The 72,089-nt window shown below is 43.4% G+C and overlaps 1 protein-coding gene across 1 annotated transcript; it reads right to left on the bottom strand.

The window, feature by feature from the left end:
- Positions 1-41,370: 41,370 nt before the first annotated feature.
- Positions 41,371-66,104, bottom strand: EIF5A2 (eukaryotic translation initiation factor 5A2). Its single transcript, XM_077487994.1, has 5 exons — positions 65,972-66,104; positions 62,772-62,957; positions 60,429-60,533; positions 53,158-53,289; positions 41,371-42,280 (listed from the first exon to the last, which is right to left on the bottom strand). The coding sequence occupies exons 2-5, from the start codon at positions 62,934-62,936 to the stop codon at positions 42,218-42,220; spliced, it is 465 nt and encodes a 154-aa protein (XP_077344120.1). The 5' UTR covers positions 62,937-62,957; positions 65,972-66,104; the 3' UTR covers positions 41,371-42,217.
- Positions 66,105-72,089: the final 5,985 nt, after the last annotated feature.

The raw sequence follows: 72,089 nt of genomic DNA, 5'->3' as shown, positions 1-72,089 counted from the left end.
CACCACCAGCTTTTTGGAGACATGGTGGCTGAACAAACTCCAGCACTGAACCCTGTCTTGCACCCTTCCCTGCTGCCAGCAGAGTTACCCAGCGCGCCATGAAGGAAATGTAACATCCCTGATCATGCCTCCTGGACCATGAGTCAGCAGTAATATGGACTTTACTGCTGACCGCCATGTCCAACAAGGCCAAAACATTGTCTTCCACATCATGGTACAGAGCTGGAATATGTAAAAATACATTTCTTTATGGAACCTGCCACTGTGGTACAGCACATTCTGCAAATTCACAAAAGGGGGCAGAGTCAACCAGATGAAAAGGCAGCAGTTGTAGTGCTAGCAATTTGGCCAAGCTAGCATTTAGACACTGAGCATGTGGATGGCTGGGACAGTATTTTTTTTACAACTGGGGAAGCTAAATTTGCCTGGTGAAATCAACAGGTGGTGTACTGCAGATTGGGTGCAAGTACCTGTGGCACCCATTGCAATACCATCATTCCTCTCAGTGGAGGTTTTTGAGAAGACTTGAGATATAGTAGGGGTAGAGATCCCAGATGAGGAGAAATAAGTCTGCATTTTTCTATGATGTGGGTCTTTCAGGTGCTGTTGCCAACAGACTGCATGGCAGGTTGTCATATGTCTTGTCAAGCATGTGGTGCCCAAGCGGCTGGTGTTCTGGCCACGCTTGATCCTCTTCAGACAGAGATTGCAAACAGCAACGCTGCAGTCTGCTGCATGTGTGTTAAAAAAACCCTGCACCAATGAACTTTTGGAAGTCAGCGGTGAGTCAGCAGTGCCCTGCACCTGTGGAGCTCTGTGGTGTGATGCAATAGGGTAGCTGCCCTTAAACTGGCCCCTGGAGGACATTCTGCCTTGTTGGAGTTGTACCTCCTTCTCACTTTCCTCCTCTGTTCTCTCAGGCACCCAACTACAGTCAGTGACCTCATCATCCCCTCCTTCCTTTTCACTGGAGCAAACTAGGCATTTTGCTGCAGCTGGGGGAACATGACTGCTAGTTTCTTGTCCTTCTGTGGCACCCCTCTCTCTAGGCTCATGTTACTCCCTTCATCAACCTGGGAACCAACATTGGAGCATTCAAATTGCTGTGCATACTCCAGCAGCATGTAACCAACACTATGATTGAATAATTCAGGTGACTCCTCCATGCAGGATAGTGGGGCTATGGAAGGAGAATCTGTGGAGAAGGTGGAATAGGCTGCTTTGGCAGCTGCGGTGGAAGTCAAACTAGTATGAGTCTAGATGACAGAGCATGAGGATGGCTTCGTTTTCCAATCGACCAACTTTTCTGCATGTTGTGGGTCAAAAACAAGGCTAGCAGCCAGCTGCGGAAAAAAAAAGGACACGAGTGCCCTGCCTGCAGAGGATGCATGTCCATGACCACTTTTCACTGTAGACACAGAGGCTGCTTGCCCTCTTTTAGTGGCCGGCCTGTGAGCATCTGCCCCTCCTTGTTGGCCTTTCGGACATGATGGGGATTTTTTTGGGGGGGATTTTTTTGGGGAGGATTTTTATAACTTTTTATTATAGAGTGTGGGGTAGAAATATGGTGCTTGGGTGCAATACTTTTGTGCTTTGTGCGCTATAAACCATTTTATTATTGTTTTTTATTTTTGCAAGGGATTTTTATAACTCTTTATTATAGAGTGTGGGAAGGGAATATTTGATAAAGAAAAAAGGGTGCTGGTGCAAAAAAAAAAGAAACTAAACTGTAATTAAGTAAGGCCAAAAAAACAGTGGTGACGCAGAAGGAAGACCACCTGTCACTCAGAAGAAGGAACAGCATTTATGGAGAATAATATTTTTTGCTGCTGTAAATATGAATTCAATAAGCCCCCCCCCCAAAAAAGTGGGGGGGCACTGCTGATGCAGAAAGAGAAACACCTGCAATGCAGAAGGGGGGACAGAAATTAAGTCTTAAATATTCTTAATATTAAATATTATCAGAATAAAAAAAAAAGTATACCACTGCTTTGCTGATGCAGAAGGAATAAAACCTGCGACACAGAAGGGGGAGTACTAATAATGCAGCAACAGAACCTGATACTGCAAAATATGTTTTTTAAGAAATGAAAAATAAAAAAATGTTATATCTTTATGTTTGAAGCCTGAAATGTGGCAAAAGGTTGAAAAGTTCAAGGGGGGCGAATACTTTCGCAAGGCACTGTAGACAAAAGAGCAGGGCAGAAAGTATTTGTAATTGCTTAGTACGGTCCTGGAATACAGGATCATGTGGGTTGTTCATTGCCATAGTCCAGTTAGCTGCGATTTGACAGACAGAAATTGTTGCAATGTCTGGTTGCAGAGCTGGGCCTCCAAGGGTAAAGTGCCTAAAGCCTTTAAGAATGTCTGAAACTTAATATCTGCAGAATCTTTGAATGAAATAACATCTTTAACTGGTACAGTGAGATGTTTGTTTATTATTGAGAAGGGAAGATCTAGTACTACTACAAAGTGAAGTCTTTTTCCACTAAATAGAGCTTGGCAATGATTTTTAGAGAGGTTATTTCTCTGTAAGGGAAAAGAGGTCCATCACCGTAGGACACTAGCAAAAAACTGAGGACTCAAAAAGTGAGATTACAGGGGTGATGCCTGGGTGGATAATCCTAAAAAGCTTGCCAGCGTCCAGTCACACGAAAGTACCAGCCTATGACCTAGAACCAATAAATACTCAGCCTGTGTCCTGTACTGTACTGTACAGCATATTGCTGTCACCTCTGTACCATGTTTAAAGGGGTTGTAAACCCTCATGTTTTTTCACCTTAATGCATCCTATGATGGCAGTGACCGGCCCCCACAGTGCCCCCCCCCCTGCTTTACTTGCCTGAGCCCTTGAATTTCCAATGGGGAGGACGCGCTGTCCCTCTGCCTGGGGTTCTTGGCACTTGATTGGACAGATTGATAGAAGCGCAGCCATTGGCTCCAGCTGCTGTCAATCAAATACAATGACGCGGGAGCTGGGGGGGTGGGGCCAAGTCATACATTCAGCGGCTATGGATGTTGAATGCTGGACTCGAGAGTGCTTCTGGGAGGAGCCACGAGAGTCACCGAGGGGCCCCAGAAGTCAGTGTTCGGGGTCACTCAGTGCAAAACAAACTGCACAGTGGAGGTATGACATGTTTGTTATTTCTTTTTTTTATATATATATATTTAAAGCTTTACACTCACTTTAAGCTGTGATATCATCCACAGAAAAATATACATTTTAAATAGTTTTTATTGATATGGTAAAATATATATATTTTTTAATTATAATTCTGGTATTATGTATGACACCTTAAAAATCTTGGGGTATTGAATTTTTTTGGTGTTGAATTTTTTATATGGGGATGCGGTATCTTAATGGGTACCAGGAACAATTTATTTATTAACTTGGTGAGATATGAGTTGTGTATACAAAGCCTAAAACATAAAGGCTTTTGCACAGGCACCAAGGTATATACAGGCATGTACTGGCCATTGGGACTACTGGGAGTTTCCCGGTGGGCCGATGGCTCAGTGGGCCGGTTTCAGTGACAAAGTAATGGCTGCACGGCTTGCCCTCAACTTCACGCAGTGATGTGAGAAAGATGAGAAAAACACAGAGGAGAATAAGTGAAATAATAAAAGAGGTTAGTGAGGACTACTTATGTTATGCTACTTATGTTTTTTTGCACAATTACGTATAGTTTTATATACTGTTTTTGTGCTTGTTTGCAAAATTAAAGTGGGCTGGTCTGGATGAAGTCCAGGGCCAAATTTTTGTCCCAGTCCAGCCCTGGGTATATATAACAAAAAATTTACTTTAGGAATTAGATGCTGATTGTGGTGTCTTTGCCATCTCTCTCCACAACTTTCTCGATTCCCCACATGCTTACAGCTTTCCTCTGTTATTTAAATTGAAATTCTGAGGACTGCATATCCCATGGTACCTTGCTGCCAGCAGGTTGTGATTCTTGTACTGACTGTGCAGCTTCATGAAACTCTTCCTCTCATTACCTCTGTAGTTCAGAAGGCAGGCTCTGCAAATTCTGGGACACAGCAGTGTCTACACATTGGGTGTGGTGAATACATATAAAAGAATGTAGGGAATGTAGGGAATGTAGGGAATGTAGGTACGAAAATATGTGGGGACCTTCACAAAGTAAGTGTAAAAACTACAAGATCATTAAGAGTAATAGAAGTAGGCTAGAAATACATTAACCACTTGCTTACTGGGCACTTAACCCCCCCCCCCCCCTGCCCAGACCAATTTCCAGCTTTCAGCGCTGATGTACTTTGAATGACAATTGCGCGGCCATACAACTCTGTACCCAAATGAAACTTTTATCATTTTTTTCCCCACAAATAGAGCTTTCTTTTGGTGGTATTTAATTACAGCTGGGAGTTTTATTTTTTGCTAAACAAACAAAAAAAGATGCAAAATAAAAAAAATAAAAAAATCATGTTTAATAGTTTGTTATAAAATTTTGCAAACAGGTAATTTTTCTCCTTCATTGAAGTGCGCTGATGAGGCGGCACTGGTGGGCACTGATAGGCTGCACTGGTGGGCACTGATAGGCATAGTTAAGGCGGCACTAATAGGCACAGATAAGGTGGCATCGATAGGCACAGATAAGGCAGTACTGATGGGCACAGATAAGGCGGCACTGATGGGCAAAGATGGGCACAGATAAGATGGCACGGATGGGTGGCACTGATAGGTACCACTGATAGGTGGGACTGATGGGCAATGATAGGTGGCACTGATAGGTGGCACTGCTGGGCACTGGCAGATGACACTGATGGGCACGGATATGTAGCACTAGGGTGCAGCACCGTTGTTGAGGCAGATTGTGGGCACTGATGGGTGACACTGTGGGCACTGATGGGTGGCACTGATGGGGGGCACTTTTTAATTACTGAGGTGGCACTGGCAGGGGGCACTGGTAAGCTGGCCGTGATCGGGACTGATGTCTCGATCACGGCCGCCGGTGATCGGCTCTTTTTTTTTTCTCCTCGCGCCAGCGCGAGGAGGAAAAATAGCCGATTACCAGCTCCGTTGTATCACATGATCAGCTGTCATTGGCTGACAGCTGATCACGTGGTAAGGGGTCGGGATCGACCCCTTGCTCCGATCCGTGATCAGGCGAGTCTCATAGACTCGCTGATCACAGGGCGTGCCGCCCGTGCACGGGACGACGTCAATAGACGTAGTCCCAGCAAAGGAGGTCCGCGCTGTAGCCGTCATTTGGCTATAGCGCGGATCTCTAGTTAAAGAGGAGGGCCGGTTTTGAAAAAAAAAAAAATTAAAAGTCAGCAGCTGCAAACACTGTAGCTGCTGACTTTTAATAAGCACACTTACCTGTCCAGGGCGCCCACGATGTCGGCCGCCCGAGGCTGACCCGTCCCTCGGTCTCGGGTCCTGGCACCGCCATTTTGGGTAAGGGAAACAGGCAGTGGAGCCTTGCGGCTTTGTGAATGGGATGTGCTGTGTTCTGGGACACACAGTTCCCAGAACACAGCGCGACCCATTACCCAGAAGACACCGCACGGAGGAGAGAAGAAAGAAGATCTCCGCGGAGGAGGAAGAGGCAGATTAGGTTGATGTGCCTAGCAACAGGAATTTCTGGTAAGTAAAAACAAATAATTGTTTTCATTTTTTTTTAATGATTTTTTTCTAATTTTTTATGTATTTTCTTTTTTCAGGGTGGCCCTCCACTTTAAATACAATGTGAAAATGAATACGATTGCATGATAGCACTCTGAGGAGCAGTACTGTGATCTTGATATAATAAATGCCAGCGTGTGAAAAATAATCAAAATGCATGTATGTATCTGTAGCAGAGTGTCTCTCTGAGAGCATGGAAAGTCCTAATCATCATTTATACATCTCCCAGACACCTTTCGTATACCTTTCCAGACCTCTAATTTGCTGATCCAATCTGGGTGATGCACTTTCCCCCTGCAGTCCATTTAGGCTCACCTGGAGTAGAGTCATTGCTTTACAGCAGGGGTGCCCAACCTTTTGAAGAGTGAGGGCCACTTAAGCGACTTGGTAACCGGTGGCGGACCACAATGAACAGAGTGGGTCCATATCCATACTGTATATGCAGAGCAGACACAGACTCTACTCTTGGGCTCTCCGATCTGATCTGCCCAGAGAGAGGGGGACAGATGCCCTTCTGTTTTTTTTAGCAGATCGGATTGGAGGTAGGTGAGTGTAAATGGACAAAAGTCTGTTTACATCTGCCACACATATAGCTGAATAGAGGGTCACATGAATGCACTGTGGTTTACCCACACACTGTGCAGCGCAATGAACCTGTGGCTTTCCTAGACTTCTATTATATCCTGCATGAGTGGTGCACTTTCTGAAAGTGCACCAAACCCGCAGGCAATAAAAGAAGTCTATGGCTCAGTGCAGTTAACCCGTAGATGCACTGCGCTGCACCTGCAGATCAGTTTTAGCCCTTGTACACACGGTCGGAGAATCCGTTGGAATGTGTCCCATCGGACCGTGTTGTCGGATAATCCGACTGTGTGTGGTATGCATTGGACTGATTCCGTCTGAATATCTGTCGGACCCAATTTTCCAACTTGTTGGAAATATTTCCCGACCATCTGGGCCGATCGGACATACTCCGATCATGTGTAGAGAATTTTGATCGGACCAAGTGCCACGCATGCTCAGATCAAATTCCTACATCAAAGCTATTGGCTACTAGCCTGAATGTAGTCCCATCGTAACAAAATTACGTCATCACGTTCTGAAAGAAAAGATTTTTCAAACAAATTTGTCCGACCGTGTGTATGCAACAGTTTCGGACAAGATCCGACGGGCAAAATCCGACGGATTTGGTTGTCGAAATCTCCGACCGTGTGTACAGGGGCTAAAAGCAGCCCAGTAACCACTGTGGAACAGATATGCCCATATATACACTGTGATTTTAGAAATAAATGTACCTTTAATAACAGTCTTCCATTTAGGTTTTACCAGCTGTTGCTGTTCTAGGCAGGGTACATTTGGTATCATTCCCACCTGTGACAGGAGCCGGCGCTATACAGGAAGCATCGGCTTATGCAGCTCTGATCCACAGCCACTTGCTCCCTCTACCGCCGGCTTCACCGATGCTCTGGGTTGGCAACCTGTGACCTATGCTTGCCAATCTGCCATCCCAGAACAGGAGGTCCCAGACCACACCAGAGGGCTCCACGGCCATATGTGGCCCCAGGGTCAGGAGTTTGGGGCCCCTGTTCTACAGCCTGGGGAGTAGGCAGGTCATGTCTGTTGGAACTAAAGGTTGGTGAAAGCAGTAAAACTGTGTATGTGAAGGCCGACAAGCATTAGGCTTGGACAATATGATAATTAGGATTGTGATTGTGCGTTAGTGTCAGGACACAACTAGGATTTTGTTTTGTAAGCTTTTGAATTATTTTTGTTTGGAGCACTGTACAGCTCATGTATATAGCCTTGTAAATAGTATAAATGAACACATCACTGGTTGTCACTGTATCACTGGACTGGTATCTGTGCCTGAAAGAATTGCTCACCCCAGGGAGCATTATACCCGCTACCTATCCCCAGCTTACAAACATAAATGACATCTTATTCTAGGTTCACTTTAACTTCTTTCTGCCCACATAACTGATATGTGCATGGGCAAAGAGGGTGGACTTTAATGTTCACACTCTGCACATACTGTATGTGTCCATTGGCAGCCAAAGTTTCCGTGATGAGAGCAGGCTTCCAGCACAGTGACTGAGCTATTAAATACAGCTTCCAGTCTCTAGTAATGACCAGGATCCAGTGGAACTGGCTCCCAATTAGTGACAGCCAATCACTGTGGTCATATATTCAGGCAGTCCTTCCCGCCCCTCGTACATAAAGACGCATTTATAGGGATGCTGGGCCTGGATGGGAATCGGTAAAGGAGAAAGGCATTCCCAATTTAAAGTGAGACTAAACACACACACACTGTTTAATTCAATTTGATCTTCAATTTCTGTATGGGGATGATGGCAGTATAATTATTTTAATAAAAAATACTTCTATGTACCTTTTTCCTATTCGATTTCCATGACCCAGATCTTTCCCAGCCTGTGTGCAGGGCAACATAAGCAGGAGGTGCTTCTAGTCCTTTTCTGCTGGTCACATGTTTAAAATAAAAAATAAATAAAAAAACAGCCTTTGAGATACAGAGTAAAAATAGACAATATCAATACAGTAAACCTTGGACTGAGAGTAACTTAGTCTGAGAGTGTTTTGCAAGACAAGCAATTTTTTTTTAATATAAATTTTGGCCTGATAAACGAGTGATGTTGTGATATACACATAGCGTCATGTCACAACTGAGTATAAAAGAGAAGGGAGGCGCCCCTTATGTCGTGTACACACGACTGGACTTTATGGCATACTAGGTCCGACGGAATCAGTCTGTCGGACAATCTGATCGTGTGTGGGCTAATCCGATAATTTTTCATTAAAAAAAATCAGATGGACCTAGAAATAGAACATGTTTCAAATATGTCCGATGGACTCAATTCCTACCGTGAAAACCGCTCGTCTGTATGCTGGTCCGATGGACCAAATACGACGCAAGGGAAGCTATTGGCTACTGCCTATTGAAATTCCTTTTTTAGTCCCGTCTTACACCATCACGTTCAAAACAAATGGACTTTCAAACGGACTTGGTCCGTTCGTGTGTGTGGCCAAGTCCGTTCATTCGGAAAGTCAGTCAGAACCCCTGCTGAAAGTCCGTCGGACCTAGTCTGCCGTAAAGGCCGGTCCTGTGTACGGGCATTAGTGTAGCAAAATGGTTAGATTTATTGAAGGTACAACATTTAGCAACTCACATGGTTGATGATTAAAACAGGCACATCTAAGTATGCAGGCATCCGGGCTAAACCTGTCCACATAGACCATCCTACGCACCGCCACCAATGTCATCCCTGACACGCTGCACTCCACAAGCACTTCAAGCTTCACTTTCAGATCGCTCTACTGCAGGGTAGTGTTCCCGATCATGATTGCAGACTGACAGCGATGAGAGCCAGCAGGGCAGAGGACGGTCTATGTGGATAGCTTTACCCGGATGCCTGCATACTTAGATGTGCCTGTTTTAATCATTAATCATGTGAGTTACTAAATGTTGTACCTTTACTACATGTAACCATATTGCTACACTTAGAGGCGCCTCTCTTCCCTTATATAATAAGTGCTTTGAATTACAAGCATGTTTCCAGAACAAATTATGCTCGAAATCCATGATTTTACTCTAAACGGTTTTAAATTGTCATACAAATATATATTTGAAATTAAATCTTTATTATTTTGTGGAAATAACATGAGTGTCAGTGGATTACTGCCAGTCACAGACTGTCACCCCTCCCCCCCAACTCCAGCCTGTGTATGAGAATAAGAGGGTGGTGAAGCCACCATTAATCTACATGAAAAATCCCACCCCTATTGTGTTTAGCTGGTTAGTGGGCATGGAGGAGAAGGGAGGGAGTGGGTTGTCTTTAACCACTGTGTATACACCAATATGTGTGACTCTATAGTCACATGAGCTGCTCAGATGTGATAGGGAGGAAATGCTCAGCATAGAAAAACACTGAAAACTGAGCATGTGCAGAGTTGCCACCACAGCTGCAAAATCCCTAGCTGAAGTGGGCACATGAACAGAAGGAGGAGATTGAGAGCAGCAGGATCAACCAGGTTTTTTTGCAGAATGCAGAAAATGAATACCATAGCGACTGAGTGAGTATGAACAGCGTGTAATACATCATTTATTGATCGTTTTTATAATGCGAGTTTAGTGACATTTTAATATTATGCAGCATACACACGATCTGAGTTTTCGTCTGAAAAATCTTGGATGGTTTTTTGGACGGAATTTCACTCAAGCTTGGCTTGCATACACACGGTCACATAAAATTTCTCTGAACTTTTGACCGGCAAGAACGCGATGACGTACAACACTACGACAAGCTGAGAAAATGAAGTTCAATGCTTCTGAGCATGCGCCGAATTGTTTCTGAGCATGCGTAGGAATTTTGCGCGTCAGAATTGCTACAGACGATTGGTACTTTTTCCGTCGGAAAAATAGAGAACCTGCTCTTGATGTTTTGCTGGCGGAAATTCCACCAGCAAAAGTCCGGTGGAGCATACACACGGTCGGAATTTCCGACCAAAAGCTCTCATCAGACTTTTGCTGGCGGGATTTCCGATCGTGTGTACTGTTCTGTAAGTTGCATTGTACAGAACCTGGATAGAATGTGGTATTGTTTTAACAAGAAGACTCAAATACATGTTTCTAACTTTTTTTTTCCACTGCAATTATGAAGTATACTTATGCTGATTCAAGAAATGTAGGTAATATGACTCATATAATAGCACATTTCCTGGCACATCAGAAACATTTACTGTATTATGTTTCCATTTAAAGAGAATTGTTGCAGAACCTGTTGGTGAAGTGTAATTTTGTTTGTACTACAAATATATAATCATTATAGTAGTAGTAGGAACATAAGATATGTTACAAATATGTTCTGTGGGGCAATGATAAAAAAAGAATTAAAACAATGATAAAACAGATACCAGCCAGGTTCAGCTTTTCCTGGCTCTGGTTCAGTATCTAAAGAAAGTGATGCATAGTTATATAGTTATCATTTGCCATATCCCCTTACTTTAAGATGCACATCCAAGAGTATTTTAAAACTATCTATACTTCCCGCCAACACCAATGATTGTTGAAGAGAGTTCCACATTCTTATCGCCCTGACTGTGAAAAACCCCCTACGCAGCTTAAAGGGGTTGTAAAGGTTTGTTTTTTTATTTTATAAATAGGTTCCTTTAAGCTAGTGCATTGTTGGTTCACTTACCTTTTCCTTAAATTTTCCTTCTAAATTTTTTTTTTCTTTGTTTTCTTTGTCTGAATTTCTCACTTCCTGTTCCTCCTCAGTAAGCTGTTCAGTAAGCTGTTCTGGCTGACTAAACACCGCTCAGATGATGGTGTGAAGTTTACTGAGGAAAAACAAAAAGTGAGAAATTCAAAGAAAAAAAACATTTAGAAGGGAAATCGAAGGAAAAGGTAAGTGAACCAACAATGCACTAGCTTAAAGAACCTATTTAGAAAATAAATAACAAAGCTTTACAACCCCTTTAGTGAATATATATAGAGACTTCCGCGCTCTATGGAAAAGATAGGAGAGGGCGAGAATAGCAAATGAAAAAAAGCAGCAATCACTAAATGAGTTGTCTCTCACTGGTAAAGGTAATTGAATAAAGATGTGATGCGCTAATTACAAAACATTCAAATAGCCACAACAAGACTAAAAATGTGCAATTATAGAGCTATATAAAGTGCAACCGTGCATAAATCAATCAGAGAATATCCCTATACATATATATCAATGAGTTAAAAAACCATGCCGGTGATTGATAAGTGCAAAAAAACACAAAAAAAACACATAAATGTTTAACGTAAAAAATAAGATATAAGATATATGCACGTGTCCAGCGTGTAATATATATATACAAAGAAAAATAAATAAATATTAAATCGTGATTTGTATAAAATGTCCCATACACAATCAAATCAAAACGTGCAATTCGGTAAGCACACTCAATTAAACGTGCAATGTGCTGGGTAATGAGTCCATTCGTGGTGATCCGTGCAGGTGGTGTAAATGCTATGTAATTACCTCACTGCTGTGGGTAACACAGCGAAAATAGTAATGGACACAAATTTTAAACGTGCAGTTCAGTAGGCACACGAGATTAAACGTGCAACGTGCTGGGTGATAGATCCATCCGTGATGGTCCGTGCAGATAGTGTTAATACTATGCAATTACCTCACTGACTCAATTAAACGTGCAATGTGCTGGGTAATGAGTCCATTCGTGGTGATCCGTGCAGGTGGTGTAAATGCTATGTAATTACCTCACTGCTGTGGGTAACACAGCGAAAATAGTAATGGACACAAATTTTAAACGTGCAATTCAGTAGGCACACGAGATTAAACGTGCAACGTGCTGGGTGATAGATCCATCCGTGATGGTCCGTGCAGATAGTGTTAATACTATGCAATTACCTCACTGCTGTGAGTAACACAGCAAAAGATAGTAATGGGCACCAAGGTGATTGCAGGGATGGCTGTATAAACGAATTTTCTTTAGGAGACTTCTTATGGCTTCCTCATGGATGGTAGGTAAACTCAGAGGAATGAATCAGAGAAAACCGCCATAGTGTAGTTGTTTTTTAAAATATAGCAATTTATTTAAATGATTTAAAACTACTCACAAGTGAAGCAGGAAAAATAGACACATACGACAAACAGCAAATAAAACCGGATACGAACGTCACTTCCGGGCGTCCTACGCGTTACGTCGTCAAGACTTCAACTGGGATATTTTGCCAGGGTGCAGGAAGTGATTTATAGGTGTACTGGGCGGACCTACGCCGCCCATTTGATTGACATACCATTGCACCGCTGTGTACAGCACAACGATGTTTGTGGGAGTCTACCAGTACACAAAAGACATGCTGAATGCCCTCCCTTCTGGGAGTGGATAACATCTATGGACAACAGCACAGACAAGGGGAACGCATAAAGCGAACGGATAAAGGAACGAGGGGACGGAACGAATATTATCCTTATTCAGCATACTGAAGGATGACTGTATATAAAGTAGAACCAGCTACACATAGCGTCGCACTGGAATTTAGAGCGTACTGAGCTCTACTATATAGAGCACTAGAGCACGCCCGACGGCCATTTTGTTGGAGTTAGTTTCAAATTATGCAAGTGGCCATATTTCTGGTGGTCAAAAAGCATCTGAGGAGACAGTTTCATGTCAGCAGTAGCTGAGAACGAAGTTTTAAGGGAGAGAAATGTGAGCCACAGTAAACAAAAAACTGCACATAAAAAACTATTTTAACCTAATAGGTCAAGGAGGATGATAACCAATGAATAAGAAAATATCAAAATTATAAAAATGTTTTTTTTTTTTTTTTTTTTTTAATATCCAGCTCCTATCCAAAGGTAAAAATACAAAAAGGTGTGCATGAACAACTATATTGGAAAACCAAATAGTAATTTAATCACTAGTTTTTTCAAAAGACTAATTTAAATAGAACATATAGTTAACTGGGCAATAATGAATGTGCATGGAAACACGGAAATGACGTACATATTCCAGATGACATCAAAACATAGCAATTATTTTAAAATCACATAAATGCATATGTGTAATAGAAATATAAATATCTAAAAGGATAAAATGCATAAAAATCGCAAAAGGAATTCAACCATATAACTCAAAAACTTGTCTTAAAAATCGCATGAGGTTTAGTAAAATTATATAAATAAATCCCTTTAAAGATAAATAAATGGTAAAAAAGGGAAATATCAACACAGAACCTAAAAGATCAATGGTGCACACACAGATAATATTAGGGGGCTAAAAATCGCTAATGAAACAGTTTAAATCGAATTCTATATTCAAACCCCTGGGGGCAAAGGTATCGAGGGTATATATCCATTTGGACTCTATCTGACTCAAGGTCCTCACCTTGTGACCTCCCCTCCAATGTTTGACATAGGGGACAATGCCCCAAAAGTTTAGATGCTTGGGGTCTCTGTTGTGATGATTAGCGAAATGTTTCGAAACATTATGTTTATCATACCCCTTCTGTATATTTTGTATGTGCTCTTTGAGTCTAGTTTTTAAAGGCCTTTTTGTGCGGCCTACGTATTGTAAGCCGCAACTACACTCTAAAACGTAAACAGCGCCTACTGTATTGCAGCAGATAAAATCTTTAACCTTATGTGTGTTGCCGGTACTTGTGGCTAGAAATTCGAAGACTTTATTTGGTTTACTCGCTCTCGTGCACGCCAAACACCTTTTGCATGGGAAGAAACCTTTCCCTGTAAAGAACGTGAAATTATTCACGGGAGGATCAGGTATGTTTCTGACTAGCATGTCTCTGAGACTGGGGGCACGTCTGTAGATGAACTTCGGTTTAGGGGGTAGGACTTCGTGTAAATCTTTATCATTCAGGAGGATGTGCCAGTGTTTTTTGATTATTTTTTCTACATTTTTATATTGATTATTATAATCCAGAATTATTGCTCCTTCTACTCCTTTTTTATCTTTACGTTGTGTTTTCATATCTTTAAGGAGGTGATTACGATCCATCTTTTCCACTTCTGATATTTTTTCCTGAATTGTACTCTTACCATATCCTTTTTCTTGAAATCTCTGTCCCATGGACTCGGCTTGTTCGAGAAACACTTCTTTTTTGCTGCAATTTCTCCTTAAGCGCATAAATTGCCCTTTAGGGATATTAAAAAGCCAATTTTGATGGTGGCAGCTTGTTATTGGAAGATAACTATTTTTATCTACGCTTTTGAAGTGTGTCTTGGTTTCTATTCTCCCTTCCTTTTGTGAAATTAATAAATCGAGGAAGACAATTTCTTTCTCATCCGAGTTCCAGGTCAGCTTTATATTCAAATTGTTCTCATTCAATTTTTGTTGGAACGAATTCAGGCTGTCACTACTCCTTTTCCAAAGTATTAAAATGTCGTCGATATAGCGCCTGTATAGCGCTAGTTCTTCAGGTGGGTTTAAAAATACTGCGTGCTCTTCCCATCTAGCCATAAATAAACCGGCAACGCTCGGGGCAAATTTAGCCCCCATAGCGACACCTGTGGTTTGGTGATAAAACGTACGGTTAAACCAAAAATAATTGTTTTTTAGACAGAAGTCGAGGCATTTAACTAAATACTTTCTTTGAGAGCAAATAAGGTCAGAGTGATTTCTCAAACCCCACTTAGCGGCCTCGCATGCCTCGTGGTGGGGAATTATGGTATAGAGGGAAGTCACATCTGCCGTAACCATAATGAAAGGTCCATCATGTGCAAGCTCCTCAAGAATCTGCAAGACGTGCTTGGTATCACAAAGATAAGCCTTTGTCTTCTGTACTATGGGCTGCAAAAAATTATCTATATAGGATCCCATCCTTGAGGTAAGGGAATCTATGCCGTTTACGATAGGCCTAGGTGGAGGGTTGATCTTGTCCTTGTGGATTTTAGGTAAATAATAAATGATTGGTGTTCTTGCTGCTTCTGGCATAAGGTATTGAGCCTCTTTTTTGCTCAGAATTGCTTTTTTCAGGCCAAGATGCACTACAAGTTCAAGCTCCTTTCTTCCTCTGAAGATAGGGTTTTTCGGTAAAGTAGTGTAGGTCTTAGTATCGCTCAACAATTTTGCCATATTTTCATTATATTGCGTTTTGGACAGGACTACAATACCTCCACCTTTATCGGCTGGACGGATCACTATATCTTTCCGCTCGCTGAGACGTTTCATTCCACATCTCATATAGTTAGGTTCTGTGTATTTCTTAGTGTCAAGGTTTTTTAAATCTTCTGCGACAATTTTCTTAAAAACGTCAACAAATTTATTATTGCCGATTTGAGGGTTAAAAACAGATTTGTTCTTAAAAGTACTATGTTTAATGTCATCGGGTAAAGGGGCGTGGATATTTCTAGGATTGTTCAAGAAGTATTTTTTCATATTTAGGCCCCTTATATACTTCTGAATATTTACATAGGTCTCAAATTTGTTCATGTTCTTTCTAGGTGCAAACTTAAGGCCTTTATCGAGTACTGCCAATTCTTCCGTTGTTAACGAAATACCACTCAGGTTGAATACTCCTTCTCCCTTTATTCTCTTTTTCGCTTGAGTTCTCGCTCCTGCTCTTCTACCTCTCTTCTTTTTGGACTTGATTCTCTGTCTCCCTGCATGTCCCTCGCCCTCGGAGGATGATGATCCGGGCCTCTCCCTAAAAAAGCCCTATTTTCATTTGGATCGGGATAGTAAGTTTGATAATATTGATCTTCTCTTTCATCCTCTCGATAGTCCCTCAATGGTGCATAGTGATTGTAAGTGGGGACTGAATAGTGATCATAGGGACGATAGTAGGGTTGTGCAGGTCCCCAATCCTCTCTCTCCCTCCGGTTATGGTCATAATACGGAGCAGGGTTCCTTGTTTGAGGAGGATAGTAGGGAGCTCGAGGCTGTTCATAGGGGGGATGATGCCATTGATCACCCTGATTCACCTTCTTATTATAAGTTTTTTTCCAGTGCGGTTTTTTCCACCCCTTTTTTGGCGTGTGAGAATTGTACGGGGGCCTTCTCTCTGGGTATTGGGGTGTAGACTGTTTGGGGTGGTTCTGTCCCACATTGGGTTTATTTTTTATTGGGGACTCATTAGTTTTATTTCTTGTTTGTCCACTTGTCGATGGTACCTTATAGGGCACTACAGTGGGATGGGTTGGAGGTATCGGGGTCTCCATTCTTACAGGTCTTTCAGGTGTTGAGTAAGCGGAGATGGGATCTACCCGTCCCAGCTGGCTCTGCCACCTGAAGACCTGGTCATTTTTAAAATCCCCCATGTCTCTCGAATATTTTTTACTCTTCCTTGTTTGAACTTCTTTGTCTTTTTTTATCAGGTCTTTATTAAGCTGAGTTGTCAATGTGAGAAATTCCGCAGAATCTTTATGTGTCTCCAGATCATTTTTTATTTGTTTAATGTTATCTTCAACCATCTTAATTTTTCTCTGTTTTCTTTTAATCAGGAATTGTAATAGCTCCAGTCCTTTTTCATTAAAAAATTTGAACCATTCGTCTACTGACTCCTGGTCCATCAGGCCATCATTAGGTGGTACATCCCACCTTAACCGTCTAGGAACTAATCCATCCTTCAAATACTGCTCGAAGGTAGTAGTGTCCCACCATAAGCTCACTCTTTTTTCCATATTATATCTTAGTTTTTTAGTTAATTGCTCCACACTATTATTCTTAGTTTTGGTCTCTATATTGGTGGCATTAAACACTTCTTCTAGATTGATCGTTCTTTTTTCTAAAAAAGAGAAGACCTCCATATTTGCAGCGGAAGCGAGAAAAGTTTAAATCAGCGTATAGTGAATATATATAGAGACTTCCGCGCTCTATGGAAAAGATAGGAGAGGGCGAGAATAGCAAATGAAAAAAAGCAGCAATCACTAAATGAGTTGTCTCTCACTGGTAAAGGTAATTGAATAAAGATGTGATGCGCTAATTACAAAACATTCAAATAGCCACAACAAGACTAAAAATGTGCAATTATAGAGCTATATAAAGTGCAACCGTGCATAAATCAATCAGAGAATATCCCTATACATATATATCAATGAGTTAAAAAACCATGCCGGTGATTGATAAGTGCAAAAAAACACAAAAAAAACACATAAATGTTTAACGTAAAAAATAAGATATAAGATATATGCACGTGTCCAGCGTGTAATATATATATACAAAGAAAAATAAATAAATATTAAATCGTGATTTGTATAAAATGTCCCATACACAATCAAATCAAAACGTGCAATTCGGTAAGCACACTCAATTAAACGTGCAATGTGCTGGGTAATGAGTCCATTCGTGGTGATCCGTGCAGGTGGTGTAAATGCTATGTAATTACCTCACTGCTGTGGGTAACACAGCGAAAATAGTAATGGACACAAATTTTAAACGTGCAGTTCAGTAGGCACACGAGATTAAACGTGCAACGTGCTGGGTGATAGATCCATCCGTGATGGTCCGTGCAGATAGTGTTAATACTATGCAATTACCTCACTGACTCAATTAAACGTGCAATGTGCTGGGTAATGAGTCCATTCGTGGTGATCCGTGCAGGTGGTGTAAATGCTATGTAATTACCTCACTGCTGTGGGTAACACAGCGAAAATAGTAATGGACACAAATTTTAAACGTGCAATTCAGTAGGCACACGAGATTAAACGTGCAACGTGCTGGGTGATAGATCCATCCGTGATGGTCCGTGCAGATAGTGTTAATACTATGCAATTACCTCACTGCTGTGAGTAACACAGCAAAAGATAGTAATGGGCACCAAGGTGATTGCAGGGATGGCTGTATAAACGAATTTTCTTTAGGAGACTTCTTATGGCTTCCTCATGGATGGTAGGTAAACTCAGAGGAATGAATCAGAGAAAACCGCCATAGTGTAGTTGTTTTTTAAAATATAGCAATTTATTTAAATGATTTAAAACTACTCACAAGTGAAGCAGGAAAAATAGACACATACGACAAACAGCAAATAAAACCGGATACGAACGTCACTTCCGGGCGTCCTACGCGTTACGTCGTCAAGACTTCAACTGGGATATTTTGCCAGGGTGCAGGAAGTGATTTATAGGTGTACTGGGCGGACCTACGCCGCCCATTTGATTGACATACCATTGCACCGCTGTGTACAGCACAACGATGTTTGTGGGAGTCTACCAGTACACAAAAGACATGCTGGCAACACACATAAGGTTAAAGATTTTATCTGCTGCAATACAGTAGGCGCTGTTTACGTTTTAGAGTGTAGTTGCGGCTTACAATACGTAGGCCGCACAAAAAGGCCTTTAAAAACTAGACTCAAAGAGCACATACAAAATATACAGAAGGGGTATGATAAACATAATGTTTCGAAACATTTCGCTAATCATCACAACAGAGACCCCAAGCATCTAAACTTTTGGGGCATTGTCCCCTATGTCAAACATTGGAGGGGAGGTCACAAGGTGAGGACCTTGAGTCAGATAGAGTCCAAATGGATATATACCCTCGATACCTTTGCCCCCAGGGGTTTGAATATAGAATTCGATTTAAACTGTTTCATTAGCGATTTTTAGCCCCCTAATATTATCTGTGTGTGCGCCATTGATCTTTTAGGTTCTGTGTTGATATTTCCCTTTTTTACCATTTATTTATCTTTAAAGGGATTTATTTATATAATTTTACTAAACCTCATGCGATTTTTAAGACAGGTTTTTGAGTTATATGGTTGAATTCCTTTTGCGATTTTTATGCATTTTATCCTTTTAGATATTTATATTTCTATTACACATATGCATTTATGTGATTTTAAAATAATTGCTATGTTTTGATGTCATCTGGAATATGTACGTCATTTCCGTGTTTCCATGCACATTCATTATTGCCCAGTTAACTATATGTTCTATTTAAATTAGTCTTTTGAAAAAACTAGTGATTAAATTACTATTTGGTTTTCCAATATAGTTGTTCATGCACACCTTTTTGTATTTTTACCTTTGGATAGGAGCTGGATATTTAAAAAAAAAAAAAAAAAAAAAAAAAAAAAAAACATTTTTATAATTTTGATATTTTCTTATTCATTGGTTATCATCCTCCTTGACCTATTAGGTTAAAATAGTTTTTTATGTGCAGTTTTTTGTTTACTGTGGCTCACATTTCTCTCCCTTAAAACTTTGTTCTCAGCTACTGCTGACATGAAACTGTCTCCTCAGATGCTTTTTGACCACCAGAAATATGGCCACTTGCATAATTTGAAACTAACTCCAACAAAATGGCCGTCGGGCGTGCTCTAGTGCTCTATATAGTAGAGCTCAGTACGCTCTAAATTCCAGTGCGACGCTATGTGTAGCTGGTTCTACTTTATATACAGTCATCCTTCAGTATGCTGAATAAGGATAATATTCGTTCCGTCCCCTCGTTCCTTTATCCGTTCGCTTTATGCGTTCCCCTTGTCTGTGCTGTTGTCCATAGATGTTATCCACTCCCAGAAGGGAGGGCATTCAGCATGTCTTTTGTGTACTGGTAGACTCCCACAAACATCGTTGTGCTGTACACAGCGGTGCAATGGTATGTCAATCAAATGGGCGGCGTAGGTCCGCCCAGTACACCTATAAATCACTTCCTGCACCCTGGCAAAATATCCCAGTTGAAGTCTTGACGACGTAACGCGTAGGACGCCCGGAAGTGACGTTCGTATCCGGTTTTATTTGCTGTTTGTCGTATGTGTCTATTTTTCCTGCTTCACTTGTGAGTAGTTTTAAATCATTTAAATAAATTGCTATATTTTAAAAAACAACTACACTATGGCGGTTTTCTCTGATTCATTCCTCTGAGTTTACCTACCATCCATGAGGAAGCCATAAGAAGTCTCCTAAAGAAAATTCGTTTATACAGCCATCCCTGCAATCACCTTGGTGCCCATTACTATCTTTTGCTGTGTTACTCACAGCAGTGAGGTAATTGCATAGTATTAACACTATCTGCACGGACCATCACGGATGGATCTATCACCCAGCACGTTGCACGTTTAATCTCGTGTGCCTACTGAATTGCACGTTTAAAATTTGTGTCCATTACTATTTTCGCTGTGTTACCCACAGCAGTGAGGTAATTACATAGCATTTACACCACCTGCACGGATCACCACGAATGGACTCATTACCCAGCACATTGCACGTTTAATTGAGTGTGCTTACCGAATTGCACGTTTTGATTTGATTGTGTATGGGACATTTTATACAAATCACGATTTAATATTTATTTATTTTTCTTTGTATATATATATTACACGCTGGACACGTGCATATATCTTATTTTTTACGTTAAACATTTATGTGTTTTTTTTGTGTCTTTTTGCACTTATCAATCACCGGCATGGTTTTTTAACTCATTGATATATATGTATAGGGATATTCTCTGATTGATTTATGCACGGTTGCACTTTATATAGCTCTATAATTGCACATTTTTAGTCTTGTTGTGGCTATTTGAATGTTTTGTAATTAGCGCATCACATCTTTATTCAATTACAACCCCTTTAACCACTTCAGCCCCGGAAGAATTTACCCCCTTCCTGACCAGAGCACTTTTTGCAATTCGGCACTGCGTCGCTTTAACTGACAATTGCGCGGTCGTGCGACATGGCTCCCAAACAAAATTTACATTCTTTTTTTCCCCCACAAATAGAGCTTTCTTTTGGTGGTATTTGATCACCCCTACAGTTTTTATTTTTTGAGCTATAAACAAAAAAAAGCTTCAATTTTGAAAAAAACACATTATTTTTACTTTTTACTATAATAAATATCCCCCAAAAATATATAAAAAAACTATTTTTTTCCTCCGTTTAGGCCGATACGTATTCTTCTACATATTTTTGCTAAAAAAAATCACAATAAGCAATAATTGATTGGTTTGCGCAAGTGATAGCGTTTACAAAATAGGTGATAGTTTATGGCATTTTTATTAATATATATATATTTTTTTAAATGGAGGTGATCAGCGATTTTTATCGTGACTGCGACATTATGGCAGACACATCGGACATTTTTGGGACCATTGTCATTTATACAGCAATCAGTGCTATACAAATGTTCCCAGGAATAGATCTCTGCCCTTTTTTGAATATTGGTAACACATGGGCTTTTCGCCAATTAACTGGTACCAATCCTGTCAGTATGCTGTCCATAAAGGTTAGGAATAGTGGTCTGGCTATAACCTGACTGAGTTCTTTAAGGACTCTCTGGTGTAAGCCATCTGGTCCCGATGATTTATTTATGTCAGGCTTCTCTAATCCTTTCCGGACTTCGGCCTCTGTTACCCAAAAGGGTAGATACTGTGGCGTGTTACTAACAATACTGTCGTGGTCCGTATACCCCTCCTTTTCCTGTGTGAAGACTGAGGAGAAAAAAGCATTTAGCAAAGCTGTCATCTGTTACCACCTTCCCTTCCTTGTCCTTTATGAGGCCTATGTGTTCCGTCCTTAGAATGTGTCAAATGAAGACCAGGTGGTGACCATCCAAAGCTGATCAACAGACGCCTGAGGACAGCATTCCCATGGAAATATCCACCTATCTGGTGGAGTGAGCATGAAAGGGTACTGGAAGTATTATACCTTTTTAGTATAGAATCTTATAATTAGCTGTCATCTCCATCAAAAAAGGAAGGTAGCCGGCAACTCCAGTAATCCAGATAGAAAGTCTTTATTGGTGCATACAGGTATGGTATAATGACAGTACAAAAGCTAATGCATTTCAGCACAAAAGGCCTTAATCAAAGCTAAGGATGAGCCGAACACCCCCCTGTTCGGTTCGCACCAGAACCTGCGAACAGACCTAAACTTTGTGTGAACTTTAGAACCCTATTAAAGTGAATGGGACTCGAACGTTCAAAATCTAAAGTGCTAATTTTAAAGGCTAATATGCAAGTTACTGTCCTAAAAAGTGTTTAGGGACCTGGGTCCTGCCCCAGGGGACATGGATCAATGCAAAAAAAGTTTAAAAAAACTGCCGTTTTTTCAGGAGCAGTGATTTTAATAATGATTAAAGTGAAACAATAAAAGTGTAATATTCCTTTAAATTTCGTACCTGGGGGGTGTCTATAGTATGCCTGTGAAGGGGCGCATGTTTCCTTTGCTTAGAACTGTCCCTGCACAAAGTGTCATTTGGAAAAAAAGTATTTTAAAATCACTTTGAATTGTCGGCTCCTGTAATACAGAGAACACTCACTGAGTGTATTACGGAGCCGACAATTCATTCATTGATTTAAAAAAAAAAAAGCGAGGGGTTCCCCTAAATTCAATTACCAGGCCCTTCAGGTCTGGTATGGATATTAAGGGGAACCCCACATCAATTTTTTTTAAAAATTGACGTGGGTGTGCCCCTAAAAATCCATACCAGACCCTTTATCTGAGCACGCAACCTAGAAGGCCGCAGGAAGAGGGGGGACGAGAGAGTGCCCCCCCTCCTGAACCGTACCAGGCCACATGCCCTCAACATTGGGAGGATGCTTTGGGGGTCTGTGACCCCTCAAAGCACCATGTCCCCATGTTGATGGGGACAAGGGCCTCATCCCCACAACCCTGGCCGGTGGTTGGGGGGTCAGCGGGCGGGGGGCTTATCAGAATCTGGAAGCCCCCTTTAACAAGGGAACCCCCAGATCTCGGCCCCCCCCCCGTTTGAAATGGTAAGGGGGTACAAAAGTACCCCTACCATTTCACAAAGAAAGTGTAAAAAATGGTTAAATAAGACAAACACACTTTTGAAAAATTCCTTTATTAAAAATAAAAAAAAGATTCCAGCGGTGCTAATCCACTCTTGCTATCCATGGATGATCATCTCTCTGGGGTACAACGATGGCTGATCTGATCCATCGATGGGTGATTTTCAGTCCAGCGCAGTCCATGCATCCGTCTTCTGTCTCCACTGAGGAGACACTGCGGGGATCCCAGCGCTGACGTTTCTTATATTAAGAGAGTGGGGCCACCTGTCACCTGACTCCGCCCCCTCTGACGCTAATGAGGGAAGCCAAGGGTTCCCTAATGACGTATGGGTGACCCCGCCCCCTCTGATGTAACGGAAACCTGTGTTACATCAGAGCAAACATCTGAGGAGTTTAGCAAAGGCTTTTTTCTTTTTTTGCTGACTAGCTGGAAAGTATGTTGGGGCACATTTATATATTGCCCTGCCTGTGTGCACCTTTTTTTCTATAGTTTTAAAATATTTAGAGCAGCTGCTTACTAACAGGTCCCTGGGTCTTAGGTTTACCAGGACCTTGGAGAACACTTTGTGAAACATGGCTTATTTCAAATGGAAGTAGCACAAACCGAAAGCACCAATTCTCTACAGTGAAGAGCAGGATGTGTTGGTGGATCTGAAATAATGGAAACTGTCGGGTGGAAGAAGGCATGCTGAGGAGGGTGTCGGTGGCCCTTGAGGATGCCCCCTAGTCGGGGGGGGGGGGGGGGGGGGGACCTCGGGTCTGGGGTGCTGGAAACCTTAAAACACACGGAAGAGACCCTTCCTGAAGGCAAGGGAGCAAGGAGAGAGGACAGCAAGAGCAGGTCAAGCAAGTGTTGGAGATCTCCTGAGAGTTAGCCGGATGGGCTTGTGAGTGTAAGTCTGGAGGACTGTTAGTAAAAAGGGCAGCTACAGCCAGGAGGGTTGGTAGTGCCTGAAGAGGTGGTGCTGGGATCAGTAGTCACAGGAGAGAAACAAGCTGGACACTGAACATGCTACACAACCAAGGGGTCTCGGGTTCCTGCCTGTAATGGGCTAATGCTTCATTTAACTGAGTAACTGCTGGATAATTCAGTGTTTCAGCTGGGTTTTGTAAGCAAGTGAGTGCTGGAGGAAGAAGGGAAGCCATATATAGAGACCGTATATAGGAGGAGTTCTGAAGTCAAATGGGCATCCCATAATCTCCCATCCCTATCCAAGTTATTGTCTTTCAATAAACAAAAAAACAGTCATGGTCTCTTGTGACTCTGGAGTGCACAAAATCACACTGCATCACACCAAATGTAGCACAGGACTCTTCTCCAAAGTTGAATAGCAGTTTTTTTGCATTGATATGAACAGGCACCACTGAACATCATGTGATTTCCATTGTCACACCATTTTGTGCAACCCAAGTCATATCTGAAATTGCACCAGTGTGAACCAGGCCTACAACATTAAGGCTGCTTTCACACTGCAGCGGGAGCGGCGTCGGCGGTAAAGTGCCGCTATTTTTAGCGGCGCTTTACCGTCGTTTTAGCGGCGGTGTGCGGGCGCTAGCGGGGTGGTTTTAACCCCCGCTAGCGGCCGAAAAGGGGTTAAACCCGCCCACAAAGCGCTTTGCCGGCGGTATTGCCGCGGTGTCCCATTGATTTCAATGGGTAGGAGCGGTATAGGAGCGGTGAATACACCGCTCCTTCACCTCTGCAAAGATGCGGCTAGCAGGACTTTTTTCACCGTCCTGCCAGCGCATCGCTCCAGTGTGAAAGCCCTCCGGCTTTCACACTGGAGTTAAAGGGGCCGTTTTTTTTCAGGCGCTACACAGGCGATATTTTTAGCGCTGTAACGCCTGAATACCGCCCCAGTGTGAAAGCAGCCTTAGGCTCTGTCCACAATAGTGCGATTTCAGATGTGACTTGAGTCAATTGTATGGAAGGAAAGATTTTAGCTGTAGTGGTGCTCCATTAGGACAAGGAAGTTCTTACTTAAAGTGGAGGGCTACCCTGAAAAAAGAAAATACATTAACCACTAGAGATCCGTGCTATAGCCGAATGACGGCTACAGCGCGGACCTGCTTTGCCGGGACTACGTCTATTGATGTTGTTCTGTGCGCGAGCGGCGAGCGGCCTGCGCCCCCCCCTGAGGGGCGCGCACGGCGCGCTCTGTGATTGGCGAGTCTGAGACTCGCCTGATCACGGATCCGAGCAAGGGGTCGATCCCGACCCCTTACCACGTGATCAGCTGTCAGCCAATGACAGCTGATCATGTGACAAAACAGAGCCGGTAATCGGCTATTTTTCCTCCTCGCGCTGAGAAAAAAAAAGAGCCGATCACCGGCGGCCGTGATCGGGACATCAGTCCCAATCACGGCCAGCTTACCAGTGCCCACCTGCCCCCTCACAGTGCCACCTATAGAATAAAAAAGTGCCCCCCATCAGTGCCCACAATGCCACCTATCAGTGCCCACAATCTGCCACAAAAACAGTGCTGCACCTCAGTGCCACATATCCGTGCCCATCAGTGCTGCCCAACAGTGCCACCTATCAGTGCCCATCAGTCCCATCTATCAATGGTACCCATCAGTGCCCATCCATGCCGCCCATCTTTGCCGCCTTATCTGTGCCTATTAGTGTCAACTTAACTGTGTCTATCAGTGCCCAACAGTGCAGCCTATCAGTGCCCAACAGTGCAGTCTATCAGTGCCCAGCAGCGCCGCCTCATCGGCGCATTTCAATGAAGGAGAAAAATGACCTGTTTGCAAAATTTTATAACAAACTATTAAACATGATTTTTTTTTTGCATCTCTTTTTGTTTGTTTAGCAAAAAATAAAACTCCCAGCTGGAATTAAATACCACCAAAAGAAAGCTCTATTTGTGGGAAAAAAATGATAAAAATGTCATTTGGGTACGGTGTTGTAGGACCGCGCAATTGTCATTCAAAGTGCATCAGCGCTGAAAGCTGAAAATTGGACTGGGCAGGAGGGGGGTTTAAGTGCCCAGTAAGCAAGTGGTTAAAAATCATTAAAAAAAAATTTTTTTCTTTTTTTTTTTTACTTACCGGAAATGCCTGTTGCTAGGCACATCATCCTAATCTGCCTCTTCCTTCTCCGCGGAGATCTTCTTTCTTCTCTCCTCCGTGCGGCGTCTTCTGGGTAATGGGTCGTGCTGTGTTCTGGGAACTGTGTGTCCCAGAACACAGCGCGTCTCATTCACAAAGCGCTGCGCGACTCGTGCATGCGCAGTAGGAAACGGGCAGTGAAGCCGCAAGGCTCCACTGCCTGTTTCCCTTACCCAAAATGGTGGCGCCGGGACCCGAGACTGAGGGACGGGTCAGCCTCGGGCGGCCGACATCGTGGGCGCCCTGGACAGGTAAGTGGGCTTATTAAAAGTCAGCAGCTACAGTGTTTGCAGCTGCTGACTTTTAAAAAAATTTTTTTTTAAAACCGGCCCTCCTCTTTAAGTGAATAGAAATATGGGTAAATCCAGCGGAAAAGCCTGATTTGTCTGTTTTGACAGAATGTTTTGTTGCAGTTTGTTGAGTTCTTGACTGGAATGGGGCAAAACGCACTGCTTAGAAGGAGGGGATCTTTGTACTAATAACTCTCTTAGCAAATCTCACTGCAGGATTTGTCCTGGATCTCAGTTGTTATGCATGATGGGGGGGGTTGGGGAACCATTCTTTTCTTAAGGAAAGACTTTTGCTTTGGATGTTCAGGCCCAAGTACCGTAAGTGCAGGGAAGGCTGGAGAGCAGATTTGTTGAAATTGATAACCCAGCCAACAGCCCATAAAAGCTGCATTGCCTTTTGGACATTTGCTAAGAGTTGCAATAGAGATGAATCCCTCAGAAAGTCATCTAGATACCCTACGTGGATGCCTTAAGTTCTGAAATGAGCAAAACAAGTGTGGTAAGACCTTTGCAAACACCCTGGGAGCAGAGGATAGGCCACAGGGCAGTGCCACAAACTGGAATTGGTGTACTGCCACTGCAAAACGTAGAAATAGCTAATGAAGCGAGTAGATGGGAATATGTAAATCAGCATCTTGGAAGTCCACAGGTGCCATGCACTTCCCTCATCTTGGAGAGGCAACTGCTGATCTTGTGTATTCCATGTGATATTTTGGAATTTGGTGGAATTTTAAGTCCAGGATAGGATGAATATGCCCAGTTGGGCCCTGGTGCCATAAACAGGTTTGAGTGGAATCTGTTGAACTTGTCCTGTAGTGATACTAGTACAGTGATTCCCTGGAACAAGAGAGAAGAATGAAAACCTTCTCACCGGTGACCTCTTTAATAAATTGGTAAAGTGCCCCACCAAACAGACAACATCCTAGGAAAGGTAAGATGTATTTTACGGGCAGCTTCAGTTTTTCAAGCCTTTAGCCATAAGATTCTGTGCATACAAATGGAGATTCTGGATATTTACCTCATGATGCGTTCCATAGCATCTACACAAAAAAAGCAAAGACAATCGTAATTGCTCTTTAACAGCAAGATCATGGAAAACAGGGTCATGTTGGTTATTCATTGTTCTAGTCTGGTTAGCTGCAGTTTGACTTACAGAAATAGCAGTGGCTGGGCCTGCCAGGTTAAACAGTGTTTTAAAAGCAACCCAAATTTCCAGCAGTTAGAACATCTTTCATAAGTACAGTGAGATTTTTGTTTAGAACAGAGACAGCAGGATCAACCACAGGAACAGCCCACTTCTCTTTTCCTTCTGGATGGAGTTCAGAAAAAAAATAAAAAAATTGGGAGGGGAGATGGGAGTAATCAAAATTGAGTTACCCAATAGTCATAGACAGCACATTATGAACAGGGAATATTTTGCAAGTTTTTGTGTCTCTGTGGCCAAAGGGGTCATAGTGAGACAGAAGAGAGTCAATCTGCAAAATGCCAAAGCTTTTTCAGATAGACAGGAGGCTTTTCATATTTAGCAGGCTCACTCTTCAATATACATTAGGGTCAAAGTGGGGGGGGGTAATCTTTCGCAGCTTCCTCCAAGACTGCCTCAACATCTTCTTGATCCTGTATCCTCTAAGACCACCATATCAAAGTCCAACTTTGGCTAAGAAACATAATTAGACGTAAATGGCTTAATTAAGGCCATAATCTGATCAAGAGCTTGTGATAGATGCAGAAAATTCTGCTTTGGTCAGGTAGGCTGCTTGTTGTTTGCCTGAAATAGAGCTAAAACTGAATGCTGAGACCAATGTTAGAACACATTGTCACTGCAGGTAAAGTGTTGTGCAAGTCTACGGCAGAGTGAATACCCACCTGCTATTTTGAATTGACTCCCTTTCGCTTCGTCTGGGCCGTTGCTACATTTTAGAGTACTTTCCTTTGACGTACTCATGGAGTAGTGTGTGAGAGTAAACTGTTTGGAAGGAGTATGCACTAACAAAGTTGTAGACCATCCTGCAACAAATACTCATGATGAAAGCACATGAGAAGTACCTTGTAATGGCTCTAGGAGAAAGTGGTGTTAAAGTGTGCAACCAGGGGTATGATGTAACATCTGGTCATCCACCTGAGACAGAGCGCTCTGAGTGTTTGAATTTTAGCACCAAGTTTGCACTGTGAATTGAGTACATTCCAAATGTAGTCCCATATATACAGTAAGTCAGAGATGCAGAGTGACCTTGTCTTATCTGTGCATGACACTGGACTGCATATAAAGTCCAGGCTTCGCTCATCATGTTGGGCAAACACCAAGGAAGTCTTTAGGGGACTGGGTTGCATAGTGATGGACCATGTCCCTCAACCTGTATAGCACTGATAACTTACCTTGCCAGGATTAGCGATCCAAGCAGGATACAATGCCTGAAGCAACATTACAGGCCATTCCTACAGCATTGGATCCAGGTACAACTTCCAAGGTTTTCCAAGGTAGTACTGATCCATATAAACTGCCTCTGTTTAGGCAACTGAAGACAGTGAGGGTTGATCATTTTCTAGGAATTATTAAAAAAAAAATATTAAGCTGGTGAAGCTGATTTCTCAATAAAGAAGAAGAGGTCCTTCACCATTGGACACTGGGAAAAAACAGAAAACTCAAGAGACTAGAGTTAAAAGTTGGACCATGCCCTCCATGGGGCATCTCCTCAAAAGTTTTCCATTGTCCAATCACCTGAAGGTATGAGTCTATAACTCATGGTGTATGAATAAGTTGCCTGTGTCCTGTATTGTAGAATTCATTATTTTTTTCTCTTTTGTTTAACGATATTTCTATCACAAGGTGACTAGTAAAATTTGCTAGCAAGTCCAGAGGTATGTTGTAAGTGAATATAAAAAAATAAAACCATTAGGAGAGCGCATGACTTCAACCCCTGAAGGTTAGAAACACAAAAGGAAAGACATTAAAACTTTTACTTTAAAGCCCTGTGCACACTATCAGATTTTCTGCTGATTTTTATCTTCAGGTTTACCAAAACCATGTAGTGCATGGGCCTGCCTGATTGCATACAAATTGAAACTCCTAAGGTTTTGTCCTCATATTATATGGTTTTGGTAAATCTGAAGGAAAAAAAATCAGCAGAAAATCTGATAGTGTGTATAGGGCTTTAGAGTGCTAATGAGAGAGATCTGCTCCATCTTGTAGGAAATTTAAGATGAAGGAACATTTATCAACAGATTTTTTCATACATGGCCTGCATACCTTTTTCCTGTTGGAAAGGAGAGTGTTGACAAACTTGTCTTACATAATTACATATAAGGGCTCAGGTACAGTATGTTCACAACTCTACGTACCCGCCAGGAAGCTTACACTGTGCAGCGCTAATCACAGGCAGGGAGACGTTTTGCGATCTGTGCAGTCTCAGACAAGGAAATGTCTCACTCTCCCGAGGACTGGTGCCCAGAACTGGACGGTATACTCTAGGTGCAGCCAGACTCTTATAGAGCAGGAGAATTATTATTTTTGTTAATAGGTGGTAATAGTACAATGTACCCTCATACTAATTCATGTAGATAAGGGGATGCTGGGGGGGTCCCCTTGTTAAAGTCCAGGCCTTGCTTATCTCCACCACAACCACCACCCAGGGTTGTCAGGAAGAGATGCTTGTCCCCTCAACAAGGTGCTTGGGGGTGAGGGGGGGGGCTCTGCCCCAAAGCATCCCTCCATGTTGAGGGCATGTGGCCTGGTATGGTTCAGAAGAGTGTGGGGAGGTACTCGCTCTTCCTCTCCCTTTTCCTGACCTGCATGCTCAGACAGTGGTCTTTGTTTGTTTTTTTGCTGTCAATTCTTTTTTTTTTTTTTATGTTACATACAGTGGTCAGCAGGGAGCCCCGCTGCCATCTGATGACTCATCAGTTGTTGAGAACAGAGCTGCTGGTTTCGCAGGCCATTTCTTAGCAACCAGCAATATAAAGTGAATGTAAAAAAAATATATATACAAAAAATAATTTGCAGTAAAAATGCAGTTTAAAAAAAAAAACAAATAAAGCACAGGAAAAAGTAATGTAGAAAAACTCAAAAGCAACATGCATAGATGTCAATCAAGCCAATGGGCCAGAGTTGGTACAATTTATTTCCCTGCATGCAGATTGCAGGAAAGAAATTTGCACAATTCCCTCGCCAACACATACAGTGCTGACAGGGGAAGCTGTCTCAGGCGGGAGAAGACCGATTATTGCTAGAGACTATACCAGCCAATAGCAATAATTTGCAAGTAAAATCCAACAGGCTGGTTGTACCCAAGTTGATCAACTTGGTACATTCAGCCTTCCCACAGATGGTTCAAATCTCAGCCCGATCCTGTTCAACCTGTCAAGATTTAAACAAACAGTCCATGGCTGTTTTGTGTTTATTTTGTCCCAGTTACAGCCAAGGGATTCCCAAACAAAATACTGATGGGCTAGGTTGGGGGACAACCTTTTAAAGTCCTTCGTGTGGTGTTTGCCTGCAGGGGTGAAATCTTACACGATCTTGGAGAAACGACTAGGGAAAACTGCATATGGAATAGAAAAACACTGCAAGCACTTTCACTCCTTTCCAGCGCAGGCCAGCTTTAAGCACTGTTGCACTTTGAATGACAATTGCACACTCATGCAACACTGTAGAAATAACACATTTGTATCTTTCACACAAATGAGCTTTCTTTGGATGGTAAACACCTTTTTTTGCTAAATATACCCAATAAATCCCCACCACTTTTTCTGTTTCGGTTATACAATTTTGCAATTAATCTTTCTTCATGAATTTAGGTCAAAATTTATTCTGTTACAACTCTGGTGAAAATAACCCAAATTTTCTTTTGCCTGCAGGAAAGTTATAAGTCCACAAACTAGTTAGTGCGTGCGTGAAAATTGATCAATCCTGATATGACATCTCATTTCTTCAGGCCTGAAAAATGCCAGGACATTACAAATTAGGGATCAACCGATTATCAGTGCAGCCTATATTCACCTTTTATTGAAGTATCGGTCACAAACTTACTGATGTTACTGATATTGCTTCAAGGGCTCGTACCAGGGTGATGCCTGCAGCTATCACCCCGGTACCACACTTTAGTGCAGACTGTCGGCTTTGTAATAACAGCCACTCGTTCATTAAATACAGTGCTTTAGCAAACCTACCCAGCATTCAGTGAGGTTTACACATGCTTTAAAAAAACTGCGGCATCTGCATTAGAATTCTAACACTACTATTGTTTGTGCTCTTAACCAAACTGTCAAGCCATCCAATGGCTGGTGTCTAAACTGATCACATGTGCAGCAGCATGGAAGTCGTAGATTAGACAGAGGCAAAGATGGTAGTTTCCTTGGCTGAAACTGATATGGGGGGGTACTGACTTTAAGTAAAGACATGTTGAGCTACAAAGCATGAAGCAGACCAGTTCCTTAGTCCTCAGGGAAAGGATGGACTGTGGACACCTACTTAGGAGGTGTAAATGAGTCAACAACTCTAGAGAAAGCAAACTGTTGGCTATTGCTTAGTAAAGACCCTGACAGAGTATGTAGGCCTATGGAAACCAAGCATCTTCATATTCAGTAGGCCAGGGGGTCTATAACAGCTACTGCCCACCACTTACATTAAATCACCTTACACACCTGCTTCATCTGGGCAGAAAGATGTCCATCACAGACCCTGGCTGAGACCACACTGATGATCACCACAGAATTGGATGCATCAGATAACTCAGGAGAACCTCCAAGCGTTAAAACTAATAGCTAAGGCTTTTACCAGCATCACCAGTGACTGGTTCTGATGCCATACCTATTGCCAATATTGAGACCAATTATATATAAAGTTGCGCTAAAGTCACATGAAAAAATTAAAATAAAAAGTCCAATACAAATTATTGAGATAAAAATCAAAAAAAAATCCTGTGTAAAGTTCAATGAAGAAAAAAGGAATCTTTTTATAATAAGGGACTCTTTGTTTCCACGAAAAGCCAATGAATAGAGAAACCAATCCTTTTTACGAATTCAGTGTAATCTTCTTACAAATCCAAAGTTGAAAAAAGTTTGACCCTTACCACAATGGGTGGACTCCCAGTCAAGGGAGTCGTTAGCGCGAGCAGACAGCCCTCTGCGGGGTTCTTTTACGTGTAATCCGTTCCGTTATGATACTAAACTTATAGATAAATGTGGATCCTTCGGAAGTGATCGACATAGGTTACGACAATTCCATGCGTCCTCCTTCCCTTCTCGAACACCGTAGGTAGTGGTAATCCGATCTCCCTGTGCGTCTGGAGTTTGTTTATAGCTCCCCAGCAAATTCTCCGATATCAGGGTTTTACAATGAGCAAACCTGTGGTAAAACACAAACTACTCGGGCCTCTCGGCCACGAGTAGAAGGAAGGGGAAAACAAAGAAGGACTCCAATCGTGAAAGTACCGTTTGGCAAACGACAATTTATTAAAAAATCCTTTTCGAACATACAGCAGACCAATGAGGCTGTTTGTGCTGATACCACCACGCTTAGAATATTCCCTAGCACGGGTGTATATTTGTTTTTATTTTTAACCGGTTTTTTATGCATATATATTTTTTCATGTATTAGAGTTAGACCGATTCGGTCGTACCTTTTGGTCTATTGTATACTATAAAGTTTTCTTTAGAATTGGACCTATTCGGTCATTGGTCTGCTGTATGTTCGAAAAGGATTTTTTAATAAATTGTCGTTTGCCAAACGGTACTTTCACGATTGGAGTCCTTCTTTGTTTTCCCCTTCCTTCTACTCGTGGCCGAGAGGCCCGAGTAGTTTGTGTTTTACCACAGGTTTGCCCATTGTAAAACCCTGATATCGGAGGATTTGCTGGGGAGCTATAAACAAACTCCAGACGCACAGGGAGATCGGATTACCACTACCTACGGTGTTCGAGAAGGGAAGGAGGACGCATGGAATTGTCGTAACCCATGTCGATCACTTCCGAAGGATCCACATTTATCTATACGTTTAGTATCATAACGGAACGGATTACACATAAAAGAACCCCGCAGAGGGCTGTCTGCTCGCGCTAACGACTCCATTGACTGGGAGTCCACCCATTGTGGTAAGGGTCAAACTTTTTTCAACTTTGGATTTGTAAGAAGATTACACTGAATTCATAAAAAGGATTGGTTTCTCTATTCATTGGCTTTTCGTGGAAACAAAGAGTCCCTTATTATAAAAAGATTCCTTTTTTCTTCATTGAACTTTACACAGGATTTTTTTTGATTTTTATCTCAATAATTTGTATTGGACTTTTTATTTTCATTTTTACATGTGACTTTAGCGCAACTTTATATATAATTTGTTTGAGTTTCTTCATATCTGGATATTAGATGGTTGTAGTTGCAGCTTTTAGGTTTACCCCAAGCGCAATATTCTTCTTTTGTTTTACAATATTGAGACCAGTCTCAAAGATTACATAATGCACTTAAAGCGGAGGTCCACCCTAAAGTGGACCTTCTGCTCATTGGAATACATTGCAATACTTTGTCAGCACTCTTAAAGAGGAAGTAAACCCTGATAAATTTACTTCCTCTTTCATTCTCTGCAAAGGCAAATCATAATGGACTACTATGCATCGCATAGTAGCCCATTATGTGTCACTTACCTGACACAGGAGCCAGCGAAGTCGCCGCTGTCCCCTGTAGTCCGCCGCATCCATCTTGTTGGTGGGGTCTCGCAGCTCCGCCGCTGTCATTCGGCGAAGCCGCCACTCCCGCGCACGGGAGCCGACACGCGTGGCAGCTCCGTCGATGAGAATGCCGCGCTCAGTGCGCCTGCGCACCGCTGTCTACGGCGCATGTGCCGTAGACAGCGGTGCCTGTTTTTGGGCAAATATCTCCTAAACCATATAGGTTTAGGAGATATTGCTTGGACCTACAGATAAGCCTTAATGATCTCATATTTAGACTAAAACGCAATATTATATAAAAAAAAAAAAATAGCCATTTAAAAAACGGCCCTTTAAGAGCTATGGGCAGAAGTGACCTTTTGATGTCGCTTCTGCAATGTAATGGAGACTGAGGGAGGCTTATCTTCCACTCACGTGCACCAGGTGCCTCCGACAGCTCCAGTAAGCTGATGAAGGGGGGCCCCTCTCCCACCACCAATGAGTGAGCTTGTGACAAATCCGCCACAGAGACCACTTTCATCTTGTAGCCGACCACACACTGGGATATGGCAGCTAGCTGGTGTCATAACAATATTGGATATCGATAACTTTGGCTCTTTAAAGGTGACGGGCTGTACAGGTATGACCAATGTATGTAATGTAACTACATACATCAGTGGAAAGGTACAGCCTCGCTTGTATTGGCCAAGCAGAATAGTTACTAGTTAGGCTATTTGCCCGTGTCCACCTTTTAAAAAAGGTGATGACAGCTACTGCATTTTTAAAAATAAAAATTTGGCTCTCCTATGTACAGGAGGCATAAACTGTAGACCGCCACAGCAGCCAAAACCCCCCAAAATATAATACTTCATATTAGGGATAAAAAGAATTACTGACTCTAAGAGCCTTTTTTAAAAATAGCAGTATATTTATGAATGTTTCAGTGGTGCCATCTTAAAAAGAAAGATCAAATGCAAGTTGTAGGCTGCCACTACTGCCCAAAAAACATTTCCTTAGAGAGAGAGTGTGTGTGTGTGTGTGTTAAAAAAAAATTGCAGCTTTGCCATCTTTAAAGGAGAATTGTGAATATAGATGGAGTTTCCCCCACCTCTATGGCTACAACATTGGTCTGATGCTGCAGCTAGCTGAGCAATCATGTGACTGACCAGCTCAGTTCTCAGACTTCACTGACCAGAGTGTGGTAACTGACAGCCTGCAGCTGTGCCTTTCCCAGTACCAACTTGAGCTGGGTCAGGCCCACTACACCAAGTGTTTGCGGCAGCTGTGAGTCACCTGAACCAGGTCTGATATCAGCAGGCCTTACCCCACCATGGGCTGAATCTGGCTCAAAGAAGTTCAGAAATAAGTGAACTCCTGCAACCCAAAAGCCTTTGATGGCTGCATTTGTATAGGCTTCCCACCTTATTTGGCTGGTAACATCCAAGGAGGCCACACTAAGACCCCCTTTGGACAGCAGCATTGGAGAACCTTGGCACCCCAGATGTTTTGGAACTACATTTACCATGATACTCAACTACACTGCAGAGCATTATGGGAAATGTAGTTGCAACACATCTGTGGTGCCATGGTTCACCATCCCTGGTCTAGGGAAAGGGTAATGGAGGCACTAGCAGTTTTAGGCTAAACAAATTAAAATTCTCCATCCAAAACTAAAGTTGTCTTTAGTTACTGTATACTTTACCCACTTTCAGTAAAAGGACATTACTGGCTTTGAGCAAAGCCTGTAGTGGCAGGCATCATTCAGGACATCTTTTACAGCTGGTGATTCTGTGCATCTTAAGAACACTCATAGCAGCAGGTCAGTTGCTTGAACATTCTTACAGGTAGTGGGAACTGTCATGGTGAAAGACCCATTTTCAGCATTCTGGGTGAGGGAAGGTGGTTGTAATCCAAGATTTTACAATGCATGGCCCCATCCATTTGGGGCCCTGTCTTGGTGGTAGATCCATCTTCCGTGTTCTGAGTGTGAGTAAGGGAAGAAGGTTCTCATCCAAGATTTAATACATGGCCCTATCCATTGACCCCCTCAATGCAGCAAAGTCAGTCTGTATCTAGCAGAGAAACCGTCAAAAGCATAATGTTTTCACCTCTGTGCTTGACTGTAGGGATGTGTTCTTAGGGTCAGTCAGCATTTTCTTCCTCCTTGAAGGCACAAGTAGCCATGCCACTGATCAAAAGTTCAGATGTAATCATGTCAAACATGTGCCTTTGTAAGGGAGACTCGCCATCTGAAGAAAAATGCAGACTATAACCCTTATGCCACATACACACAATCTGACTTTTCCGGCAGACAAGCCGCCAGACTATGGCGGGAGTCCACCGGACTTTTGAAATGAACGGGACTTGCCCACACACGCAGGAAAGTCCGTTCATTTTGAACATGGCTCCAGGTAGACAGGACTAGCGAAGGAAATCAATGTCGCTGCCTCCATTGGCAAGATTGACACCTTGCTGGCCCCCCGTCACCTGGTATGGACTTAAAGGGGAAGCCCTACACCGAAAACAGGCACGGGGGTTCCCCCCAGTCCATATCAGACCCTTAACCAAGCACGCAGCCTGGCTTGTCAGGCAAGAGAGGGGGGGGTGTCTGTCTCTCCTCCCCCCCCCCCCCCAAGCCATACCAGGCCACATGCGCTCAACATATGGGGTGGGGGAGATCTGCAGCCCCCACACCCCAAAGCACCTTGTCCCCATGTTGATGAGGACAAGGGCCTCTTCCCGACAACCCTGGGCGCTAGGCGTCAGGGTCTGTGGGCTTATTGGAATCTGGGAGCCTCTTTAAGAAAGGGGGCCCCCAGATACTGCCCCCACCCTCTATGAATGAGTATTAGGGCACCATGTACCCCCTACCCATTCACCTGTATAAAAAATAAAATAAAATGTGGAAGTAAAACATAAGGTTTTAAAAGAACTCATTCCACAGCTCTGGTGGTCTTCCATCTTGGGGGGGATTTCTCGTCAGACTTTGCCATCTTCTGCCAGCTCTTACTAGCTGAGGAGCCCGGCTTCCTTCTTCGCCTGCCCCCCCCCCCCCCGGGTCTTCTTCCCCCTTGGTTCTTCGTGCCGGGCCTCCGCTTTTCTTCCTATAGCTCTTTTACTAGCGGTGGCCCGATCTTCTGCGCCGCCTCCTCTTCCTTGAGATGTTGACTCAACGCTGTCTCTGGCCACAATGACAGGGACGCATTGTTCAGACTTTTATAAGAACAATGGGTGGGGGTCACCGGGTGCTGTCCCCTCCCCCTTATGATGGCACAGTCCCAGAGGATGCTGGGACTGACATAAGGGGGCAGGGTCATGTGACATCACCCGGTGACCCCACCCATTGTCCCTATACAAGTCGCTGCACAATGCGTCCCTGTCATTGCGGCCAGAGAGCATGTTGAGTACACATCTCAAGGAAGCAGAGAATGTGGCAACAGAAGACCGGGCCACCGCTAGTAAAAGCTGGAAGAAAGCAGAGGCCCAGCAAGAACCGAAGAGGGAGACAAGACCCCCAAAGTCAGACGAAGATCCCCAGGCGGCAAAGAAGAAAGCCAGGCTCCTCCGCTAGTAAAAGCTAGCAGAAGATAGCTGAGAAGTGTGGCGAGAAAACCACCGGAGCTGTGCAATAAATTGTAAAACCTTGTATTTTTTTTTTTTTTACACACTATTGTGTAATTTACACTTTATACACCAGGTGAATTGGTAGGGGTACATTGTACCCCCTACTCATTCACATAAGGGCCCCCCCAGATACCAGCCCCCCACCCCATTAAAGAAAGCTCCCAATAAGCCCCCCACCCACATACCCCGACAACTAATGGCCAGGGTTGTCGGGAAGAGGCCCTTGTCCTCATCAACATGGGGACAAGGTGCTTTAGGGTGGGGAGGCTGCACCCCCCCCCCCCCCCCCCATCTTGAGGTTACGCGGCCTGGTACGGCTCAGGAGGGGGCGCTCACTCTTCCCCCACCCCCTTTCCTGACCGGCCTGCGTGCTCGGTTAAGGGTCTGATATGGACCGGGCCCCCCCACGCTGTTTTTTTTCCAGCGTAGGGCTTCCCCTTTAAGTCCATAACAGGTGACGGAGCAGCGAGGTGTCAATCTTGCAGATGTAGGCCACGACATTGACCTTAGCTAGTCCCGTCCAGCTGGAGCCACGCTCAAAATGAACAGCCTTTTCTGTGTGCGGGCAAGTCCATTCATTTCAAAAGTCTGCCAGACTAGCACACAGACAGCTGGATTGCCCGGAAAATTTTGAGTCAAAACTTCCAAGTCCACAGGACTTTTGGGTGTGAAAAAAAAGTAACCCAGAGCCCACACAAGGGTGGATTGTCCGCCAGATAGTCCAATCGTGTGTATGGGGCATTAGAACACCATCCCTACAGTCAAGCAGAGGTGGAAACATGCTTTGGGCAGTTTCTCTGCTATAGACATACTGACTGACTGAGCTGCATTGAGTGGGTCAATGGACAGGGCACTGTATTAAATTTTGGATGAGAACCTTCTTCCCTCAGCCAGAACACTGAAGATATGTTTCGGGTCATTCTCATGCTGGAAGACAAGAAATGGCTCAAAAAGCACATTAAGTTAATGGAGTGTGCTAGTCAGCTCCCCCCAGACCCAATCCTACAAGAAAAATAAAAATTATGGAGGTAGCTGAAATTTCTAGTTGCCAGGAGACCTTAAGGATTAAAAGAAGATCTGTAAAGAGTAAACCAAAACCCCTCCCAAGAAGTGTGCAAACCTGGTCACCGACTACAAACCTTACTTCTGCACTTGCCAAAGGTTTCTCCAAGTACCAAGTCATGATTTGCTTGGGGCTCAAATACTTATTTCAAATACACTTTACTCACTGAACTGAATTAAAATTTTTAGCATGCGTTTGGTTGATATGTCTGTTTGAGACCTATGATAATTTCTCTGAAAGTGGCAAACATACAAAATCTGCAAGAGATCAAATATTTCCCCTTACTGTATTTTGTGCAAAATAGGTTTATTAAACACAAGTGGACCTGACCTTCATCAATGCAACCCACAACATGGGCTTTTGAATTGTGCTGCAGTGCAGGTGCATTATCCACTAATTTGGTGCCTTATTTGAAGTGAATAACACTGCAGTGGCAGGTTAATAAGCAGCGCTACAAAACACACATTTTGCCACACAAGCATTAGTGGATCTAGTGTAAGCTTGTTTATAGAAAATGCTAGACTTAACAGGCTTAAAAGGAGAAGTCTAGGTGGTGGAAGTTGAATGGAAAGCTGCCGTTCTCAAACATTCAACTGGGGGTGGGTGGGGGGGGGAGAAAAAAAAAAAAAAAAATCACACTTTACTCACCTCAAGCCTGTCAAGTTAGCTCTGCATGTAGTGCAACAGCACTAACCTGACCACCAGCTAAAGTACAGGTCAACCTGTAGTGGTTTTGAATATATAGACCATTTTAGTGTTAGGGAATTGCAGGCATTAAACACAGACCAAGTCTGAGAACAAGTTTTTCAAGCCTGTCTACCAAATAAGCAAGGGTAAAGAAAATGACTAAAGACATCAGAAATCACCTATATTTTATTGATCTTATTAACTTTGTTCAATTCACAATTGTATAACCTAGTAACACAATTGAAACTTTACATGTTCTGATTAACCAATGAAGGTTTTACTTTACAGGGAAATGCAAAATATACAAGGCTGCTAGACTTTTGTACAATGTGAAAAATGTCAAACCCAATACACTATTTAAACCTGCCATTAGTTTGAGACTTTACTCTCAAAGTGAGTTTCCTACAGAACCTATTAAAAAGGTGTATATAAATGCGAGTATTGCTGCAAAACTTAAGTTCGGTACTGAAGGGCAAAGTTTTAGGTTTAGTTTTTTTCCCCCCTCTTGTGAACTGCAATGTCTGGGGCTAGAGCATGCAGACAAACTATTGACATTAAAAAAGGACTAGAAAACATTTGCAAAAAAGCACAAAACTTCATGTAGTCACCACCCGTTGTTATCTCCCACCATACTACCATCTACTCACTTCACACACAAAATTAAATTTCTAAAGATATGCTGCCATCTACAATATAGCTCATAAGGATCTATTTGATACCATGGACTAATTTAACAGATGTATATTACAGGCATGGCAATACTGTATATACTAGAAACAAGGGATGTGTGAAATAAGTTGCATTGTCCAAATCCTAGTTATGCACCACCCTAGGTCCTTTTAGGAGAAAAAAAAAAAAAAAAAAAGTCAAAAGTACCACTTAGTGCATTTACATTTGAGCCAGTGCAGAGCAATACAAGTTATTTTGATGCATAATACTCATGCACAAGCATTAAAATGCCCTCAAGACTTGCAACAATGTGTGTAATGGCAACCCCTACAAAAAAGTTACTCAAGTCAGGGGCATAAAGGCAGAACAAACTAAGCTTTACCAGCTAATGCAAGAATGGCTGTAAACCAACTCGAGTTCACAAATTATATTCCTTTACAGCAGTAATCAAATGCAATTTATGAAGGGTAGCAAATCACACTTTTGATTGCAGCCTGAAAAAGTGAAATGACAGCATGAAAGCTGGGGGAGTTGCAACCAATGGCAGGTGCAAAATAAAATAAAAAAATATATAGAAAAAAAAAAAAAAAAAAAAAAAAACCAGCGAGATCATGATCCAACTAGAAGTGTCTGAAGAATGGTCTCACTATGAATTGCCCAATAATCAAATCTTTATTTTACAATTCGAATAAAGAATTTCCATCAGACACATTAATATAGGCCCATAGTGTTAACACCAATGAGGTGCATTGCTGGTCTGCATTACATGGAGAGATTTGTTAAAGGGAATTCCTGAAAGGGCAACAAGTTTGACTTGTGTAGTTTAGCCAGCATCCCAGTAGTGCATTTTACTCCTATGCATTTCAAGTGTATTCTGTAAGCTTTAATTACTTCTGCAGTACCGAGCAATAAATTGGAAACTCTTTAAAGTTTTGGGTGCACCTCAACACCAGATTTACATAATGGGATACAGAAAGATCCTGTAAATAACGTGCCATTGAGACAAAGTGTGTATAATGTAAGACAGATAAGACAAGAAAAGGAGGCACAAGACAATCTTTATATACATAGTTAGTCCAAAAGGGGAAAGAAAAAAAAGAAAAAAAAAAAGTAACAATTCAGGTTTGCGCAATGATTCATGATGTCAACATATCCATAATGTGCACATGACAACCAGTAGCTCAGAACCTACTAGTTTAGAGTTGCAAATTCATACTGAGGAAAAAACAGATCCATAAACAAGCATGGACATTCTGAAAATGGCAATTCGGTACGAGATAGGATTCCCATTACCGGCAGTTTTTAGCCAGGCAAGATAAGCACTCAGATCCAATTTCCAGTATCCATATTTGTGCTACAAAAAAAAGTCGATTCCCAATATTTAAAAGAAATCACACTGGAAGCACTGCAAACCAATTCCTGGGAAGGTCTTTACTTTAATATTTCAAGATAAATACAATAAAAGAAAAAGAGCAACTGAACTGCATTTTCTTTATTTTTTCAGTCGGATGACAAAGGCCTCGAGTGAAAATCTGTAGCATTTACAACTCTAATCCTCATTTTGTGCCATGTATGCCTGCTGTGTAGAATCACCCAACATACCCATGTGCCTGTGGGCAGGCTTTGACACCATTTTGATAAAGTTACAATATACAAGCCAACATGTTGGCAGGAGAGCACAGAGGTAATACAATTTACTTGCACATGGCCACCAGGAGTAGTTCTTTTCTAAGGAAGGGGGCAGGAAAATGCATCAACTGGCAATCCTAAATCACTTTATTTTGAAGTGTCCCAAGCAAATGCATTTGGAAGTTCCAAATGCTGACATGCAAAAGAAATTTTAGATTTGTTTCAGTTAACCTAAGCGGAATACAAAGTTGGCTTAACACTAAAATTACCTTTATCACTTTTAGATGCATTCACCCATTACAGGCTTGATCTAAAGTATGCATCACAAGTAAACAGATTCTGAACTCCACTGCAGAGGCATTTGACCTGTTCATTTGGACTCAATGGCTTTAGGTATGTTAAAGGTAATTTGAGTACTGAAGTTTAAAACTGCAGTGATTTTGGAAATTGCCAGTTAGACTGCATAACCAAAATTTAGACTCCAGCAGTATTTGCAAAAAAAAAAAAAAAAAAAAAAAAAAAAAAACTAATGAGGTTTTTGTGAAGGCCATAGCTTTGGTGACAATCAGAACCAAATTTAAGATCTGTGGTTAATCTTGACCTGAGCAGATTGCTCGAGTCTCCGGACCCCTGTTTATTTGGTCATGGCCTTGATGGCTACCGCACATTCTTCTTCCATTGCTTGCAAAACTGAGATCTGCAAAAGAAAAAAATATAAACCTTATTCTTACACCACTGCATACTTGCCAGTTATTTGAAGAGGTCTATAAAATATGCCAACCTATCCACTAAACTTAAAACTGATCTAGGAAACCATTGCAGCAAACCGCAAAAATGCAACTTTAAAAACCGTTTAGATTAGTTGCCATGAAGATAAACCTTTAAAAAAAAAAAAATTCCAGAAAGGTAACATGTTTAACAAAAAACCCAAACCTGTTATATTTAACTGCTCTGTGCAATGATTTTGGCACAGCAGTCTTAAACCCTTCTGCGGAGCTGTCACTCCTGGCTCCCCCCACCTTATGACTGTGGGGGTACTCAAGTGGGTAATTTCCAAACTGGACTTTGTAGATCCTTTGACTCAGACATGGCTCAGCCCTGACCCCTCACAGGCCGAGAATGGACATGAGCCAACAGCTGCCACTCCTGCCTCCATGTGCAATGAGAGCCACTGCTTTCAGGCACAGAGCTGGATCAAGAGCAGGCTCAAGAATACCAGGGGTTGGGGGGAGCTACATACTAGTAACACCCCAATGTGTAGAATGCAGAAAACCCCAAAGAATTATTTAATTTGCTACAGCAGGGAAAAATATTCCTTCCTGATCCCAAGAGGCAATCTGATTTCCCCTGGATCAACTACCTATAAATGTTAGTAACCAGTTATATTATGTACATTTAGGAAAGAATCCAGGCATTTAAAGCAATCTGAGTTGTCCAGAACCACCTCTGAAGGGAGTCTGTTCCACATCTAGCTTTTCCCCTAGGACATAAAGAGTGACTCCTTGGCCTCCGATTACCTAAAGTGGAGTTCCACCCAAAAGTGGTAGTACTGCTTTAAGTACCCCTTGCCCCCCGACATGCCACAATTGGCCCAATTCCTCCTTCTGCCCATCTAGGCGATTTGTCGCCCCCTAGGTGGCCCCTCCCAGCAATGTTCTTTCTGGAACACATCACAGGTCCCAGAACATTGCCTGGCCATTGACCGAGCACAGCTCTGCTTGTGCATGCACAGTCCCGATTTCGGTTTGAAAGCCGCAAACTGTCACAGCCAGGTGCCCAAACTTACATTGGCACCGTGAAGAGGGGGGAGAGCGGAGGCCTCAGACAGCCATACCACTGAACTGTAGGACAGGTGGGTGGCTGTTAGAAACTAAGCAGCTACACTTTGTAGCTGCTGACTTAATAAACTCAAAAACCAGCAGAACTCAGCTTTAAATAACTCAACACCAAGTTCACTATATGGACCCCTTATGTATTTGTACATGTTAATCATACATAACTGGAACCCAAAACTGAACTGCAGATTCCAAATGTAATCAATTCACAAAAAGCCTTACCAAATTAGTTTTACAATATTTAGCACAAATTCTCACCCCCCTCACTATAACATGGTGTGAGAACAAGAATTAAGAAATTAAAGACACAGAACAATCTGATACAAGGCTACAAATTTACATTCCCAATCCAACATCACACTAACTTTTTTCTTGCCGACTGTACACATGAAAGACTTTAGTGATGCCACATGAGGCTGCATATATGGACCTGCATAGCTTACTGACCAGGCTCTCAACAGGAGCCCCAAGTCCTGTACTAAAAAGCAGGACATTGGACTGTCACCTGAATTCTGCAATAGCCTCCAAATGGCTGTCAGTGATCACTCACTGCAGCCCATCTGTATTCTGAATGGAGAGAATCTCTGCCTTTCAGTGAAAATTGGCAAAGTGTGAAAAAAAAACCCCACACTAGAATTTGGAAAATATAAAATTTTAAAATTAGTGTGAGTGTTAGGTAGGAAAAGTGCACCATCATTTCTGGGCCCTACAACAGAAACATACATGTTGTGTTGCTGCAGTCAGGAGACTTGGGGTGCACAGTCATGTCAAGGTATGAAGGTAGCAAAACAAACAAACACAAATCTTTGGGTCATTTTAACTGGAAAAATAAGCCATCAGTTACAGTTTACCACCAAAAGCCCAAATTAGCCTGGAGAGATAATGGGCCACATAACACTAACATTGCATGCATTAAAAATGTTAATGTTCCCTTCATATAAATGCAACGAACAGAACCTGGTAATTGTACCAACTGCCTCATCTTCCTGTAGCATTTTGACCAACCACAGTAGATCTGTACTTGCTTGATCAGAATGATTGTGGCCCTCAGCTTTTTGATCACGACTGCAGAACACAATGGTGATGTATGGCATGCCAGAATTGCTACCATGTTCCTTGCCCAGTTCTTGAGTGACTGGGAACACATTCTCCCTCCTGTTCCCCCCCCCCCCCCCCCATTTATTCTGCTACCTACCCTCAGGCAAGGTAGACATGCTGCTGCCGAGCCACATCCCAGCAATGCATTAAGAAAACATGCCTCCACAATCGCTTTAAAAAAACAAACTTCAACAGCAGTCTAATTTTCAGCAACTTTTACTGTTTTACTGTACCCACGGTACAACAAACCTCAAAGCTTGAGGATTTAGTTTTCATACTTAAAGCGGGATTCCACCCTAAAGTGGAACCTACGCTGATCGGAACCCCCCCCCCCCCTCCGGTGTCACAATTGACACCTTTCAGGGGGGTGGAGATACCTGTCAAAGACAGGTATTTTCACCCACTTCCGGGCATAGACTCCCACGGGAGTCTACGCCATTTCCTGCCCTGCTGCGCTGTCTGCTGGGACACACACGGGTCCCAGTGACAGCATGAAGATTTCCTATTGCGCGGCACGGCTCACGCATGCGCAGTAGGGAACCGGGAAGTGAAGCCGATTCGCTTTACTTCCTGATTCCCTCACCTCGAATAGGGGTGGCAGCAGCCGAGGCCCGAGCGGTCGATCGGCCTCGGCATCGCTGGAACCCGGGACAGGTGAGTGTCCATTTATTAAAAGTCAGCAGCTGTAGTATTTATAGCTGCTGGCTTTTAATATTTTTTTTGGGGCGGAATCCATCTTTAATGTCTTCAGCTTGAGCTAGGAGGAATGTTTTTGAATCTGTGCAAACAGAAGACTGATCCTTAAACACCAATCTCCAGGGTGAAACTGGACGTTTAATTGTACCCCAGCTGTGGTACACTTTAAGATTCCCCCCCCCCCCCCCCCCCAAATACATTTGAAGTGGCTGTAAAGCCTTAAAGTTTTTATATCTATAATGTATCTATCCATCTCCCTGTTCCTTTAACCACTTACCGGTAAGCCCAGAAGGATTTGCCCTCTTAATGGAGAGCATTTTCTGCAATTCAGCACTGTCACCTTAACTGCCAATTGTGGTTGTGCGATGTACCAAAACAAAATCGACATCTTTCCTACAAATAGAGCTTTTTGGTGGTATTTGATTACCTCCTCCCAAATAGGCATATATTAATTGACTTTTGCACAAAGGTTATCGCTTCTACAGACTACAGGATATATGTTAGGGACTTTTTACTGGTGATCTACATTTTTTAGGACTGCAACATTGCAACAGACAACGGACTCCAAATTTTTCTTCGGGGACCACAGTTACAAAGTAGGAGTTAAAAAAAAAAAAGTCCAACCTATGTGTGCGATAATATCAGCATTACATTGTATATCCCTGTATGTTGGTCATTCAGGTGCTTATCTCACACAATAGTTTTTTTAAACTATTGATGCTTGCCTCAGACCACCTGCGGAAGGGAATTCCACATCCTTGCCACTCTTAAAGAACCCTCTACGTAGTTTATGGTTAAACCTCTTTTCTTATAATTTTAATGAGTGGCCACAAGTCTGGTTAAACTCCCTTTGGCAAAAAAGTTCTCATTGTGGGGTCAACAGTACGGTACTTCTAAATTGAACTCATACCACCTCAATGGTCTTCTCCAGAGAAGTTCAGTGCTCATAAACTTTCCTCATAACTAATATCCTCCAGACCCTTTATTAGCTTTGTTGCCCTTCTCCAGTACATACTTCCTGAGGACTGGTGCCCAGAACTGGATAACATACTCGAAGTGCAGCTGGACCAGATTTTATCCCTGGAGTTAATCTACTTTTTAATGCATGCCAATATTGTTTGCCTTGTTAGCAGCAGCAGCTTGACATTGCTGTGCCTACTAGGACCCCCAGGTTTTCCCCAGTGTATAAATTGCAGATTGCCACCCAATGGAATTTTACATTTTTCTAAATAAAAAATTTGCCATGTAGTTCTAAAAATGCTAACTGGCAGGGAAAGGGTTAACACTAGGGGCAAGCAAAGGCTTAATGTCATTCCCAGGTGTGTTCTAACTGTAGGAGGATGGGCTCACTGAAACATGACAGATGACTGTTCATGATCACCGTTAACAGTAGATCCATCATGTCACTATGGGGAACTGCCTCACTGCTATCCCAGGCTGCTGGCAGACAGTCTGCAGGAACACCTCTGCAGTGCTATCCTGCCCTAACAGAGGGATGTACAGGTATGCCCATTTGCGCAGCAGTGTCACTCTGCTGACGTACATCAGCATGCAATAAAAGAAACACCCCTCTACCACAACGTTAAGCCTAGGTGAAGTCAACTTCATGATTTGATGAGTCTGCATCAAGATAACAGGCTGGGAAGACAGTCTACTCTGATCAGGAAATGTTGCTGCTTAAAAATGTAAGGCATCAATTCCTGATTTACTGGAGTGTAAAAGGAGGCAGGGGCTGCGACAACAAAACAGGATTTGACACCTTTCCAATACAGTACAAAACACAGGCTTAGTCGTAAGCCTACTGAAGGGACATGTAGTTTTGCAACAGCTAAAGGTCTAATTGCAAAACTACAAGCCCCATCATGCCTCTGGGTGTCATGCCTCATGGGACTTTTAGTTCTGTAATAGCTGGAGGTCTGCTAATCACAATCCATTAGGCCAGGAATATGCAATCACCTTCAGGTGACTGGATATTGGCACACTATCCCTTATAAACAAGCAATAAGAATATATTACAATAAGAGGGACCAGTGTCCTGTACTTCAAAGGATTTTACAGGCAAGACATCTCAGGGATGACTGAATCCTAAAAGCCCCACTAAGGGAACTGGGTTTAAGCAACCAAGCCAGGAACTGAGATAGTGGACAAGTCCTTGAGACAAGGTCTGAAATGGAGGTCGACCGATATAGTCGGACGATATTTGGCGTTTTTTTTAATTAATCGACATCGGCCTATTGTGCTGTTAAAAAAGGCTGATGATATATTCAGCATGACTTGCAAATGACTTCAGTAATAGAAGTCAGTGCAAGTTGCCTGGAGACTTGAGTGAAGTGACTTGTCTCCTCTCTGGGCAGTCTGCCAAGAAAAGATCAAAAAGATACAATGTTTACACTTGAATGAATGAACTCAACTCAGTGTGTAGAGTTCTCAGTTTAACCATTTAAAAGACTAAGTGCCTGTTCACACAGGGGCGACACGACTTGCAGCACGACTTCAGCGCAGACTTGCAAAATGACTTCTGTATAGAAGTCAATGCAAGTCGCCCCAAAAATAGTACAGGAACCTTTCTAAGTCGGAGTGACTTGAGTCGCTCCTATTAGAACGGTTCCATAGTACAGAACGGAGCGCGACTTGTCAGGTGGCCAAGTCGCCTGACAAGTCACGGTAGTGTGAACGGGCACTAAATCTTTTTTGACACTTGATGCTTACAAATAAAAATCCTGTATTTTCTGCTAGAAATTCACTTAGAACACACACACACTTTTTAGCAGAGATCCTAGGGAATAAAATAGCGGTTGTTGCAATATTTTATGTCGCATGGTATTTGCGCAGCGGTCTTTCAAACGCAATTTTTTTGGAAAAAATACAGATAAAAAAAAAAAAAAAAAAAAAAAAAAAAACAGTTAGCCCAGTCTGAAAGCAGCTATAGTCTGTGCTCTTGGGCCAATTTGGAGCAATATCACAGAATGCCCTTCAACATGATCCTGCAAAGGTGCTGACAACATTCAAAGGGAAAAAAGGGGTAGATGAATGAATCCTATGAATTCAGCATTCACCATTAAGACAGAAGAACCCTTTGTGCTGGCAATGTCTAAATTGTTGGTGAACCTGGACACCAGAAGGTCCAGCTGCAACATATATCCTGAAAACACTTCAGTGAATAGATCATTGCCCTTAACCAACTGAGGAAGTTTGCCTGCCAATTTTCCCCACACGATACGCAGGGTGGTTTTAAAGTAAAATATGATATTCTGGCCAAGCCATAATCACATCTGCCCCTCTTCCCTCCCAAATCACTCATGTAGGCCACAGCTGTGGTATTGTCTGACTGGACTCAGCACCCCATAGCTGCCCGCGCCTCATGCACCCATTTGGTCAAGGCTATAGACCAGCCTCTCAACCTTTATAACAGAGGAACCCTTGAAATAGTTTGTCGGTCTTGGGGGAACCCCTGCTAAAAATGAGAAAGCTATAACTCACGACACATTAGCGTGATGTTCAGTCCTTGGGAAGAGTTACCCCTTTACAGATAGCCAAGAAGATAAATGGCATTGGTGGGAACTTGAGGTGCAGAAATTGCCCAATACTGAATGAACCCCCAGCAACCTTTGAAAGGAACCCTAGGGTTCCACAGAACCCTTGTTGCAAATCACTGCTATAGACAGTGTCTGCTAGACAGAATGTTGAGCTACAATGGCATATAGTGAAACTGGGCATGTGCCACTGCCGCGGAAGAGGACTCAAACAAGACAAGAGTCCAGAAGAACAGAGGGTTGACTCTTGATGTGAAGGTCTGCATCAGAGAGCAAAAGACCTGGCATAGCATATCCATGACCAAGAACAGGTTTCTCCCTCCCCCCTACTTTTCAGCCACCTTTCAGGCTGATATTCTGTATATTACCATCACCAGGACGCTGCATGTCACCTAGATCAGTGGTCATCAACCCTGTCCTTGGGGCCCACTAACAGGCCAGGTTTATAAGATAACCGAAATACATCTTGCTGCTCAGTGATTGCAGTATTCTAGTCTGCATCTCCAAGTTGATACATAAAACCTTGCCTGTTAGTGGGCCCCGAGGACAGGGTTGATGATCACTGACCTGGTTTGTCACTACCTACACTTCTGGCAGCCTCTCAGTGGGTAAACTTCCACATGTGAGCAGCAAAACAATCTCTGCAGCCCTGTTAAAAACCAGCCTTCGCAGCCCTGCTGTAGGGGCAGAACAGCAGTGAGGTCATCTCTGCAGCCCTCCACACCATTGGCAGAGACTGCAGCGAGTGCCACACAGGGACGGGACGGGACGGGACGGGACGGGGGGGGGGGGGGGAAGAGGTCCAACCAATACCAGCAAGTTTGACCAATAAGGAGTCCTCAATAATAGTCTAATAGGTCAACCCCTAACCCAATGACTAGAACTACTCCACAATTGAAGCTCAAATAAGTGCTCACTACATCCACCAGGAAGGCTGCTGTAGTATTTGGGCATGACAGCATCAGCCCCTGTGCTTCCATCTGGGAGCCTCTACAGGGGATCCCTGAACCTTAGCTTCTGCCAACTCCGACATATCACACACCTGCCTTTTGCGTCACTATAGTGCATTGCATGTAGAATTTGGCTTACAAGGAACACCATTAGACCCCTTTCACACTAGCGTTCTTACAGGAGCTTTAGCTCTAAAAATGGAGCCTGCAAACCGCAAAAAAAACAAAACAAAAAAAAAAAAAAACACCATGAATTTTTAGTCTGAGAGCCCAAGTGCTTTCACACTGGGGCGGTGCGCTTGCAGGACATTAGAACAAGGGGGGGGTATGGAGACGAGTGAGGGGAATATAACCCCCACCCATCTCTATACCATAGCAGGGCGGAAGCGACAGCAAAACATCACTTCCGCCCATAAGTCTTAAAGGGCAATTTTTCTGGTTTTTCAAATGACAATTTTTTTAAAAATTGCATTTAAGTCCAAATATGAGATCCAAGAACTTTAACCTTTTTTTTAAATGTGGACTCCAGTGACAATACAGTGTGTGGGCTTTAGAGGATTGGGTAAAAAACAAAGGTCATCCAATCCACCACATTGAGCATTCTACCCTAAGAACTTGATAAGTTTCCAAACCAGATTTTTCAATTAAAAAAACAGACATCATTCTTCATGCACAGTTGCATGGGATTGACATCTACCTTTTGAGGCAATCTTGACCATTTTAACAGTAACTTATAAAAAGGACATGGTAAGAAGGTGAGTGTGGGGTGTTTTTTTTTAGTCTGCAGAACATTGATTTCTAACCTGGAATAACGCAACCATATTTGTTAGACTTGTGAAAACACTCAGGCCTAGGCAACAATGGAAAAAGCACAAATAGTGGTAGCCACAGATTTTGGAAGGGGGTGCCCCTTGAGGTTTGGGACCGTAGAACAGTTGGAGAAAACCTTTCAAGAATTAAAGCAGGGGGTTAAAAGGTCCCTTTGATGTTAGCAAGCCTGGAACATTGTGAAGCAAAAACTCCCTTTTGTAATGTTTGAATACTACCTCAAACACCCATGCAGCTATGAAAGCTTCCAAAAATCAGTCCAGTGCTAGCTGAACAAACAAGTTTAATTGCTGCCTGAAAGCCCATCAGTGAAAGAACACCAGTGTGCTTAAAGCACAAAGCCTGGGCTTATTGGCTTACTGGAGAGCCCGAGTTCCCCATGTCTTGCCTGAACCTACCAGCTGGGGAAGAAAAAATACAAAAACTACATAAAGATGGAAAAAGTTTTTCCAAGGACACCAAACAGAAGTGTGAGGAGTTAGAGCCTCAAAAAGCCTTCCGTTTTCCATGTGTCTGGTGCTCATTTCTTTTGAAGGCAGCTGTTGAACCCTAGGTGCTTACCAATCAAGCTGCATCCCTAAAGTCTTTTCAATACTACATTGTGCCTTTACCGCGATCAGCCATAAAACTTATGGCCACCCACATTAGTTGGCCGTTTTGCTGGTAAAAAGGACAATAACCCATTGAGGCATGGGCACCCCTTGACCACTGAAGTTATGCTGTGGTATTTGGCACCAAGTTGTCTTTAGCGGATAACCTTAGTCCTGCAACTTATGAGATTGGCCTTCATGGATCAGTTTCCCAGCACATGCCACAGATGCTCAATTAGATTGAAATTTGAAGAATTAGGAGGCTAACACCTTGAACCACTTTTGCAGTGCAGCAGGGTGTAAAGTCCCACTGAAAGTGGCCACTGCCATCAGGGAAAAGTTTCCGTGATGGTATGCATTCGGTCAGTAACAATGAACAGTTTCCCAGCAGAACATTGTCTAAAGCAGTGGTCATAAAGTTATGGCCTATATTGCCTTCAATGTTGGGCTTATGTTTTAATACCAATTTTGAATATTTAACAAAGCTGCAAAGACTGGACAAAAACTTCATGCAGATGTTTAGAAGCAGAAAAGTAGGAGTAACCACATGAATCCAAAACACTAGTTACAAAAGTAACTAGGACTGGACAGGTGCTCGCAAACCATTTGAGTTTAACAATTGCAATTTGGGAAGATTGCGATTAAAACTATGGCACTCTCAACCAGGGTACCAAGAGCATCAGACCCATTTTACCTGGAGCACTAGACAGTTTCTATAGAGTGAGCTGGCCAGCTACCAGCGCCATAACTGATGATGCTCTAGGGAAGAACTGCATTACTGCAAACTGCAGAATTTTAGCTTGCACATGATTGGCTGATAAAATCAGCAGAGCTTCCACTCATTTCAGATCTCCTCTTTACATTGAGATCAACTGCACTTGCAAGTGCAAAGTGGAGTTGCCTTTCATAAATAACCTCCATCATTGTCTCACACAGAAGCAGGAGCAAGTGGCAAAGGCATGGATAGGATTGCAGAGGGTGCACCGAGCTGCAAGCCATGTGCAAACAGGACAGCTCAGGAGGCTTGCTATGGGGGGGGAATTAGGGATGCTCTGCAATGGATGGTTTTGCACAGAGCCAGTATGCAATATATCTCTTTCCTTAGAAAAACACCATTAGATGGGAGCTGCTGCCCGGCTACAAGCAGCTCAATCTAGCACATAAGCAGATTCAAGTCAAAGTGGTTGTAAAGGCATAAGGTTTATCTTAATGCATGAAGATAAAAGGCCTTGTGTGCAACAGCAGTTTCTGTACTTGCTGTATAACTGCAGTTATAAAGAACTGAACAGTCTGAAATACACCCCGTGAAAAAATTAGCCATAGTAGATATTGCATCTTGTGTATGAGCAGATCAGCCTTGGTGCATCAATTTGGCATAAGCTTTATAAAAGCCTGCTTCATTTATATACCGCAATAAAAAAAGGTGAGGAGCTGGTGATGAGGGGGTGGGAGGTGTGTTGCAAATGTAGCCACTGCCCAGTCACCTGAGCTGGTGTGAGAAGAGGCTGAAGGGGAGTTTGTGTCTGCCCTACCACCCCTCTCCCACTGCTGTTAAGTGATCTTGCAGCAAATCTGCAGCAGAAACCAATTTCATCTTAAAGCCAGCCGCCCACTGTAGGAGAATCAGGGTTATGGCAGTTATCTACTCCATAATGATAATTTTGTCAAGGTAGGTAGCGATGTAAATTCATGGTGGGCAGTCATAAGTGGTTAAACAGATTTGCAGTAGCATTCTGAATTAGAACGTGACAAAAACTGAATAGTGTGTAGAAAACCTGTTGGGTTTCTGCTGGTTCGCAGACATTTACCTTCAACTCCAAGCAGGACACAAGTGAGCAGATGTATCTTCCAATTTCATCTTTGATAGTGGTTCTCATTTAAGCATAACTCCTTTACCAACGAAAGTTTTGTTTGCCCCTCAATTTTAGAATCAATTTATCCATGGGGACAGGATTGTCATCAATACAAGAGCATATAGGTACTGTCAAATTCTTCAATGTTTGCCTTGGAATTTAACAAACATGGAAATGGACATTTAACTTACCATTATCTCATCACCCGCTTCATATCTACCCTCTATTTCCTTTCCCAGGTCTCCGTCTGGCAGCTTGAGATCATCACGAACATCACCATTGTCACACAACAGGGACAGGTATCCCTCAGTGATTCCAATAAGCTGTACAATGGAAAAAAAAAAAAAAAGTTATAAGACACCCAACTTGGAAGACTAAGCAGGCAGTTTATTGCAGAATAGATATACTAGGTCAGTAATACAAAACATATGAGCCTGCTTGCAGTTTTGACATCAGCGGTTGACATGCATTTGACAATATTCCCTGCCAGCCAAGCGGCCAAAAACCCTACACTGGGGAGAAGATGGCAGAGACTCACACAGGATGCAACTTTTGCATTGCTGGAGTTTAGTTTGCTTTAAGTCCAGCAAGTGAGAAAGCTTAACCACCTGCTGACAAGTGCACGATATATGTAGACACAATGGCACAGCTGCGCAAATGGGCATAGATACATCCCGTTTAAAATAGCAGTGTGGGCACATGCGTGCCTGCTGCATACTCCATGACCTCAATGTTTGCCAGTTTCCGTGCCAGAGCTGCCTATAAACAAGGCATTTACAAGTTCTGCCTAGTGACATGACAGATCTACTGCTCCCTTTCACCAGGAGCAGTGATTGCTGTCATGTCAGTGCACCCCCCCCCCCCCCACCAGTTAGAATCACTCCCTAGGACACTTAACCCCTTCCCTGCCAGTCATTTATACACTAATCAATGCATTTTTATAGCACTAATTGCTGTATGGTCCGAAACTAGTGTTGCACTCTTTAATGGGGGGGGGGGGGGGGGGGGGGGCGCGCTGCCATTATTAAAAAGTCGCAAGTCTACCCCCCCCATTTTGTAAATGCTATAACCTTCGTGCAAACCAATATTCGCTTGTTGCAATTGCCATATTTTGGGCCATTCACAGCTCAGCTATGCATAATATGTGCCCGGCTGTGGCTTCATAGCCGAGTGCCCACATTTATAATGCCAGCACTGCAGAGGGGGGGGGGGGGGGGGGGGGGGAAGAGTAACAGGGCTTCTTTCGTCTGCATTGCTGCACAGGCAAGTGTCCGATTACTACTTTTCCCAGCGGCTGACTTTTAAATGGGTGGAACTCTGCTTTAAAGCCCAGTTACAGCAAAAAAATTCTGAAGCATTATACCCTTCCAACATAGTGCATTGTAGGCTAACCTACACAGGCAGCGTTTCTTATTACTGAAATTTAACCACTTGTTAAAATGTCCCAAACCACACAGGAAGGTCAATCGTTAATTGCTGGTGCTTAACCACTTCCTGCCCAAGGTACGTCTTATGACATGGACTTTGAGTGGCGATACTTGCATTATCCACATTTTTCAGCTGGTGATTCTGTACACCATAAAAACCATCATGGTGGCAGTTAAGTCGTTTGATTGTTCTTACAAGCAGCAGAAGGGGAAATCTTATAGACCACACATCTCTACATAAAGAGGACCTGTCACACACACACCATTCCTATTACAAGGGATGTTTATATTCCTTGTAATAGGAAATAAAAAAAAATTGAACACCCAAGTCTAACACAGAAGCAAACACACAAGTCGTGCACATATGTAAACGGAATTCAAATTACACATGTAAAGTATTGGCACGCAAGTTAAAGAGCAACAATTCTAGCCCAAGACCTCTAACAGGTAACTTGTAAAAAAAAAAAAAAAAAAAAAAAAAAAAAGTGTGCGCAATTTTAAAGCATGGCATGTTATTTACTCAGGGTAACTTTCTTGTGAAAATACATTTTATGAAACAGTCCCCTCCCCCAAAAAATGTTTGTAAACTCACTGTGCAACATAAGTTGAAACTAATGCCATTTTATTCCATAGGGCCTTTAAATAATGTTTGGGGGTCCTGAGTAATTTTCTAGAAAAAGACGCTTTACACATAGGAGCAAAGTGCCAGAATTGGCCCAGATGGGAAGTGGTTAATTAGGAATAGCTGATCACTGAACAGACTATGGCTACCAATGGAGAGCACTAGACAAGTATCACTTTAGTGATCAAATTTAGAAACTTTCCCTGTGCCACTCTGCCCAGAGAGTTTTAGGTTTTTTGTGCGGACACCATAGGCTCATTCATTCCTACAGGTAAAGCATTCAGAAACATCTGGAAGCCCTTTAATTGGAATTCCAATCAAATTCTAGCCAAGCTTAAAGTGGCTGTAAACCCTCCACCACAACTTTGTCCCATGTAAATCAGCATAAAAAAAAAACTAATGAACACTGCTTGTAGATCTCCTTACTTGCTTAGTATTGTTGTAATCCTTTTTGTTCTTTAGAATTGCATCACTGAGCATGCCCATATCTCCCCTAATTTAGGGCACACCATGTGTTATCAGGACTTCCTACGCACACAACACTGAACTCCCAGGAGACTGGTAATCATTCAGAGCTTCCTTCTACACATGTGACCTCACATACAGTGTAAAGCAGGGCATGGGACAGCAGTACTGCAGACTTATCAGCTGAAGCTGATACTAATACAGGCAAACACTAGACAATCAGCACAATACTATGAAACAAAACAAGTCAGCTATGACCAGGGTTGCCATAGAAACGGATTGAGAAGGAGGCTTGGTTAACAGTACAGGAAGTGCTCAATGTAAGAGCGGAAATACACTTCACTGTGGACAATGCTTAAAGAGGAGGGCCGGTTATAGAAAAAAAAAAAAGTCAGCAGCTGCAAACACTGCAGCTGCCGACTTAATCAACACACTCACCTGTCCAGGGTGCCCGCGATGTCGGCCGCCCGAGGCCGACCCGTCCCTCGGCTCTCGGTGCTGCCATTCCTTGTAAGGGAAACAGGCAGTGGAGTCTTACGGCTTCACTGCCCGTTTCCTACTGCGCATGCGCGAGTCCCGCAGCGCTTTCTGAATGGGACGCGCTTTGTTCTGGAACACACAGTTCCCAGAACACAGCGCGACTCATTACCCAGAAGACGCCGCGACGAAGACAGAAGATCTCCGCGGAGGAGGAAGAGGAAGATTAGGAGAAAGTGCCTAGCAACAGGCATTTCTGGTAAGTAAAAAAAAAAAAAAAAAAAAAAATGTTCTCTCATTTTTTTTTTATATTTTTTTGTAATTTTTAATATTTTTTTTGTTTTCAGGGTGGCCCTCCACTTTAAGATGGCGCTGCCTAACCCCTGGAAACAAGTTTTTAAAGTGTCTTTAAACAGTAAAATGCAATTTGGGCTGGATTACAGTGGCTATAGTTTGATAATTACTTCTAATGGACTAAATGAAAAGCAACATCAGTGGGAGAGTACTTCCTCTTTAACCACTTTCAGACCGGACCAATTTGCTGGTCAAAGACCAGACCACTTTTTGCGATTCGGCACTGCGTCGCTTTAACTGACAATTGCGCAGTCGTGCGACATGGCTCCCAAACAAAATTGATGTCCTTTTTTCCCCACAAATAGAGCTCTCTTTTGGTGGTATTTGATCACCCCTGCGGTTTTTATTTTTTGCGCTATAAACAAAAATAGAGCGTCAATTTTGAAATACGCATTATTTTTTAATTTTTGTTATAATATCCCCCAAAAATATATAAAAAAAAACTTTTCCCTCAGTTTAGGCCGATACGTATTCTTCTACATATTTTTGGTAAAAAAATATAGAAATTTTTTTTTTTTTTTAGATCGCCATAAGCGATTGATTTGCGCAAAAGTTATAGCGTTTACAAACTAGGGATAGTTTTATAGCATTTTTAATAATTTTTTATTTTTTTTTACTAGTAATAGCGGCGATCAGCAATTTTTATTGTGACTGCGACATTGTGGGGGACCCATCGGACATTTTTGGGACCATTGTCAGTTATACAGCAATCACTGCTATATAAATGCAGTGATTCCTGTGAAAATGACACTGGCAGTGAAGGGGTTAACCAGTGGGTGGCAGTGTAGGGGTTAAGTGTTCCTAGGGGTGTGTTGGGCTTTCATTTAGTGAACACTGATCTCTGCTCCAATCACATGGAGCAGAGATCAGCGTCACTAGTTGCTAGGCAGAATGGAGAAATGTTGTTTACACAGCATTTCCTCCATTCGGCCACTCCGTGAGACGATCGCGGGGATGCCCGCAGCGTTCGAGTCCGCGGGTCCCGCGACCGGACTCACGGGGGTCCCGACCAGCGTGGGAGCACGCCGCGCTCCCGATGGCAGGGCGGCATTGAATATTGGACGTACCTGTACGCCAATATGCCTGCCCGTGCCATTCTGTCGACGTACATCGTCGTGCGCTGGTCGGGAAGTGGTTAAAGGGTCACTAAAGGAATTTTTTATTTATTTTTTTTAAAAACATGCACACTTTACTTACCTCCACTGTGCAGCTCGTTTTTGCAGTGGCCCCAAACCTGGTCTTCTGGGGTCCCTCTGCAGCTGTCTCGGCTCCCTCCTGCAAGGACTCCACAACTTCACGCGCGCTCCGTCGCATGATGTGGAGTGCTTGCAGGCGTGCTCCTGTGATACAGCTGGAGGCTGTAGCTGCTCACTGCATCACTCTGCCCCACCCCGCTGCGTAATTGACAGCTGCGCAAGCCAATGGCTGCGCTGCTTTCACTCCATCCACTCTAGGCCAATCAACTACCAGGAAGAGCAGAGAAGAGTGTCTGGGGCGAGTGCGGGACTTGAGGGGTTGGGTAAGTAAAACTAGGATGGGGAGCAGCACTGTCAATGTTTTTTCACCTTAATGCATAGAATGCATTAAGGTGAAAAACCTTTTACCTTTACAACCCCCTTTAACCATATAATGCGAGGTCAATCCTAAATACGAACACAGAAGCAACATGCATTGTGTCAATTCTCAGATCGGCTGTCAAGTTCCCTGCCTGATAAGGTTGGGAAAAGCTTATGAACACTACGTGCTTTAGCTAAACTAGCTTCAGTACAAGGCATTTGGAGACAGGGTTTTAAGATTTCTGATGTCCCAGTAAAGAGAAACTCACAGTATGCCACAACATAGGATGCTACTGCTCCCCTACGTGATATCAATAAAAGTTTAAGGTCATAGGAACTAGAGCTGCATGATCATTAAATTGAGATCGAGATTCAACACCCCCCACCATCTTAAAACAGCATTTCCTCGATTCAGGGCAGAGCCATTCTGCCGACAGCCGTCAATTTAACCACTTAAAATCTAAGTGCAACTTTACAGATAAATCTGTAAGGTGAATTTACACAGGACCCCCTCACAGTCCCACTAACCTGGAGAATGGTGATATCCTGCTACAAGCCCCAGGCTTAGAAATCCCCTAGGGCTTTCACTCTTCCCCACTGATAGGAAAGGCTATGTGGGTTTTGATTGGTTGGCGCCGACCAGTTAGAATGCTCCTAAACGTACACACCGACGGGTACGTTTTGGAGATTTAGCTGCTGGGATGTCTAAGCCCCGGACCCGTGATGTAGCTATAGCAGGGCTTAGAATGGGAGATTGCCATGCTCCAGGTCAGCAGGACTGGGAGGGGATCCTGTGCAAGTTCACCTTACAGATTTTTCTGTAAAGGTCAACTTACCCATTAAAGGCTAAATAAACCCTTTTTATTGGCACTTGTTGCAATATTTTATGTCACTGTTTGCAATGCAAATTTGGAAAAACCAAAAAGTAAAGTTAGTTTATTTTTTGTATAATGCGAGATGTTATGCTGCAAAAAAACAAAAAAAAACACACCTCATGATTCTTGTGTTAACCAGAACCATGCAGCTCTAACAGAAACATGTTGTGAGTGCGCAATGAATCTAGGTCCATTCAATTAACTCTAAACCAGCAAAGTGACACCTATAGACAATCTAGAAGTATTAGAGTTTGTCACCATTTCATGGGCATGCACAATTTTAAGACTTGACATGTTGGTACCTACTTGTTGCAGACTTTGTAAAATAAGATTGTCTTTGTAGAAGACACATATGTCGAAACGCGTTGGGCGAGCTGTTGGCACCCTACATTGCTTTTAATCTTTATTTTAGACTGTCTATGTGATCACTAAGTCATTAATTATTTTTTGACTTCAATAAATCAACCTTTTTTATACCATCTGACCTGCACCATGTGGAGCCCTTTTTCTTTTTTTCTTTTTTCTGTTTTCTTGGCTTAAACCTCCACAACGTCTCCCTCTCTATTTGGGTGAGATTGGAGAATCAGTACAACGGGCTACGTCTGAGCTTGACTACATACACCCTTGACGTTCCATTTGAAAGGATCCATCACAGGGCTTACAATCGTTTGGAGCTCATCCATCAGCTCAACAGACCTTCCTCTTCGTACTCCTCGGTCCCAAACTGTGACCTAAAGCCTTCTAGACTCAACTGTCATATGACTGTATGAGTCCAACTAAGTCGGTAAGAAGTATTTTATCCATTCTTCTCTGATGTTACAGTCAAGCAGACTCGCATGAATACACCCGCCCAGTCCAATTTCCCCCCTCTGTGACGGTTCGACCACCCTTGGGCCGGCTATATAGTGGAACGTGTGGCTATTATTGGACTTTTCTTTAGGCATTCTTATTTATATCATTTTTGCTTCTATCCATATAATTTATGCTGACCACATCTATTAGTGAAGCGCTACACTGTTTTTATTGTTTTGTTTGTAAAATATAAAGTCATTTTAGTTCATAAAACATTTCCCCGACCGCAGTATTATTTTACTGAGATTTGCTTTGATAAAAGATGTGAATATTGTGAAAAATGTTGCCGTCAACACCATTTTAAGTCTCCAGGGTCTGTACTTCATTTTAACCACTTCAGCTCCAGGCCATTTTTGCTGGCTTAAGACCAGACCACTTTTTGCGATTCGGCACTGCGTCACTTTAACTGACAATTGCACGCTCATGCAACATGGCTCCCAAACAAAATTTACGTGTTCCTAGGGGTGTGTTACTGTGGGGGGGCTGGGCTTTAATTTAGTGAACACTGATCCCTGCTCCAATCACATGGAGCAGAGATCAGCGTCACTAGTTGCTAGGCAGAATGGGGAAATGCTGTTTAGAACGGCATTTCCTCATTCAGCCGCCCTGTGAGACGATCGCAGGTATGCCTGCAACGATCGAGTCCACGGGAACCGCGACCAGACTCACGGGAGCCCCGGCCAGAGGCACGCCCGCGATGGCAGGGTGGCATTAAAGATTGGACGTACCTGTATGCCAATATGCCTGCCCATGCAATTCTGCCGACGTACATTGGCGTGCGCTGTCATAACCGGTTAATCTGTAAACAAAAATGGCTCTAGCAGAAGAGATTACCTGGTAGTCATTTCTTTTTATATTTGGAACATCCATGTTGTGGGTGGATGGACAGATATCTTCATACTTCTTTCCAGTGAAGATATCAATACCAACAAGGTGAACCTGCAAAATATAGAAGGCATGGTGAGCACAAGAACAGAACATAGCTTTTTTTATGGCGGGGCATTCTAGTCGTTAAAGCAAAACGTTTAAGTACTTCTGTAATGAGAAGTGTGAAGGCAAACCCAGACAGTAGTAAAGATTTAGTAAATTGTAATCCCATTGACTAGCTTTCTGCATGTTTGTTCAGGGTCTGAGTATGGATTCAAGTAAAGGTAGCCATTGCTTGAGTTATTGCACGTGCATCAAGTATTTCCTGGGCAAGGGGAGCAGAGGCGTTTGTTGTGTGTTACAGGGTCACCCATTGAGGTTTAATAGGCAAAATCCAGACTACAATAAAAAAAAAAAAAAAAAAGCTTGTGACCGAGTCCAAGGTTTAGAGCAACTGTGTAAACAGGTACCACTGGCACCATGAACACTAGGCGTATACTATTAACCCAGTCCATTGGGCTCTAGTACATGATACAGGCATCCTGTCCAGCACCAGTACAGACAGCCTGTTAAACTTTACAGCTGCTGATGGTGAACTTAGTGGTACAAACACAGGAACGCACAAAAGTCTACTTTCCAAGTATTTGTCCCAGGGTGCATACTGCACCGCCAAGTTGTACCAACAAGCTGCAACAGCCAGACAGGCTTCAGGGCTGGAAAGGACGCTTACTCTATACCCACAGCACCAGGGCTATACACCCAGTATCCACTGAGCCTTAGAACAGTACTTTGCATGTTGAGTATTCAGGCATAGGGAAAGCTGTATGGGAACCAAGCCGAAACATCCAGTTTGGTAGCCACCATAAGGTGCCAAGATTCCTCAAAGCACTACCAGAGTCAAAGATTTGGAGCTGTTACACAACACTTATAAACTTTCAAAACAAGATTGTCAGTTTCAATTGTTACTTTATGGCATCCACTGTTTAAAGAGGAAGTAAAGCCTTTCTAAACATGAAAATAAAAATAGACCCACCAAGGTAAAGGCATAATGAGCTAGTATGCATACTAGCTCATTATGAATAGCTTACCTGAGATGGAAGCCCCCGAAGCAACCCTTGTCCTCAGACGCCGCCATGATACCCGAAGTGACTTTCGGGTATTGCAGCTCTGGCGCAGTGACTGGCTGGAGCCACGATTATGTCACCCCTGCGCATGCGCCACCACTAACGACATAATTGCCGCTAGCAATGACATGCTTGGTGCGCCGCTGTCTACAGCACATGCACCGTAGACAGCGGCGTCTGTCATTTGCAAATATCTCCTAAACTGTAGGTTTAGGAGATTTTAGACCTACAGGTAAGCCTTAATCTAGGCTTACCTGTAAGTCAAAGTGGTCTGTAAGGGTTTACAACCACTTTAATGAAGGGGTTAGATTATTGCAGAACGCAATCTTATTGCTATAACTAGCTTAAAAAGGGTTGTAAAGGTAAATGTTTTTTCACCTTAATGCATTCTATGCATTAAGGTGAAAAAACATCTCACTGCCGGCGCCCCCAGTCCCCCCGTTTTACTTACCTGACCCCTCGAAAATCCCGCGCTCGCCCCCGTCCTCTTCGCCGCTCAGCCTGGCCGCTGATTGGCTGGATTGAAAGCAGCGCAGCCATTGGCTCGCGCTGCTGTCAATCACATCCAATGACGCAGCGCGCCGGGGGGGCGGGGCCTTGTGATACAGCGAGCGGCTATAGCCGCCGGCTGTATCACGGGAACGCGCCCGCAGTGCTTCTCGCCAATGGGAGGGAGCTCGCATTAACGTGAGAAGCACCTGCGGGAGGAAGCAGAGACAGCCGCCGAGGGAGCCCAGAAGAGCAGGTTCGGGGCCACTCTGTGCAAAACGAGCTTTACAACCCCTTTAAAATGGTTGTAGAGGCTATAGATCTTTACCTTAATGCATTTAGGCAACACTAAACCACAACCTTTTAGCTGCAGCTCCAACCCCAAAATACTAACTAATGTTGCTCACAGAGCAGTAAGCCATTGGCTCCTTTTGCAGTCAGCCAAATTTAGGGATGAAGGAGCAGGGCCAAGCAGCACTGTCAATAGTCTCAAACGAATACTCACCTAGCAAGCAAGGATTCTTTACAATCACTTAAACCTCCCAGTGTTATCTGGACAAAGAATAACCAACTATGCAGCCATTTCTCTAGTTTCCAGCAAACACGTTTAATTTGAAATGCAATATACAGAACTTCTCATATACTACTACAACCTGAAAACAGTTTATACCAAACATTTAATATATTATACATTTACCTTGGCATGACCATGCTTGCCAGTCTTGGAAGTTGACATTTCAACAATTTTGCAGGGACGCGATTTCAGAACCACAAACCCATTCTTACGCAGGGCAGAGCACTGCATAGGGAAGGTGGCAGAAGCCCCAGCATCTCCAGTGTGGAAATCAATATCATCTGACATATTGGTGGGTGTCTACTTGTACTAGAGGGGAGGAAAAACAAAAAAAAAAGTTTTACTTGTACAGAAGCTTAAAAAAAAGTTACATCAGAAAACAGATCTAGTTAAAATAACCAACTTTTTTGTAAATTATAGGGAAAGAACCAAGGTATTATCTTCACTTTCTGGTTCAAAGCCCATCATCACCGTGACAGCTACACACACAAGTGGTTCAGCCCATTAACATTAAATTGTGGCATTTCAGGGCCGCCTGGAAGACAGAGGTGCAGCAACCAGCCCTACTGCATGGCAGGCTAAAATACAAGGTCTGGATGCTGTACCAAGCAGTTTTTAGTGCTGTATGCTCCCAAACACAGTAACCTTAGTTCAACAGGTACTCAGGTTGCTTAACACCTCCCCAACACCAAAATCTAGAAGGCTTTGTTCCAATTAATTGGCAAGCCATCCCTTACAGATTGGGTTATAGAACATACAAAAAGCCAACCAATGATACTAAAGTAAAGGTGGGCCACAGCAATATTTTGAATCTCAAAACCCAGTGACAAAGTTTGCCTGAAAGTTTCTATTTTTTCCTACACCACTGAAACAAGTTATTGAGCAACTAAATCCATTTTGCTCTCTAAGCCAAGTTACGCTTAGGGAGCCAAAACTGAAGGCAAATATGAAATGACAACATTCAGGAGCCAGTACCTCCCTGATCTTTGGGTCCCTAGCATGTTTGACTGGGTAGCTGGCTCTGACTACTTGTGCCTTTACAGCTGGCTGCCCACTAAGGTTTGTAAATGGTGCCGCAGTCTTCTAGGCCCTGAGACATGGCCCAGAAAGTTGCAGGGAACTTCTCCTGCATTGTATGTGGGGGAAGGCCCAAGAGAACAGCACCAGCATGAGGTGCGAGGCAAGAAAAAAAACTTCAAATAAATGCACACCTCTAGACAAACCACACCAAACAGCACATCTGAAATGCTGTACCCCTAGAACCCATTCAAGCAACACTGCAAACATCCCACTCAAAAATCACTAGGCTCAAAAGGCAAAGATGGGGCAGGTTGCCTTTTGTTACAGACACCAAGGATGGCAATTTACTAAAATCAGCAGACAATCTGGAGAGCTTTGCACAGTAACCGCATTCTGACTTCAGATAAGCTTTGAAAATAAAAGCTTGAAACCAATTCGTTGCTATGCACAGCTACTCACGCCTGAAGCTGACCATGGTAATTTTTTTTAACCACAGATTACCCCATAAACACATTCTAGTTGGATGAAGGAATCCCCCATAGTATGCCGACATGGGGGCCACTCAGCTGATTTAAAAGTGATGTGGGCGATTGGCTGCATATGCTGATTAAACACAAATATACCAACAGTCTCAATTTGAAAAAAAAATCAAATAAAAAAAAAAAAATCAAAACTAGAAGGCAATAGATGGATTGATAGCCAAAATTTCCATCTGCCGACTGCCAACTTTAGTAAACTCCTACATGTGTTGGGTGGCTCTGCACACTCAGGAGGTGTGTCATTTTAGAATGAAAGGCACCACCCTGAGGCAAGTAACCGGTGATGCCGTGCCATTACAGCACAATGCAATTGTACCACCTACAGTTTGGCTACATGCACAAGGGCGTAACATTTTTACAGATTTTTATGCATGATCAGTAAAAGCTTCTGTTAAAGTGCCCTTTCACCACCCGCATCTGGCATACATGCGTTCAGATGAAGATTCAGTTTTATGGATCTGGAAGCCCTGCATGTTACTGCACATGTGCTCTGGGGAGGAGGGGGGGGGGGGGGAGAAAAAACCCCATGCAGCTGTACCAAGATCCTAAAACAAAATCATGCTTGTACATTTGTTTTAGTGTGCCTGAACCATTAAAGTAGAACCAGGGGCAAAACTCATTTTGGATAAAGTGAGTGTTATAAGCAGTCATTTTTATTTCCATCATCAGTGTCCCATTGGAGATTCATCTTCACTGTCCAAAAACAGGAAGTGAGGGACACCCTTGGGGAGCCCCACAACTAGTCTATTGCCATCCAAGAAACACATTTTTTACTTTCCTTTTCGATAATAGCAATGGGAGAGTATCTAATGAGAGTACAGACAATTAAAAAAGGGAGGTGTTCAAATCCATCCCCACCCCTATCCAAAAAAGATGAAAACGTTTAGACTTCAGTTCTACTTTAAAAAGTAAAGAGCAGTTAAATGTTACAATGACTCCCTCGATACAATGTTACAATAAGATCTAGATGGCCTGAGGCTGCCTGCCAAAATGGATTAGTTACATTTAGTCTGCAGTGTATACAAGGATCGGTATAAAGGTCCAGCACTGCTCACAATGGGCATGTCAGGAGGCTACACAGGCCCAGGAGCAGTGCTACTAGGAGTCACTCGGGCCCGGCCTGATGATCATCAGCGGTGAGATGTCACTTGTAAAGTAGGAGATCGGCCTTGGTGAGAAGCTCCAGGCAGATGACAGCTGTGCTCCGGCTGGTAGAGGAGGATCGGCCGGCAGTGTTGTAGCGATTCCTCGCACACACGGCGTGCAGAGCCTATGGCTGTGTGATCGGCCGTACATGTGGCAGACAATAGTGACACAAAGCCCCCCGCCCGGAACCACGTGTCCACCCCATGGCTGAGCTACGCAGGAGCCGGCATCGCCCTGTAGTGGCGGCCTGACAACGCTCCCCTCCCCCCGCCAGGCTCAGTGACTGTGCTCTCCCCCACAGGCCCGCCGTGACATGGCGCCCGCCGAGCCCAGTCCGAGAGATGGAGGTGAGGAAGACAGCCGCTGCCCCCGACACCTCCCCCCGCCCTCACCTCACGCTCGGCACCGCAGCATGGCATGCGCGCAGGCCTCACGCTGCAAACCAGATGGAGGCCCTGAGTCCCCGCCCGTGCCGGCCTCACCCTGTCCCGCCACCGCCACCAACCTCCTCCCCTCCGCCGCCAACCCCAAGCCATGCCTCCGCACGAACCGCCGCCAGTCACGTCAAAGCGCCGCTTACAAGAGGGGAACCCGGGCGCCATGCTAACCCTTCCTTACCTTCCAACAAAAAAAAAGGAACGTCACTGCGCAAACGCGCCCAATTTCACTGCGGCAGCCCGGGAAGGCGGGGACAACAGAGGCTTCTCCCTGCACGGCCCCTCCGCTTCCGCTTTTATGTTGGGCGGGGACAGGCTTTACAATGGACGAGCTGCGAGGGTGGGTCGGGCCGCCGCGTCTACATCCGGCGCGAAGTGACACATACAAGAATTAGGCCCCGCCCTCGCCGGCTGCGTCACGCTGCAGTGTGAGCGACCCATTCTGTGTGAGTGTGTGAGAGCTGGAGCTGAGCCTGGCTTCTCAGGCCTCATGTACATAGTGTGCTGAGAGAAAGGACGTGAAGTCTAATGCCAGCACTATTGTTACTAAGTCTTCAATAATAAAACACATAGGAAGTCATCATTTGTAACTGCGCTGAGAGCTTATTATGGTACAATGTAGCACATTCAATAAACACAGGAGGGTCTTCAGAGATAGCTGACTCAAGGCATAGACAAACTACGAAACAGCTTGGGCCTGCTGCCACAGACCCCAAAAAAATCATTTTGGAGTTCATGTATTGTAAGCGGTTAAACGCATGATGGCGCCAAGGACGGAGTGTGGCTCCTCCCACCACCTACTACAAATCCCTATAAAGATCCTTCCCAGCATTTTTCTACTAAAAGCACCGATGAGGCGGCACTGAAAATTCCTTAATTTTTTTTGCACCCTTTTTGACAGAATTGCATTTCTTTTCATTTTTTTTGTTAAAAAGCTTTTTAACCTCTACCCTCCTCCTCCCTGCCCATAAGGAGCTTCTAAACGCCAGGAGGCGGAGGGAGGCATTCAGGTCATGTAACTGCTGTAATTGGCTGTCACAACGGTCGCATGATTGGAAAGCTCCTGATCGTAAAGGATGTATCTGGAGCTTTTCCGTTCCCCGCTGGTAAGGGCACCCACTTTAAGCTCAGAAAAAGTGTTTACTTATGCCGCGCACACACGACCGGACTTTCACGCAGAAAAGGTCAGACGGAATCATTTTATCGGATAATCCGATCGTGTGTGGGCTTCATCGGATTTTTTCTTTCAAAAAATTTTGACGGGCCTAGAAATAGAACGTGTTTTAAAGATTTCAGAAGGAATCAATTCCTATCAGGAAAACCGCTCGTCTGTATGCTGTTCTGATGGACCAAAAACGATGCATGCTCTGAAGCAAGTATGAGACGGAAGCGATCAGTGTGGTAAAACTAGTATTGGAGCTAGCACATGCCTCACGCCGCTAATTCTGTGATCTTTTAATGCAGCGCATTCTTTTCTTCTTTAGAATGCTGGAAGAATGAAGTTGTTTTGCTGCTCATATTCACGCAGAGTTCTCACAGACTTCTTTCTTCATTATTTATCCACATCTCATGACTAATATTCTAGTTTTTAAAAGCCCAATCTCCATAATAATGTTTACAATTATTTTTTATACTCATCTTTTATAATTTTTTATTTCATCAAGATTTATTCTACGATTACTTAAAAATTATTTTCTAGTGATCTCCATATAATTTGTTTTCTGGAGTGTCAAGTTACCACAATAACATTATTATCTTATATTTTTTTATTAACTTCAAGGAGGTTGTTGTCCCTTATTAATTTGACATTGTCTTTTTGAAATTAACCTGCCTACTCACAAACAAACTGTCCTTTTTGAAAAAAAACACATAGGAAAGTATTTTGTGCAAAGAAAATATCCATTTATTCTGGGTAACAAAATAAAGAGGACGTCTACGCAGGACAAACTTTTGTAATTCCCTGCAGACTTCCTTGGAGGCTGTGGCTCTGGTGGTGGACTTGTGGCAGGAGAAGGAGGAAGATGGGCGAGTTCACATATGTGGCTGTTCCAGTCAGCTGGCCCTTTAACCCCTTCTGAAGGGCATCAGAAATAAATGCCTCACAGATGAGGCTTGGCCCTTCTCAAATACCAGCAACCTGGTGGCTAGATAGCAGCCATAGGCCTCTTCAGCATTGGGGGGGGGGGGCTCCTGAGGAAATGGCTGGCTTCCCTAATGAGGCCCAGTGCTGCGTCCTCCGTTATTGTCCCCTTCCTGGGCCTTTTGGTGGTAAGGCAGAGGGGAGACACTTGGGATTGGCTGAGGCTCCTACTGAGCCCAGCCACCTCCTGGCTGACGCTTTCCAGACCTTCCTCCTGGCTGAGCTCATCCTGTGTATAAAAAAGGTACATCGTTGTTTTGCTTCATCAATCACACACAATTTTCAGCTCATGACTTGCAAATTGAATGTTAATAAGTAGAAAAGGCTATCATTCTGACCCCAGCATTTTTCAAGCTGGTCACAAACATTTTTGGCCACTACTGTCTAGTGATATGTATACATAATTTTTGATATAAAATCATTGATTTGTAAGCAATTATAACATCTAGTTAACATCATTAATATTAGGACAATAAATATGTCTAAAAAATAATATACCTGGCTCCAGCTGGGCGCATCCACATCTTCCAGGATAGAAGGCCCAGGTTTTTCCTGGGAAGCCTCTTCTGGGGTGGAGGGAAGGGTGGAGGGAAGGTTGCAGGGAAGGGTCGAAAGAGATTCCCTGGCCACAGTCTGGTTGTCCAGAAACCTCAGTTTGTTGAAGTACTACAGCCTGGGGACATAAACATTCTCTGCTGATGCTCCTAATCGGAGTGAAGCCTGGATCTTATTGTGCTCCTCCTTATACATGTTCCTCAAGATCCCAATTTTATTTTCCAAAAACTTCATGTGACCCGAGTCTTCACAAATACCAGAAGTTTCTCCAGCGTTGCCTTACTTATTTGTTTATTGTAATATAAACTGTGTTTGACCTCCCACAGATTCATCATCTCCCTGTAATTATCAATAAAACTGGACAGAAGTTCTGGGTCCTTAAACTGATTCATTTTTTCTGTAAGACAATACACAAGACAAAAACACTAATGTTAGTCTAAACTCTCATAATCTTTATCCCAATATAGGCCTCCAACTTGAAGCGGTATAGGCCACTGTGATGGGCCAAGTTCAAATTTTACCTTTGTTTAGGACGCTCAGCACTTCCGTTTGTCCTTCCCCCCACACTCAGATCAGACGTATGACACATGTTAGCTTTATAAGATAAAAACACCAATGTCAGTCTAAACTCTCATTATCTTATCCCAATATAGGCCTCAATCTTGAAGCAGTATAGGCCACTGTGATGGGTCAAGTTCAAATTTTATCTTTGTTTACCTTCGCTCGCCACATCTGTTCATTCGACACGCACACAGATCGGACGTATGACAGATGCGTGTTAGCTTTATATACACTGCACATGTGTCAAACTCCGCTCGCCCCTGACGTTCTTTTTCATGAATATTCCCCGCCCCTTCTCTCTTTGGTGCACAGTAGGAGTATTAGGAGAAAAATGGCGGAGACACACTGTCTAATTAGCGAGAAGGAAAGCCCGGAGCCACAAACATCTTGATCCAGAAGGAGATTGAAGGTCACCAACATGGCCTTTGAGGAAATGGTCGAGATGGTAGGGATTTTAAGGAGGGAGTATTATGATGGGAAACATGGGAAACCCCATCCCAATCGAAGAAAATCATGACAAATGTTGTCAGCACCCTGGAGCAGAGGTTTGGGGTACGCCGGTCATAAGAGCTCTTAAGGAAGCGATAGTCCGACATCAAACTCAGGGAGCTGGATCAGTGGACACACCCTGGTATTACTTAGACATCTTTAAGTTTATCAAGGGGTTGAATCTGCACTGAGTCAAGCCTGACTTATGGAAACCAAAGACAATCTACAAGTTGATTAGAGACGAGGATGCTGTGGGCTCTGTTCTGGGTCTACCTCTAGCCACCTGCAGGGTGTCTGGAGGAATGTTTCTTCAAAAAAACTCAACGATAGGTGAAAAGATCTGGCATTAATGGTGATCTGAGGGGGTTGGCTTTGAGCACATTAATACATACCAGAAACCTGTTTGGATACAGGCACTGCCCATTTTGCATTATGCACAAAGAAACTGCTTTGCACATCTTCTGGCAGTGCCCCTTTGCGCAGTACCTGTCAAGGGCCCTGGAACCAGAACTCAATGACTTTGTACCACAGACAGCCATGTCCCATTTTGGGGTGCTGAATGGACTATTTTATGGTGCATTTACACAAGAGGACATTGATGATGTCTGCCGGGTGATGTATTGATTTAAGTTCATTTTGTGGTGTGCTAGAAAGCACCCCATCCACCAGTGAGAGAGGATGTCTACTAAAAACGGTTGCATGGGGGCGTGGTCTGGAGCAGCATGAGATAGGACGCAAGGGAGCTGAGCTCCGCCGGCCGAATATCCTGCTCACATATCCTGAGACACAGACTGCAATTTCCCTCCGCTCTGGCTGCTCCGCGGATCGGGCTACCCCTGTGCACATGTCGCCAACAAAAAGGAACACAGCAGCGGCTGCTAGACTGTCCAGATTCCGGCATGATGAAGCAGACTCAGCAGACCAGCTGGCCCTGCGCAGTGGTGTAGTGGTTAGCACTCTCACCTAGCAGTAAGAAGGGTCGCTGGTTCAAATCCCAACCATGACACTACCTGCCTGGAGTTTGCATGTTCTCCCTGTGCCTGCGTGGGTTTCCTCCAGGTACTCTGGTTTCCTCCCACAATCCAAAGACATGCAGGTAGGTTAATTGGCCTCTGTCCAAAATTGGCCCTAGCATATGAATGGGGACCTTGGATTGTGGGACTGACATGAGTGTGCAATGTACAGGGATAGGGACAATTGTAGACACTCACTCAGGTTGAACTGGATGGGCTGGTGTCTTTATTCAACCTTACTAACTATGAAACTATGAACTATGAGACCAAGATGGTGCCACCATGCTGGGGGAGGAGAGCGCGCAGAACACAGACAAGGCCAGACTCCTGGATGCTATAACAGCATGTCAAGAAGCTGTCACGAATTGCCAAACCAACTTTACAGCCAGGATTGAAGAGGTAAAGGTAGACATATCGCTGGTTAGGCAAGACTTTCAGAAACTAAGAGAGAGGGTTACCCGCCTGGGCAATGTAGAGGACTCCCCCCCCCCCCCTGCAGATCTCCTCGGAGGCCATGCAACACCAAGTGAATCAAATCCTACAGAAACAGGATGATATTGAGAATAGGATTCGCAGGTGTAACCTGCGCTTTATAGGCCTGCCAGAAGGAGTGGAGGGCAGAGACCCCCCAACTTTTTTGGAAAAGCTCCTCTTGGACACTTATTGAGGGGATTCATTTTCCCCCATGTTTGTGGTGGAACACGCACATAGACTGTCGGGTAAGCCGCCACCACCGGGGGTGCCCCCCCGCACCCTTTTTGCCAAATACCAAAACTTCAGGGATAGAGACGCTATCTCCTGCCTTAGCAGGGAAAAAGGTAACATACCATTTGATAACAAAACCGTAGCAATCTTCCCTGATTTTTCTTCTGAAGTCCAGAAAAAACACAAAAATTTTATGGAAGTGAAACAGGTCAAAAACATAAAGTATGCCATGCTGTTTCCTGCTCGCCTGCGTGTGGAAGGCACCGACCAGGCCCACTTTTTTGAGGATCCTGAGACGGCATTGACATGGCTGGAATGTCGGGATACCAACAGATGAGTATACATGTACAGTTGTATCTGCCTGTACTTTATGCGCGCTGGAAGTGCCCCCTCTTCTCCCCACTTGCTATCCCTGATTACACCCGTATTGCTGGAATGGGACCCTTATCTCCTTATACCCACTGAGTGATTTGGACAATGCATGATAACAGTGCTTATTGTAGCTATCACTCCAGGGTCCAAAAGTATTGGGACACCGGCTTTCACTACGCGGCCCCATATTGATACACAGCTCCCTTCAGCTACGCCCACTGCTGTTATGGCCTGAGATCAACCACGCGGAGGCAGGGCATCTGACTGCATATGAACATTGCTCACTGATTCAGATAGCCACCCGCACTGATGGAGGCTGAGTTCCCCAGGTGTGCTGGGGTATTCAGCACCAGCATGAACTCCCCTCCAGGACAGTGACGGCACTCTTGCAGCTTCTTTGGCCGAGCTCTCCGTTGATAGGGATGTCACTCCCTACCCGGGGCTACGTGTCATGTGTTTGATCA

This window comes from Lithobates pipiens, unplaced genomic scaffold, assembly GCF_037356315.1.
Source record: "Lithobates pipiens isolate NorthernLeopardFrog02 unplaced genomic scaffold, aLitPip1_a1.2 Scaffold_18, whole genome shotgun sequence".
In the NCBI taxonomy this organism is placed as follows: domain Eukaryota; kingdom Metazoa; phylum Chordata; class Amphibia; order Anura; family Ranidae; genus Lithobates; species Lithobates pipiens.
This window is presented reverse-complemented; position numbering and strand designations above follow the sequence as displayed.

What these genes read in the sequence shown, in the direction of transcription:
- EIF5A2 (XM_077487994.1), bottom strand. Translation starts at nt 62,936, where the DNA reads ATGTCAGATGATATTGATTTCCACACTGGAGATGCTGGGGCTTCTGCC. An exon ending in GCAAGCATGGTCATGCCAAG is followed by an intron (nt 60,534 to 62,771) that starts GTAAATGTATAA and finishes TATATTTTGCAG; the next exon opens with GTTCACCTTGTTGGTATTGA. An exon ending in AAGCGGGTGATGAGATAATG is followed by an intron (nt 42,281 to 53,157) that starts GTAAGTTAAATG and finishes TTTCTTTTGCAG; the next exon opens with ATCTCAGTTTTGCAAGCAAT.